Raw genomic sequence first — 72,089 nt, forward strand, 5'->3', positions numbered from 1 at the left:
GAAGAAAAGGAAGTTTTAATTTTTTGTTTTAAAACTTTCCTTTTTAGTCATTGGCAAGGAATATAAGGAAGTTTTTAATTATGTTTAAAACTTTCCTTATTTGTCAATACCAAGGAATATAAAAGAGAGGGTAGGGGTGCCTCACCTCACAACAATATACATCTTCTATTCCTCTCCTCTCTTCCTTGGTGGTGGCCGACCCTTACTCTTTCTCTCTTCTCCTTTGTTTTCCCTCTTGGTGGCCGGTGGCATATTGTTGTGGAGATCCATTGATAGCCGGTTGCTTGAAGGAGAAGAAGAAGAGAAGGAGGTTCTCTTGTCTAGCATCCCTTGGAGGAAAGTTAGTGGCCGAACTTCTTCATCTCATGGAGAAAGATTGGTGGCCGAAACTTGAAAGGAAGAAGAAGGCTTGGGTGGATTCTCGTCTTGGAAAATCGTCGCCCACACGACGTCCGAGATAAGAAGAGGAATACAATATATAGAAGATCAAGAGGTCTATAAGTTATAAGAGGTATAACTAATTATTAGTTTCCGCATCATAACTAGTTCATCTTTTATATAGATCTTGAAAAACTAAACATAAGAGGTTATTGATTTTAATTATCATTTTTGTTATAGATTTTCGTTTCGATTTCATTTTTCGATAATGTATTTCTATTGAGGTCTCTATTGTTAAACCTTGTTTACTGTGAGAAGTTTAAATATCCAATTTCTTTGAAAGGCTTTGTCTAGGCAGTGGTGGATGATTCCATACCCAAGAAGGCCTAGTGCCTCGCCACGTTTGACCTGGAAGCCGATCTTTGAAATAGATATTTGATCAACTTCTATAATATGGTTTAACTTAGGAAGATCACATTAGTTGAACTTGAAGTAAGAATGTTAAGTTTCATTCCCAATTCAAGTTTAACTTCTTCTTGGGAAAATTTGGATTAATAATGTTAAGCATCGTTTGCAATCCAAATTTAACTTTAGTAAAACACATGGGTAGCTAGGATAGTTCTATGCTTGTACAAATTTTTGTACAGGGGAACTAGGACGGTATTTCGAGTAGCAACCAACAATTGGTATTAGAGCTAGGGTTAGCCTCTGTGTGTTTGGTTTTAGTTTAATTATGCACATGTCATACATATTTTAGGCAGGATAATGATAGGATGTACAAATAGATTAACTCTGTGGTTGCAGGCTTCAACTATTATGGCCTATTGTGATTGTGTGTGATTGGACCCTCGGACATGTCGAGGGCATTTTATGTGTGTGAAAGATTGTACTTATTAAATACAGCAGGAGCTGTATTAGTTTAAGGATTTTACATTTTTGTTCGATCTAGACTTTATGTACATTCCTTTGAGGAATATAGGATCGATATATATAAATTTCTATTTTGTCGCGGATCGTATCCTTGCGAGGCGTGGTGCTATTTGAGGACTAGAGGTGCAGCGGAAAAGGAAGCTCGATGGACACGACGACATGAGCCCTAGGGTTGGCGGCTAGTTTTGACGACTGCTAGGGCTGGCAGCACATAGAGGACAGTGATGGAAGAGACCATAATAGTTGGAAAATTATTTTTCCATATTTATTGCTTTTTATTTACTGTGATGTGTGTGTGTGTGCATGTGATGTGTGCTTGCATGATAAAATCCTCATCTTAAAAAACTAAGTGGGAAAGGGATTAGTAAATAAATTATACGGTCTCCATTACTAGTTTATAAGTGATGCAAACAAACTTGTGTGTTGGCTCTGAGTGCCTCCCTCCACAACGGATGAGTTTGTTTGCAGATCACTAGATCAAACTTCCTAAATGGATGATTATAGGAAATTATTTAGGAGCGTGTGATCTTCTCCAATTGAAGGGGCACAATCCTATTTAATGGACTAAGTATCAAGTAATGGTATACACTTAGGTGCATTTAATAGTATCGTCCCCAACGGAGTCACTACTATTATTTGTGTGACCAAAGGAATACCAACTATTAATTTGTCATAAAGCTAGGTAAAACCCCCTCTTACAAATGTCTGAATTAGTATACGTCCACACTAATGTGGCATACAAAATTCACGGTGTTTGAGGTAATTTTATTTGTCATAAAGTTAGGTTGACAAAATAAAATGGGTAAAACCTCCTCTTACAAACAATTGAATTTGTATACGTCCACACTAACGTGGCATACAAAATTCATGGTGTTTGAGGTAATTTAAGGTTGACAAGATAATTAATGGGTAAGACCCTCCTCTTACAAATGTTTGAATTTGTATACGTACACACTAACATGGCATACAAAATTCACGGTGTTTGAGGTGTTAGTGAATTTAAATGATATTGTTTTGAGGAATCAATATTATTTTAAAATTCAAAAGTTTTGAATAAATATTTGATTGAAGACAAACTTATTAATTTTATTTGTCATAAAGATAGGTTGACAAGATAATAAAATTAATGGATAAAATCTCCTCTTACAAATGTTTGAATTTGTATATGTCCACACTAACGTGACATACAAAATTCATGGAGATTTTGAGGTGTTGGTCTTGACCAAATATTTTTATGATTCTTAGGATCCCCTAGCTGTTATACTATAGAATATATTTAGTAGTCCCAATTATAATGATTGGAAACAAAACATGGACACAAAGGTGGACTATACTCTCAGAACTGAGAACAATAAAGTGTTGGGGTTGCAAGGTTGCAAACATAGTCCCATATTGAAAATACATGGAAAAGATCATGGGTTTATAAGAGAAAAGATATCTCCATTGGTATGAGGCCTTTTGGGTAGAGCCCAAGAGCAAAACCATGAGGGCTCAGGCCCAAAGTGGACAATATCATGCAATTGTGGAGATATCTAAATTCTTTTCGATCCTACAATTGGTATCAGAGCCGGACTGCCAGAAGGTTTAACCGCCGACTATGCACAAGAGCTATGGTCTGATTAAGCCATGTGGGTACAATATTGACCTCAAATAAAGAAAGTGGGGGCTCCTATGTTCGGATCAAGAGGACCAGATACCAGGTAGGAAGTCCTAGTAGGTCGGGTGGACCGAGGGGCAGGAAGACCTGGTGGGTTGAGGATCAGACGTGGGAAGCCTATGGTCCTTTGTTTGAGGGGGGGATTGTTGGGGTTACAAGGTTTCAAACATAGTCCCATATTGAAAACACATGGAAAAGATCATGGGTTTATAAGAGAAAAGATATCTCTATTGGTATGAGGCCTTTTGGGTAGAGCCTAAGAGCAAAATCATGAGGGCTCAGGCTCAAAGTGGACAATATCATACAATTGTGGAGATATCTAAATTCTTTTCGATCCTACATAAAGGTGTATTTTATTCATTAATTGTTGAAACATGTCTAGTGGTGTTATCTACCGGTACCTGGTCTGTAGATACGGGAGCCACTGATCATGTCTGCAATCCATTGCAAGGGTTCCAGGAAACCCGACAACTATATGAAGGGGAAATCACCGTCTACATGGGCATTGCTGCAAAAGTAGCAGCTGTTGCAGTGGGAGATGTTTATCCTCTGATAGGAATAAAACATGGATTTTGAGAAATTGTCTTTATGTACCAAGTTTAGAAAGAACTTGATTTCAGTTTCTAAACTATTCAAAGAACTTTATATTCTGTCTATTTTGATAACAAAGTTGTTATCAAGAAAAATAGGGAAGTTATCTGTTTTGGTACGTTGGTTGGCAATTTATATATTCTAAATCCAAAAACTCCCACGATGCAACAATTAACACATCTTCTAACTCTAATAAGAGAAAGCAACCTTCGAAAATGAACCAATCATATCTTTGGCATCTAAGGCTAGGTCATTTTAACTTGAGTAGGATTCAAAGGATAATAGCCGATGAACTTTTGGGTTCATTGGTGGTGGAAAACTTTTCAACCTGTGAGTCTTACTTGGAAGGAAAAATGACCAAGAGACTTTTTAAGACTAAGGGGTATAGAGCCAAAGATATGCTGGAATTATTCTGATTTATATGGACCTATGACTATCCAGGCAAGAGGTGGTTTCGAATATTTCGTCTCTTTTATAGATGACTATTTGAGATACGGGTACATTTACTTGATGTGCCACAAGTCTGAGTGCTTTGATAAGTTCAAAGAGTACAAGGCTGATATGGATAAACGTCATGGTAAGTATCAAGACACTACGGTGAGATCGTAGTGGCGAGTACCTCTTAGGAGAGTTCAGGAGTCATTTATCAGAAGTCAGTATTCAATCCCAACTGGTTGCACCTGGTACACCCCAACAAAATGGTGTGGTAGAACGAAGGAATATGTCTCTTATGGAAATAGTTAGATCAATGATGAGTTATTTAGAATTACCAAATTCGTTTTGAGGATATACTCTGGAAACGGAAGTGAACATAGTACCTTCTAAGTCAGAACCCTCTACTCCCATAGAATTATAGAATGAGCGTAAGCTTAGTCTGAAGCATATTCGGATTTGGGGTAGTCTAGCATATATGCTGAAGGGAGGCACTGGACATGAGTTCACTTGTTTGTATGTTATCCTAGAGAAACGAAAGGAGGTTTATAGTCCTAAAAATCAGAAGGTCATTGTTAACACCAATGTCCGATTTTTAGAAGAGGTCTATGTAATGAACCATAAGCCCATAATTAAATTTGTTCTTAAGGAAATAATAAAGGACACGTCTGATCTAGTAGCAACAGTACAAGATGAGATACCACAAGAAACTACAACACGTGTCACAAATGATACACAACTACAGACAGTGCCTCGTCGTAGTGGGATGATTGTTAGGCAACCTGAAAGATTCATGTTTTTGGGAGAGTCGTCGGACTTGATCCCAGGTAAACATGAACCTGATCCCCGTACATATGACGAAGCATTCAAGATAAAGATGCAGCATCTTGGCAAAGAGCAATGAATTCAGAAAAAGAACCTATGTATTCTAACAAAGTCTGAGAGCTAGTAGAACCTTCAAATAGTGTAAAAGCTATTGGATGTAAATGGATCTACAAAAGGAAAAGAGGAACAGATAGGAAGGTAGAAACCTTCAAAGCAAGGCTTGTTGCGAAGGGGTATACTCAGAAAGAGGGAATTGATTATGAGGAAATCTTTTTGCCAGTAGCTATGCTTAAGTCTATCTGGATACTCTTATCTGTTGCTGCTCATATGGATTATGAGGTTTGGCAAATGAATGTCAAGACAACTTTCCTTAATGGAAGTCTTGAAGAAAACATCCATATGTAGCAACTAGAGGGGTTTATTGCAAAGGGCAAAGAGCATCTAGTATGTAAGCTCAATCGGTCTATTTATGGACTAAAGCAAGCTTCAAGGTCTTGGAACATCCGATTTAATGAAGTAATCTATTCGTATGGATTTATTCAGTGTCTGGATGAGTCTTGTGTAAAAGAAGTGTGATGGAAACGTGGTGGTATTTCTTGTACTATACGTAGATGACATTTTGTTAGTTGGAAATAATATCAAAGTGTTGTCGGAAGTAAGAGTATGGTTGTTCAAGCAATTCGATATGAAGGACTTGGGAGAATGCACATATATCCTGGGGATCAAGGTAATAAGGGATCGCAAGAAAAGAATGTTGTGCATATCCCAAACTTCATATATCCATATGATCCTAATCATTTTAGCATGCAAGACTCCAAGAAAGGTTTTCTACCTTTTAGGCATGGAGTATCTTTATCTAAAGAGATGTCTCCGAAGACATCAAAAGAGATAGAAGATATGAAGGCAGTTCCTTATGTTTCAGCTGTAGGAAGCCTAATGTATGCTATGTTATGCATGAGACCGGATATCTGTTTTGCCATGGGCATGGTTAACAGATATCAAAGTAATCCAAGACATGGACATTAGACTGCCATAAAGCATAGAGATTATATGCTGGTTTACCAAGCAGATGATTTGATCCCTATGGGTTACACGGATTTTGACTTCCAATCAGATAGGGACAATAGTAAGTCAACCTCGGGGTTTTGGGTTTACTTTATGAGGTAAATCCATAACAATGAAGGAGTGATAAACATAGATGCTTTTCGGACTCAACCATGGAAGCTGAGTATGTGGCAGCCTCTGAGGCAGCCATAGAAGCTGTATGGCTCAGAAACTTCATGATGGACTTAGATGTGATTTCTGGTTTGCCCAAAAATTATTACAGTGTATTGTGATAATAAATGATGCAGTAGCAAACTCGATGGAACTACGAGCCCATAAGGCAAGTAAACACATAGAGCGCAAGTACCACCCAATACGAGACATCGTATAACGAGGAGAAGTTGTTGCCGCCTAGATTGCATTAGATGATAACCTGGGAGATCCTTTCACTAAGGCCCTTAAGGCAAGAGCTTTTGATGGGCATGTTGAAGGGTTGGGAATTAGATATATGGCAGGGTATATGGCAGCATAGTCTTTTAGTATAAGTGGAGATTGTTAGAGTGTATACTAAAAGTCTAGTTTTTTGTATAAACATATAAGAATCACATTGATCAAATGCCTACATTTATGCTATGTGTAGTTTGTCCATTTAATTTATATTGTAGATAACATGGTGTGAGGAGACACACAGAAGATCTTGTTATCAGATCCTTATAAATTATAAACAGTTGCTCACAACCAAGATGGAATGAGATAAACCATTGGAGTGATTGTAGTATAATTAAGTATTAGTTTATCTTGACTAATAAATTACACTAGTACACTATGAGTGTATTGGGTAGGACCAATTGAGGTAGTATCTTTTTATACTGACTATATAAAAGAACAATACCTCTGTTATTATGGAAGTGTGTACTCTTAATCATGATATAATAACAAGCACATATACTTAGTATTTATTTCTTTAATTTATCAAAGGGTGCAATTTAGCTCATTAAATCAATAGGCCCGATAAGTTGGAAAATGATATTATTTATATGGTGTGTTGTTGATTATAGAATGAAACTGTGTCCTAGTAATCTAGGTTGATGATGCCCCCTTGAGAAGCTCATAAAAATTGTCATGTAAATCCTGTAGGTGGACTTAGTCCGACATGACGATAAGGTTGAGTGGTACTATTCTTGGAGCTAGATATTAATTAAGTGAGTTGTTAGTAACTCATTTAATTAGTGGGCATTCAATATCTTAAACACGGGGAGACGAACACACTTATGATAAGAAGGAGCCCATATAGTAATATGGGATTGGTGCGGTAGTGCAATAATAACTCTTTAGTGGAATGAGATATTATTGATGAACTTGAGTTGGGTGTTCTGGGCGAACACGGGAAGCTCAAGCTTATCGGGAGACCAAAACCAATTCCTCCTCTCGGTCCCTATTGTAGCCTATTATTTATAAAGTCTTATATCCACCCAAACCCAACTTTTTACCCACTTTAAGGTGGTCGGCCAAGCCAAGCTTGGAGCTCAAGCTAGGGCCGACCAAACCAAGGTTAGATGGGTTCAAGTTGTGGTCGGCCCTAGCTTGGAGCTCAAGCAAGGGTGGCCGACCACATTGAATTCAAAAGGAAGTTTTATTTTGTAAAATCTTTCCTTTTATAGAGATCCTTTAAAAGGATGATTTTAATAAAAAACTTTCCTTTTTTAGATTGGTCATAAAAGGAAATAAAAGGAAGTTTTTATTTTATTGAAAACTTTCCTTTTATGTTGGTTTTAAAAGAGAGTTTTAAATTTTTAAAATCTTTCTTTTATAGCTTTCTACAAAGGAATAAAAGAGAGATTTGAAATCTTTCCTTATTTGTAGTTATCTATAATGTGAAAGAAAGATTTTAATTTTTTGATAAAACTTTCCTTTTTTGAAACCATGTTTTATTTTAAATCTTATCTTTTATAGATATCCATAAAAGGATTTAAAAGAGAGAGATTTTAATTTATAAAACATTCCTTTTAGAACTATCCACAAAAGAGATTTTTAAAAGAGAGATTTTAATTTTTATTTAAAATCTTTCCTTGCTTGGAGAACAAGCATGTGGCCGGTCATGACAAGAAGAAAAGGAAGTTTTAATTTTTTATTTTAAAACTTTCCTTTTTAGTCTTTGGCAAGGAATATAAGGAAGTTTTTAATTATGTTTAAAACTTTCCTTATTTGTCAATACTAAGGAATATAAAAGAGAGAGTAGAGGTGCCTCACCTCACAACAATATACATCTTCTATTCCTCTCCTCTCTTCCTTGGTGGTGGCCGACCCTTACTCTTTCTCTCTTCTCCTTTGTTTTCCCTCTTGGTGGCCAGCGGCATATTAGTGTGGAGATCCATTGATGACCGGTTGCTTGAAGGAGAAGAAGAAGAGAAGGAGGTTCTCTTGTCTAGCATCCCTTGGAGGAAAGTTGGTGGTCGAACTTCATCATTTCATGGAGAAAGTTGGTGGCCGAACTTCATCATCTCATGGAGAAAGATTGGTGGTCGTAACTTGAAAGGAAGAAGAAGGCTTGGGTGGATTCTTGTGTTGGAATATCGTCACCCACACGACGTCCGAGATATGAAGAGGAATACAATAGAAGATCAAGAGGTTTATAAGTTACAAGAGGTATAACTAGTTATTAGTTTCCGCATCATAACTAGTTCATCTTTTGCATAGATCTTGAAAAACCAAACACAAGAGGTTATCGATTTTAATTATCATTTTTGTTATCGATTTTCATTTCAATTTCATGTTTCGATAATGTGTTTCTATTGAGCTCTCTTTTGTTAAACCTTGTTTACTGTGAGAAGTTTAAATATCCGATTTCTTTGAAAGGCTTTGTCTAGGCAGCGGTGGATGATCCTATACCCAAGAAGGCCTAGTGCCTCGCTATGTTTGACCTGGAAGTCGATCCTTGAAATAGATATTTGATTAACTTCTGTAATTTGGTTTAACTTAGGAAGATCACATCGGTTGAACTTGAAGTAAGAATGTTAAGTTTCGTTCCCAATTCAAGTTTAACTTCTAATGGGAAAATTTGGATTAATAATGTTAAGCATCATTTGCAATACAAATTTAACTTTAGCAGAACACATGGGTAGCTAGGATAGTTCTATGCTTGTACAAATTTTTGTACAGGGGAACTAGGACGGTATTCCAAGTAGTAACCAACACAGACTTGGTTAGTGTACATGGATTCCATTTCGGACCTCATAGCCTCTAGCCATTTCTTTGAATCTGGGCTCATTACAACTTCTTGATAGGATGTAAGCTCGTCGAGATCAACACACAATACATCACCATCATCAGATAAGAGAAAAGAATATTTCTCACGTTGACAACGTATCCTATCAGATCTATGTAGAACTTGTTCTACTCAAACAAGTTCTTGCTCCACAACTTCTTATGGTGTAACAGATTTATGATCCACAACACTTTGTGGTATCTGTTCAACTTCCATCAAGGACTCAGTGCTAATTTGTATATCTTAAATTTTTTCAAAATCAACTTTACTCCCACTAGTTCTTCTAGAAATAAATTTTCTTTCTAAAAAACACTATTTTTGGCAATAAATACTTTGCCTTATGTGAGATTATAAAAGTAATATTCCTTTATTTCCTTGGAATATCCTATAAAATAGTATTTATCTGATTTGGGTCCTAATATCTCTGGGACTTGACGTCGAATGTAAGCCTCACAACCCTAAATCTTTAGAAAAGACATTTTGGGACTTCCTAAACGAAAGACAGTTAAGTGTGAAAGCAGCCGTCTCTGTAGTATATCTCTAGAAAGAAGTAGGAGATCTATTTGACTCATTATTGATCGTACTATATCTAATAAAGTATAAATTTTCCTCTTTGACACATCATTCCACTATGGTGTTCTAGGTGAAGTTAGTTGAGATATGATCCCAAACTTAATGAGATGGTCACTAATCTCTTGGCTAAGGTATTCCCATCTTGATCTGACCGATGCATCTTAAAACGCTTACGAAGTTAGTTTTGTACTTTATTCTTGGATTCTTGGAATTTTTCAAAGGATTCAGATTTGTATTTCATGAGATACACATAGCCATATCTACTGAAATCACTAGTAAAAGTAATGAAGTATTTATAGCCTCCTCTAGCTACTATATTGAAAGAGCCACATACATTAGTATGTATGAGTCCTAATAAATCATTAGCTCTTTTGCAGTATCCACTAAAAGGAGTCTTTGTCATCTTGTCTAGTAGACAAGATTTAAATACCTCATATGATTCAAAATCAAATGAGTCCAAGAGTGTATCCTTATGGAGTTGTGATATGCGACTCTCATTTATGTGACCCAAGTGGCAATTCTAGAGATATGTTTGATTCAAATCATTAGATTTGAACCATTTTATATTTATGTTATAGATTAGGTTTTCAAATTCTAGAATATAGAGCCCATTCAGAAGATGTGCACTATAATAAAGTATTTCATTTAAATAAATAGAACAACATTTATTCTTTATTATAAATGAGAATGCTTTCATATCCAAACAAGAGATAGAGATAGTGTTCTTAGTTAAAGCATGCACATAAAAGCACTCTTCAAGTTCTAAAATAAGCCTAGTGGGTAAAGATAAAGAATATTTTCCTACAACTATAGCAGCAACTCTTGCGCCATTGCCTACTCGTAGGTCCACTTCACCCTTTATCAATGATCTACTCTTTTTGAGGCCCTGCACATTTGTACCAATGAGAGATGCATAGCCAATATCTAATACCCATGAAGAAGAAATAGATAAATTGACTTCTATAACATATATACCTAAGACAGAAGTCTCACTTCTCTTCCTTTTTACTTACTCTAGATATAACTTGCAGTTCCTCTTCCAGTGTCCAGTCTCACCACAGTGGAAGCAGGTTCCTTCCTTAGCCACCCCATCTTTAGGTTTCAATGCATGAGACCTAGCCTTTCCTTTGTGTTGCCTCTTACCCTTACCTTTGGGTTGTCATTTGCCTTTACCCTTTTGCACCATCAAAATGGTATTAGGCTTTACCTTCTTAAGGTTGAGTTCAACAGTTCTCAACATACTTAACATCTCAGGCAACGATTTGTCAATTTTATTCATGTTATAGTCCATAACAAATTGACTGTAAGTGGAAGCAGGTTCCTTCCTTAGCCACCCCACCTTTAGGTTTCAATGCATGAGACCTAGCCTTTCCTTTGTGTTGCCTCTTACCCTTACCTTTGGGTTGTCATTTGCCTTTACCCTTTTACACCATCAAAATGGTATTAGGCTTTACCTTCTTAAGGTTGAGTTCAACAGTTCTCAACATACTTAACATCTCAGGCAACGATTTGTCAATTTTATTCATGTTATAGTCCATAACAAATTGACTGTAGCCTTTTGGTAATGATTATAGAATAAGGTCAGTGGTCAATTCTTGGCGTAATGGAAATCCCAATCTTTCAAGGTTATCAACATACCCAATCATTTTGAATACATAAGTTCTTACGAGACTTCCTTCTTACATCTTGCATTGAAACAAGGCTTTGGATATCTCAAACCTCTCGTGCCTTGCTTTCCCTTGATATAGTTATCTAAGATGTGCAACTATATCATAAGCATCCATGTTCTCATGTTACTTCTGAAGCTCAGAGTTCATGGTAGCAAGTATAAGATATGGCACATCTAATGCATCATCTTGATACTTTTTATAAGCATCCTTATCATCATGAGTAACAGTAGTGGTAGGTGGTTTAGGAATGGGTTGCTCTAGGATGTATAATTTTCTTTCTTACTTGAGGATAATTGTCAAGTTTCTATACCAGTCCAGGAAATTAACTCCATTGAGCTTATCCTTATCAAGGATCGTAGTGAGAGTGTATTAGACATATTGGTTAACATGGTGATCTACAAAAACAATGCAAAAATAAGTACCATATTTCAATTATTTAATTACGCCTTTAGGGGGGGGGGGGGGGGTCAGGGGCAGCGCCCCTAAAGTAAAATTAATTTATCAACTCATTGAATGAATTGCTGCAATTAGTCCATCAAGATGAACCCGAGACCCTTGTAGCCACTATTCAGAGGCTCAATCCTTACTGTTATGAATGTGAGTTTCTTTCAATGTTTGGAGCAACCAATAAGTTGCTGTGACTAATTGTTGTCCACGGTTGGAGCAAACATCCAGCAACAAGCTGTAGGTCCCTTTGGAGGCCGACAAGAGGGGAGGGGTGAATAACCCTACAAAAATAAACACAAAACCTTTCTCGGATATTCAACTAATTTAAAAGAACTTGTAATTAGAAAATAGAGACTAAATAAATAGAAATCAGACACAGAGGATTTACTTGGTTTGCAATCAGGGGATTGCTAATCCAAGGAAAGTAAGCGCACTATCTGACGATCTCCTTTGGGCGGAGTAGCCTCTTTACAGCGTTGAGAGCACAGACAAAAAAGTAGAAATGAAAGAACTGATTACAAGTTGTTGTTCTGAATGAATTGATTAGCTTCTGGACCAAGACTATATTTATAGTTTTGGTCGAGGCGCCTGGAAGGGTTCCGGGTGCCCTGGGGGGATAAATTTTATCCCCCAACGTTCAGATCGAGTCAAACCTCGATCCTGGTCAAAATCCACTTCCGGGCGCCCCGGGCTGCTCAGGGCGCCCCAGGCTGCTCAGGGCGCCCCGGGCTGCTCAGGGCACCCCGGACTGCTCAGGGCGCCCTGAGCCCTGAAGTCAACATAGGTTGACTTTTTCGTCTCCGGTTCAGCTCGTCTCGGTCCGGGTCTTGTTCGCTCTGGCTCCGCTAGTTTGGGTGATCTCGGCCATCCGGAATAGGGCTCACCCGAACCCAAGTTCCGACCTTCTCCTCGAGCAGCCTTCCTTCCCGGTTTCTCGTCCCTCGAACGCCGCACACGTTCTTATCGTCCATCGGTGTACTCTTCCGCGGTCACCTCGTCCCTCGGACGCACCGAGCCCGTCGGCTCTCTCCCCGTGCCGTCATTCTCGCTAGCCGCGTCTTCCGCTCGACTTCCTGTGTTCCTAAGCTCCTGCATACTTAGATACAAGGGTTAGACAACGCAGGACCTAACTTAACTTGTTTGATCACATCAAAATACCTTGGGGTTCCAACAATCTCCCCCTTTTTGATATGAGCAACCCAAGTTAAGCTAGGGTAAAAAAATACAATAAAAACAGTTAATTTGCAAGTAATTTGCAAATAAGTCTAAAGATTTTTCAAAAAAAATAAATTACCTCCCCCTAGACTTTAACATACTTCTCCCCCTTTGATCACATAAAAAATGGGGTTTCTTAACAAGTCTAAGGTAAAATCTTAAAAAAAAATTTAAGTGTAAAATGTCTAAGTAAAGACACTCTTCAGAATTTTTTGTTCGAGAAAAATTTAAGTAAAACATTTTTCAGAAAAAAAATCATAAGTGCTAAAATTTAAGTTTGAAACTTATTTCAACATCTCCTAAAATTTTTTTTTCTGAGTTTCAAGAAAAAATTTCTAAGTTAATATTCATAAGAAACAATTCTAAGTCAATATTTAAAATAAATAAAAAAAAATTCTAAGTCAATTCTTTTTTAAAAAAAAATTCTAAGGCAATATTAAAAAATCTTAGTAAAAAATTCTTAGTCATAAAATTTTTTTTCTAATTTTCAGAAAAAATTTCTAAGTCAAGAAAAAACTTTTAAATATTTTCTAACACAAATCGAATAACTCTTTTAAAGCATTAAGTAATTTAAATTAATGTTTTTTCAGTTAGTCAATTAAACTTTTCATTTCGATACTTGGCTTCCAGGTCGTGGCGAGGCACTAGGCCTTCTTGGTTATTGGAGCAACAACCACTTCCTTAGACAAAGCCTCATAATGAAATTAGTTGTTTAATTTCCTTGCTAAAAAAATGCTAAGTCTAATTTTAATTTTAAATTAAACAGGTTTTTGGAACCCAATAGAGGTTTCTACCTACAGGATTAACCAAATATTTCCTAGGTACATAGACTTTTGATATATTTTTAAGTTGACTTTGATGGAATATATAATACCAATTTAAACCTCTATAATTTCTAAAAGCAGAAATATTTGAACCATTAGATTTTTTCAATCTTTCTATTTCTTCTTTAAGTTTTTCATTTTCATTTTTCAACTTATCAAAATCCTCTATAAGACATGATTTTGCGAAAATTCTTTTTGTTTCTAAAATTTCATTTTCTAATTTGGTATTTTTATTTTTTAATTTATACATAGATTTAGCCATTTCCTTAATACCAAAGTAAAGTTGATCAGGGGGTAAGAGGCATACCTCACTTACCATATCAGACTTGAAGCCTGAATCTCCCCCTGCTTTGCTGCTTTCATCTGAGGTCGCTCCCCCTTCATCGATGCTAGGTTCTGATGGACTTTGCCCTTCGTAGCTTGCCATCAGTGCTAGCCTGACATATTCTTGAATCTCGGACTCAGATGATGAAGTGTCGTCCCAAGTAGCTTTTAGGTTCTTGTGCTTTTTGGGTACTTTGATTTTATCCTTTTTGAGTTCTGGGCAATCCTCTCTTAGGTGTCCTTCCTTTTGACACTCGTAGCAACGAACCCTTCTTCTATTTCTTGGATTCTTTTTATTGTGCATTTCTTTGAATTTATTAGATCTAAAAAACTTTTTAAAATTTCTTACCATATACGCTTCCTGATCCTCTTCTAAGTCTGACTCGGGTTCATCCTTTTTGGTTGCTTTTAGTGCAATCATCTGACTTGATTCCTTTGTCGTCCCTGCACACCTGGTTTCATGCAATTCAAGAGTAGAGAACAATTCTTTTAAAGTACTTACCTCCAGGTCTTTTGAGATATAATATGCGTCGACGATTGATGTCCATTCTGGAGTTCTGGGAAACACGTTGAGTGCGTAGCGTATGCTGTCCTGATTTATTACGGTTTCTCCGAGGTTCTCGAGATCAGTAATTAGTTCTTTTACCTTCGCGTGTAGATTGGCTACCTTCACACCTTTTTCAAGACGAATGTTCATCAACTTGTTCCGGAGGATGTCTCTTCTAGCGAGCTTCGCTTCACACGTGCCTTCGTGGAGTTCCAGGAACTTCTCCCAAAGTTCTTTAGCAGAAGAATAGCTTCCGATGCGGTTGACCTCTTGAGGCGGTAACACGCTCAGCAGGTGATATTCCGCACGATTGTTTGCTACAGATTCATTTTGCTCCTTCTTTGTCCAATTGCACTCTTCTTTTTCTTCTCCATCTTGATTCGTCGGAGCTAAAAACCCATATTTCATAATAAACTGAATTTCAAAATCAGTTCTTAGGAATACCTCCAAACGACGCTTCCAGTCTGTGAAGTTCCCCTCGAATTTTGGTGGAACGATGCTTGGTCCGGCCATCTCGTTGCTTCGATCGGCGGTTAGTCCTCCTGAAGTGCACCTTGCTCTGATACTACTTGTAGGTCCCTTTGGAGGCCGACAAGAGGGGAAAGGTGAATTGCCCTACAAAAATAAACACAAAACCTTTTTCGGATATTCTACTAATTTGAAAGAACTTGTAATTAGAAAACAGAGACTAAATAAATAGAAATCAGACACAGAGGATTTACTTGGTTTGCAATTAGGGGATTGCTAATCCAAGGAAAGTAAGCGCACTATCTGACGATCTCCTTTGGGCGGAGTAGCCTCTTTACAGCGTTGAGAGCACAGACAAAAAAAGTATAAATGAAAGAACTGATTACAAGTTGTTGTTCTGAATGAATTGATTAGCTTCTGGACCAAGGCTATATTTATAATCTTAGTCGGGGCGCCTGGAAGGGTTCCGGGCGCCTTGGGGGGGATAAATTTTATCCCTCAACGTTCAGATCGAGTCAAGCCTCGATCCTGGTCAAAATCCACTTCCGGGCGCTCGGAAGGGTTCCGGGCGCCCCGGGCTGCTCAGGGCGCCCTGGACTTCTCAGGGCGCCCTGAGCCCTGAAGTCAACACAGGTTGACTTTTTCGTCTCCGGTTCAGCTCGTCTCGGTCCGGGTCTTGTTCGCTCCGGCTTCGCTAGCTTGGGTGATCTCGGCCATCCGGAATAGGGCTCACCCGAACCCAAGTTTCGGCCTTCTCCTCGAGCAGGCTTCCTTCCCGGTTTCTTGTCCCTCGAACGCCGTGCACGTTCTTCTTGTCCACCGGTGTACTCTTCCGTGGTCACCTCGTCCCTCGGACGCACCGAGCCCGTCGGCTCTCTCCCCGTGTCGTCCTTCTCGCTAGCCGCGTCTTCCGCTCGACTTCCTGTGTTCCTGAGCTCCTGCACACTTAGACATAAGAGTTAGACAACGCATGACCTAACTTAACTTGTTTGATCACATCAAAACACCTTGGGGTTCCAACACAAGCAACGTCTAACAACAACATAGATTGTTGTTCACATTTTTGTGATATTCATTCCTAAAAAAAATGCCCATACAATCATGCAATCATAATAAATACATGTATATCACATATAAAATAGATCTGCAATGAAGTATACGTATATGCAAGTGGCTCTGATACCATTGTAGGGATCTTAGACGAAAAACAACACATAAACACAACAAAAAAAATAGATCCCTCTAGAGATCCTTGTGAATATGGTATACTCGTTCTTCTACTCTATCAAATAGAATAGTTACCTTTATTACATGAATGATATAATCCTAGTAGTAACTTTGATTGTTTGGTAGATCTCAGTGCGATCAGAATGTTTGCGGCTCCACGGTATCCACATGAAGACAACACTCGTTCATCTCATGAACTCAGGCTTCAGAGAAGAACCACCTTTGTAGTGCTAGCCACTTAGATGATTCGACCAAGAGAAGAATTAGCCAAGAGAAGAAGAAGAAGATCAAGAGTCACTCTTAAAAATTTCACTTAAAAGGCTTTTATATTCATCCAATGAATACCAAGGGTTTCATGCCTTTTTGTCTTCCTTCTTCAATGCATAATTAATCTCCATTAATCATCTTTAATAGGTTAAATTTTAGCATATTAGATTAACTATTAACTCAATAAGTCAATCCATATCCATTAACCCAATAAGCCTAATCATCTTATAATTGGCTCTTAGGGCTAATACTAATAATAATGAGTAGTGGAAATGACATCAACTATCAATCTTTTGAAAGATTGCTTCTATTGATATCCACACTAAGAGATCTTAGAGATGAATTCGCTAAGCCACAAGTTTTCATGTCTATTTTGGTACTAGCCAAATGAAGAGATGACACAACTCAAGAGAGGAAACCCGGCTCAAATTTGAGCCCGATAGCGAGGGGAACCTGAAGGTACAAAACAAGGTGAGGGCTCAACCGTTGCAACTGCTATTCCGGTGACATAGCAGAGCCTTGCCTGCTGTTCGATGGTCAAAAGACTAGTTTAATAGTTGGGTGGAGTCGACAATAGGGGAGGTGGCCGACAACAAGCAAAGAGGACTTTCCTCCTTTTGTTCGGCAGAACAAGGAATCACAATAGCCTATTGGCAACTATTCGGCAACAAGGAAGATACTAGAGACGTTGCCAAAGGATAACCAGTGGCGGGAGGTGCCTAACGGTAAGCTGGGTGATGAGCCTATTTCATATAGGGTTTTATCATGATTTAACACACATATTATCTCATTTTATATGCATATATTTCATATTTTCATCTCTATGTGCTTCATTTTGTTACTTTTAGTTGGAGAAATACCCTTTACTTATTTTAATTGATAGGACATGGATCTTGAGCTAAAATGGAGCATTAAATGCGGAGATGGAGCAAGGAGCATGTTCTGACCATATTCTATGGCATGAGCATGCTCATATAACCAAGAAAGATGAAAAATGGAGTGAAAAAGTCTCAACATGGGCAAACCATATCTCATCATCAAAATTCATTATCAATCCAAACACACAGAGCATCCATGAAGAAAAATGGTTCAAAATACCATCAAAATGAAGTTTTCATCGAGGAATATGCTCTAGCAATGTCCCAGGACACGAGGGTATTCATACGGAAGAAATCGAGCATAAAATGGTACTAAAATGCCACCAAACAACGCCAACCATGGCCACCCATGTTTCTGTACACAGATGTGTCCAAAATAACGCTTTTCTAGAACTGAACATGGGTGCCCGTGTTGGAGAACATGGCCCATGTCAGCCTCTGGACTACACTGCAGATTAAATTTTGATCGACCATAACTTTTAGTTTGGTTCAAACCATGGGTCATTCTACCTATAAAAATGTAGATAATTTCAAGATTTACAACTTTTATTTAGGGTCTAACATGAGAAAACCAGATATAATGGTCAATAAAATCCATTTTGACGAAGCCTTGTAAATCTGGCAGATCTGTCCTGCTCGACCCAAATTGCAGAACAAACTTTGAACGACCATAACTATTAGCTCGATTGGAGCCATGGGTTGAAAAACCTATCATAATGTAGATAATTTCAATCTCTACAAGTTTTCTTCAAGGACTAACTCAAGAAAATTGGTCTAAGGAGTGAAACACTAATTTGGCAGAGCTTAACAAATGAGAGCAGATCTGGGATGTATGAGGGAAGTATAAAAGAGTCAAGCAAACCCTTGTTTGACTCATCTTGGACTAGGGGACTTCATCCCCCTCCTAGGGAGAGGATTTTTCCCTCTTGGGGAAACCCTAGAGCCACCATTTGAGGAGCCATTGTGATGATCAGTCCACCACTAGAGCGAGGAATTCATCTGAAGACACTAGGAATTTTCTCCCTAAGCATTTCTTTATCTCTATTCTTTGTTTTCGACTGTATGAATATTTTTCTTAGTGTCTTTAGTTTGTAATTCCCTTGTTATGGAGTAGTTCTCTTGATTATGGGATGTAGGGAGTAGCCTTTTTGATATGTGAACATATTTTGGTTTAATATATATGTTTGCATGTTTCTTGTTTGATGAAATGTGTGTCTATGGTCCGGGCCTACTATGTACACACGATCTCGATGCCAAAATCACGAGATTCATATCCCACGAGGATTTGAGAATGAATCAAAAGGAGAATCTAATCCTCCAACTCATATAACCTAAAAGGTGGAGAGTCGCCTAAGAAAGTAGAACAGTATGTCGTGAGGAGCAATAGGTTGTCATAGATCTTAATGGATCAATTCCAATTCGTTGCCACACATTAGGATAGCAAAACTTGGGGGTTGGAATCTCATGACAAGGTCTCCTTAGGAAAGCAACCCCTCTACTCTATTGCTCTAAAAGTAGACGACGAATTGAAAATTGATATGCCGGTGTAGTTCCAAAAATTTACATCAGATACCGTTGGATAGTCTACCTATATAAATACCCATTGAGGATAGAAAATCAAACATAGATTATGTGTTTATAATCATTGTGGTGAAATAGAAATCCTAAAATTGCCTTCACTTACTAAACTTACTGTGATCATCTCTGCCTTCTTACTAAAATCTTACTGCCTTCTCTCTGTGATCTCATTGACTTCTACTTTGATCACTCTAACTTCTCTCTGTGATCTCACTGCCTTCTACTTTGATCACTTTGCCTTCTTTCTATGATCTCTCTGTCTTCTTACTAAGATCTCTCTGCCTTCTTTCTCATATCTCTCTACCTTCTCATTGTGATCTCTCTGCATTATCCCTTTGATCACTCTACCTTCTTACTGTGATATGTCTGCCTTCTTTCTGATTTCTCTCTGTCTACTTGATCCACCTTTCTTGCTACTTCAACCGCTCATAATTGTTTAGATAACCTATTTTTCAATTTTGACTAGTACTTGATTCATAGTCCTCGTGGGATCAATATCTTTTATTATTTGATGGCATATCATGCACTTGCAATTTGATCACATCGCTGGGGTAGCCGGTGGTGCTCCTTAGGCGGCAACACTACAAGGGTGGCGACACCCTTGTTTCAGCAATAAGATAAGAAGGAGAAGAGAGAGAGAGAAACCTAAAACTATTTTAGGTTTTTCTTCCAATGAAATAAAAACTTATCTCTTCTACTTATTGAGGGTTATATATATATACCTCTTCATAATGATTTGGGGGGCGAATAATCTCCCAAATCCAAAATCAAATAACTACCCAATCCGCTATCATTAAGTTTAGTTCAAACCGAAACTAACTTGGTTTAATACCAAAACACTCTTGGTTCATTATTAAACCAATCCAATTTTAGTTCAAAACTAAACTAAAAGGGATCCAACCTTGCCTATAAGAGGCGTGCCCCATTATCGCTTTTGTCCAATAAAAATCTTATATGTTTGCCCCTAGGGTATCTGCAATGCTAGGTTTACAAAACTTAAGAAGTTGGGTTTTGTAAACCCAATGACATTGCAAGTGATGTAAAATTAGTGGATTCAAGAACCCAACATCCAATTTTGGATGCTGGGTTCATAGTACTTTCCAAATTAAAAAAATTAGTGGGTATGGGCCCCACATATAGCTGTCGGCCGTATACTTTTTAAAATTTTTTTGTTTTAAGAAAATAAAATTTAATGAAGAATCACTTTTGGCAACGATTAGCTTTTGGTAACGTTTATTTTTTTTACAGAACGGTTAGAAAAATGACTATTTGATATTATTTTTATTTTAATAATAAGTTTTTTTAGCTTATAAATAAAGACATATTTTTCATTTCTCTACTACTATCTAAAACTTTCTCCACAATTTCTCTACCACAATATTTCTATCTCCTTAATCTAAATAGCTGAAAGATTCAGTGGTTCATTCAATAATTTATTTGGTTCTCCAAATACAAAGGGAAATTCAAACTCTCAAAATTATCAATCATGTTCTCTTCCCAATCCACATCCGCCTCAATTTGCTTATGCAACTCAATTTTCACAAAATGCTCTCATTGGTTCGAATTTTTTTCCTCACGCTCCGTTTTTCATGTTTCCATCTGATTATGCTTCAATGGGTGGCTAGTTTATGATGTTGGTGTAGAATGCACGAGACGATCAAACCTAAGTTTTGATTATGGAAAAGGGTTCAAAGTTAAGTTGTCTTATTGTCTAACAAGCTAAACTAAGTATGCTAGAAAGTCCTAAGTGATCTTAAACAAAGGAAAAATCTTAGTTGAGGCTAGGCAGGTGGAAAGTTCTAACTGCGGTTAGGTAATGAAGTCCTGGTCCAGAGGACTGGGAAAGTCATGGTGGGTTGAGGACCTTGGGTGAAATTCTAGAGTCAAGGACTCTTGGTGAAAATCCTGAGGGCCACGGACCAGGTGGAAGTCAGGACGGGTCGTGGAGCAGACGTTCAACATGAAGCCCTAAAGTCTCAGATGCTGAGCAAAAGTCTAGACAGTCTAGAGGACCAGCCCGGTAAAAGATAATTTCTCCTAAGAGGAGTAGGTGAGGACGCATTCCCCAAAGAGGGAACAGTAGGCGTCGGTTCGACTTAGGATTTTCGAGAAATCCAAAAGTCATAACCGGACAGTTCGAAGACTGTCGAAAGTTATATTTCATATTATCTGCTATTATTCTAACTCTGCTTTGTAGGATGATTAACATTTCTGTACGGTTAGATCTTGCCTTGTTCGGTCGACTGAACATTCGAATTGGTTGACCAAACCTCTAAGCAAACAGGATCAGATTTCCAGCAAGTTGATCGGGTTCAACCAAGGGATCAGTCGACTGAATCGTGGATATGCGTCAACATGGTCAGACTGAGTTGATTGGACCAAATAAGATGGGGATCATCAATGGATCGGCCGATCGAATGGTAGGATCGGTCGACCTAACGAAGGCTCTATTTGAAGCGGCAGAATCTTGATGGGAAGCTGGGCAGGTTTAGAAGGTTCGGTCGACTAAATACCTGGATCGGCCTACTGATCAGTGTCGAGTCAAACAGTGATCCTGAGATCAGTGGATCTGGATCAAGTTTGATTCGGCTATAAATGGGGACTCGACCATCACCTTAAAACAACTAAATCTGAACAACTTTTGCTCCCTTGTGTGCTACTCTGAGACAATCCGCCAACGTCCAAACACTGCTCCGATAATCAAAAAATTGTTGCAATTCTTTTTGTCGATAAACCTTGTTGTTAATTTCAATACATATATTTGTCATCTCTATAAAAGATTTCTCGAACTTATAGTGATTTCCCAACGAAAGTGATCGACGATCACGGGCCTTGGAGTAGGAGTCGTCACAGGCTCCAAACCAAGTAACCAAAAGTGTTAGCGCTTGCTTTATCTATTTCCTTATTTCAGTTGTGTTTTACTCTATGATTTGTGAAAAGTGAAAAATCCACGAGTGTTATTCACCCCCCCTCTAGCACGCATCAATCATACAATTGGTATCAGAGCAGGACCGCTTTGAATCGGTGAAACCACCATTCAAGTAAATTTTTTGAGGTATTAGTTTTTTTCAGAGTCGATCGGAATAGGCCCAGTTGCCTCTTTCTGATCAGTTTTCTCACAATTGAGTTTTCTTCTTTCTCAAAGATAGTGCAACACCACTCAAGTTCTTTTATTTGTTTAATACTTTATTCTGCACTAATAAGCCAAAACCTAGTCTTGGGACAAGTTTTTATTTTTTGTTGTGCAAGAGCTCTTTTCATGGCCCACCAAGAAGGTTATAGCACTGCACATCCTCCACTATTCTCCGTCAAAAACTTTGGCTACTAGAAGAGCTGAATGGAGTACCACCTCAAGACACAGGTGGAAATATGGATAATCATCCAGACGACCACTACAAGAAATTTGAGATTTAACAACACCCATTTAACAACGGTTTTATTGAAAACCGTTGTTGTTGATCGTTTTTTTATAAAAGACAATAGGTTTTTAAAAACCGTTGTCTTATGTATGTCAAAGACAACGATATTTTATAACGGTTGTCTTTGAGCTTATTTTTTGGACCTATGACAATAGTTTTAATTAACCGTTGTCTATTAATGTTTCTTATATGGTAATAGAGAATAATTTTATTAAACTATTGTCTATTGAATATTGTTGAATCTCCAAAAATAATAATAATAATAATAATAATAATAATAATAATAATAATAAACAATAATTTTGGGTTATACTAAACTTTTGTGTTTAATTATTTTTTTTTATGCGTACACAAAACCTAGATAGCCTCCACGAACAAACTCCACGATGCCAAATCCCTCCTCCGCGCCTACCGGACTTCTCCGCGCCTCTTCCTCCTCTTCTCCGCGACATTGGTCGCGCCTCCTCCACCTCTTCCTCGTGCTCGTGCTCTCTTGGTCGAAGAGCTGTTAGGTGTTTATCTTTCTCGATCTTCATTACTTGCTATGATTCTCCCTTTTTGTTCACTTTGTCTTTTTGTTTCCATGGAGAGCAATTAAAGGGTGCTTCCGAGGTCTGAATTCATGGATAATTGTCTCCTAAGTCACGCATGGTGGCTCTTATGCTAGTGTGGATCCATTCAATCGATATGGTGCGTGTCTTTTAATGAGATGAATATATTTCTTTTGGGGGAAATGATTTCTGTTTAACGAAAATCACTATTTGACTGATTTGATTCTCTTTCTTCTTTCTTTTCTAGCTATCATCTTCTTCCTTTCCTCTTTTATCTCTTCTTCATACATATTCAAAGGTGGATCTTTGAGTTCTTCAAACAGAAATAAAAGAGGAATGTGAGTTCTTCAAAGAGGAATGTGAGATTCATGTTCCATCTCTGGCTAGAAAAACCTCAGCTTCTCTCTGGTATGATCTTGTCTTTCTTAAGGTTCTATTTTCTTATCAATTTGGTGCTTGATGTTAAGCTTATTTGAGGGTTCATTAGCGTTGAGCAAGGATTTCTCATGAATAGCTTTGATTTCTCAAACCACAAGTGCTTTAGTTACTTGTAAATAATTAAAGGGAGTTAAAAAGGTTTTTATCTTTTTTTGGTTATTATTACATTTACTCTCGTTGCAGGAAATACTGAATTTCATAAATGTACGGAGATGGAAATTATTTAAGATACCAAAAACCTTATGCATTTGTTTTAAAGGCATACATAGAAGTAGAAGGATCTACAACTCCTTATGAAGATACAAGGGTACAGATAACTTGTATTGAATAAGTAAATCAAGTTAAATATTATGTTTTATAAATTTAATGTTTGTAAAAGCATGTTTTCACTGTATTAAAACTTGTATGCAAACTATCCAAGTATTATCAACTTGTGGATGGTGTCAATAGGATTTTAAACTAACTGAACCGAGCCAAGCCAAGCCAAGCTTTGGGGTGTTCAAGCTTTCTTGATAAGATAGCCGAGTTGAGCCGAGCTTAAAATGAACCAAACTTTTGAAATGAGTATTCAGGCTTGGTTTGGTTTATTTTTTATGAGCTTAAGCTTGTTTAAAGCTTGGCTTGAGCTTGGTTAATTTAGATGTTATCAAGCTCTCAATTCAAGCTTGGCTTGAGGTTGGTTTGGGCTTGGTTTGTTTAGATGTTATCAAACTCTCAATTCAAGCTTGTTTGATTGTTTGAAACTTTTAATTGTTCGGTTGGTTATTAAGATTGATAATTTAAATTTATTTATTTATTTTATTTTATTTTATTGTTTATTTAGCATATTGAAAAGAGTTTTATTAATAAATATGGTTCGTGAACATTGTTCACGAATGTTGTTCACGAACGTTGTTCACGAATGTTAACGAGCTGAATACATATGTGTTCAAGCTTGTTTGTTTAGCTTAACGAGTTGTTCAAGCTTGTTTGTTTAATTACTCTTATGTATATTGAACGAAGATAAACAAACTCTTACCAAGCTGAACACCAAGCTTGTTCACGAATGCTTGGTTCATTTACAACCCTAGGTGTCAAAAAGTTTATGATAACTAGGTTTATGAAATTTTATAAAATTGCTACTAAATTCCTCATCCTCATCCTCATCCTCATCCTCGTTCATATATGACTTTTTTTTTGTAATTTTAAATTTTATGAGAAAAAAAGTTATTGCTTATGTTTGATGAATGAATAATCTGAAGAGAACTTTGATTAGAAATATGTTGTGGAAATGTGAGTTCATATATTCTTTTAATTATGCATTTTATTTAGTCATAAAACCCTCCTATATCAACTATGTGAATGTATATATAAAGGGCATTAAGATTATTTAATTCGAACAAAGGAAGGAAAGGAAGAAAGCATGTACACATGGGAAGTAATCAAGGTATGTGTACTTCTATTTCAATCAAATATCTTAATGTGTGTATTGGTCATTAACAATTTGACAAATAAATAAAGCAAATCAGTTAGATACTGGTTAAGTAGGGTCATCTGATCCAACCAAAGATTATGTTTAGTCGATTTCAATGATCAATCAAGAAAATAGCTTGGTGACTTTTCTGTCTATTAGAGACTTAACATGCAAGTTGAAGACAATTCATAACATGTCGTAAATGCTACAACAAGTGTGAAAGCATCTGATTATATCACTGTCTTGGATTTAGCTATTCATCATAGTTTACCAAGCTTGTTCATTATTCTTGTTTAGCTATTCACCCTCATGCATTTTCCCCTTTTAGGCCAACAAATACATTAGCTTGCCTAAGACTATGCTAATTGTTCTCAACATGGCTAACTTGATTCAGTTAATACTTAGATGCACCTCTTCATTGGTCCAAATGAAGCTTGATGGATATGTTTAAACTAATGGTATGTAGATAATGCTTTGAATATTTCTTCCTCTTGTCACCATATTGATACTCAAAAATTATGTATCTTGTTCGTATTAGGTTTAGAATATGCAATTATACTGAACAATCGAGTTCGAGTCCCTATTTTGAAATTGCATGTAATGCCATAATAAGTTATTTTACTAATCCTTTAGCCTCGGCACAATGTTCTACAAAGTGGGAACATTGCATATGTTGTTGAGCACTATTGTATTTATATGTATAGTGTTGTTGAGCACCGCTGGAAAATAGAATAGTCTCCATTCTATTTTGGTTTGCACAGAATGGTCTCCATTCCTGGTAATCTACTTTGTGAGAATAAAAGTTGTTTCTTTTTCAATTGCTATGTAAATTTGGTTGATCATGTTCTTCCTTGTAATCTACTTTTAATACTAGTTTCTTTCTACAAAATATCCTCTGATTATTTTAATGACTTTGACTATTTCCATTTTGGTATAGTAGGTAGAAATGTGGTTCTCTGAGTCTTATTCATTATGTTGGTAGAAGTCTGTTTGTTTGAATGATTTGCTCCCTCTTTCCATGTTCTACTGTCTTCTCAGAAATTGGACGAACTGGAGTGGACGTGCCTTAGTTTTTCATGGAGGATGCATTGTACAAATAAGCTACAGTCGAGTCTTGGTGATTATATATAAGATAACAGAGTTTGGTGAAGCATGTTGCATTGTTTTCAAAAAGCACGTCATATTATGAACTTGAAAGACATCGGTTTGGCAAAGCATGTTCCAAATGCTGCATATTTTATGTTTTCATTGGACAAACTATTGCTAAGTCTACTTGTAACTAAATCCTTATATGACTTAGTTTTTTGTTACAATATCTTGTAATCTAAGATGGGTAATTAATGTTATTGTCACTTTTTATTAATGCGAAGTATTTTCATAATGTTATTATTGTTATTGAATTGGATTGATCCCTATATTTTTTAATTATTTAAATAATTTATCTTTTAAATATAAGATAATGATTTTTTTTAAACTATTGTAAAACTATTGAAAACATAATAGTTTTTTTTTGTTGTCGTCAAAATAAAAGAAAATGGTTTTTATTTATTATCAAACTGTTGTCTATTCTACCCAAAGACAATGGTTTAAATCTATTGCTAAACTGTTGTTGATTGCACTAAACGACAAAGGTGAAAAATCGTTGTCTTTGAGCACCCCTTTTAACAACACAACTTTTAACAATAGTTTTTTAGGGCTTACAACAACGGTAAAAAACTGTTGTTGAATCCAAAATTTCTTGTAGTGGGGATTCACATATCCTATCGAAGATGGAGCTCTCATCTCTTGTGACAAATGGGACGCACTAACCCATAAGAAGATTGAAGCCGATGAAAAGGCAACACAAACTCTTTAATGTGGCCTAACCAAAGAAGAATTGAACCAGGTCAACCCCTTCAACAGTGCAAAGGATCTGTGAGAAAAGTTGATCGAGCTGAACGAAGGCACTTCTGACGCTAAGGTAAGCAAATGAGACTTAATTCTTAATAAATTATACAATATTAAGATGCAGGAAAGTGAGTCGGCAAGACAGTTACACGCTCGTATCCAAGATCTTCTAAACAGTCTCCATTTGATCAGACAAAAGTAGAAAATCGTGACTTAATCAGGTACACGCTAAATGCATTTCTGAGAAATACTTTGTGGGCATCGATGGTGGATGCTCACAAAGTTTCTAAGGATCTTTCCCTAATTACGTTAGATGAATTATTTTTAGAATTTGAATTGCATGAATAGACTAATGCACTTTCATCCGAGAAAAGTATTGCATTAGTCGCAGGTATAGGCAAGACAAAGGAGAACAGGAAAAAGTACTAGATCGAACCAGAGTCTGAAGATAAACCAGACTAAGAAGAAGATGTTAGTTAGAGCCCTAGAGCCAATCATTTGATGATTGTTGTATGGACTCATTGTATCATATTCTTATGTATATAAAGACATTTGTTTATGATTATTATACTTACTTGTATTGGTGCCAAATAACTAAGTATAATAGCGTCCTTGAGTAGAACGTTCTTACCTATATCAATCGATTGGTTGAATCGATAGTGAGATGATATAGGGAACACTACTCTTAATCATTCCTAGTCAAGTATTAACATTCAGGGACAATGTTAATGCGCCGAGACTAGCATGTAGGTCAACTCGATGACTTGATCTCACAAGTCATGGATATAGAGATATCAAGTTGACACATGGGTATGCATTGGAGAATGTATACTGAATGACCCGCCATGAGAAAGTATCATGGATCGTTATATGAGTGTCATATACTTTCTCATGTGGCTATTAGTATGACTATTAGTCCTTAGACCTGAAGTCACCATGGTTCTCTACATAAGGAGTTACATAATTTGGCTTCGTTAAACGTCACCCGTAACTGGGTGGACTATAAAGGCGATTACTAGGTATGTAACAAATTATAGGGAGGGATGTGAGTGATGTAGATGAGATCTATCCCTCCTATATGACGGGAGAGACATCGATATTCTTGATAGAGTGAGACCACTAAGTGCATGGTCATGCCCAAATGAGTCAATATGAGATATTGAGCTTATTTGATTGAGTGAGTCCACTTGGAGTTCAAGATTTATATTGATTAGAGGATGACACGGTCTATGCCTCACATTGATCAACCTAGATATCAAGGATAGAAGGACACTTGTCACATATTGTAAAGAGTCACAATTAGTAGTCACAAGGTGATGTTGGATCTCAACATTCTTATAACTTGGGTAGTAATGATGTGTTGCTAGATACCACTCATTACTTATGCTTCTAAATGGGTTTAGGAGCATTGCCAACGTTACAAGAACCTATAGGGTCACACACAAAGGGCAATTAGATGGAGATTAGGTTCATTTGATGAACCAAGAGGATTAGGTTCATGTGATGAACCAAATTGGATTAAGAGTAATCCAAAGTAAACTAATTGAGTTGGACTCAATTTGGTTCATGTGTTAAATGAGTCTAATTTGGACTTAGACTCATTGAGCCAATTTAATTCAATGAATAGAGATTCATTAAATTAAAATTGACTTGAACCAATGGTTAGATTTGATCAACCATGGGAAAGAAGTGATCAAGTTTGACTTGACTTGAGAGGAAGATGAAAGGTCAAGTTTGACTTGACCATTGCCACCTCATTTGTGAGTTGGCATTGAGTGGGCTAATTATGATGTGCCACATAATCAAGGCTAGGACATGTGTGTGCCACCTCATGAGGGAGATCAAGAGTTGTGACTCTTGATATCCCATGGAGGTTTAAAAGCCTTTCTTGAAGTGGCCGACCACTTTAACACTCTTGTGTGAGTTTCATTTTGGTTTTGTAACCTTCTTCTTCTTCCTCCTCTTATCTTCTTCTCCCTCTCCTCCACCTTGGCTGAACCTTCAAAGGTGCTAGCACACCTTTTGTTTGGTTTTTCTCCACCTAATCGTTCGTGTGGATACGTATAGAGGAGTGTCCACTTGAACACTCTCGAGATCCGGCAAACTTGGACGAGCGGGATAAGCGAAGGGCTTCACATCAACGGTAATCTCTCTACCATGTAGATCTAGAGTAGATCTTGGTTTAGAAACTTGTACACGTAAAGTTTTTGAAATTATTTTCTTCGCACGGATCTGGTGGCATGGGATTTCGAGGTTTCCGCAACGCAAAAAGCGGTTTTTGCGGCTCGAAAATCCCAACAGTGGTATCAGAGCCACGTGCGAAGCGTGTATGAGTTTCGTTTGTATTTTTATGAAAAATTATAGATCTGTAACTTTCTATAAGTTTGTGATTTTTATGTATTTTATGGGTATTTTTCTCATAGAAGCGAAGCAACAAGTGTTTGGACACTTGTAGGCTTCGACGACCGAGAAAAACCTTCCAAAACGGCAAGGTCTCACCCAAACATTTTTTTTTTGTTTGGGACAGCGACTTAAGGTGCTGTAGGATCGCTTAGGAATACTCGTGATGGTTATATCGCAAGTAGGGGTGCTGCCCCTAACCCCACAAGGGGCTTTGTTCCGTGATTGCGCCCGAAAATTGCTAATCGGGACCATCGGGAAGTTGCGACTCATAAAATCATAAAAATATTAGAAAAAATTACAGAAATTTATGGAAATCACATAATTTAGAATTATGTATCATTTTGTGATGGTCATGGCCCAAAGAACTCAATTTGATTGGAAATATGTGTTGTAATTCATAATATGACCTGCGAGCCATTTTGTGTGTTTGTGCGTGTTGTACTTGATTCGCGACCTACGCGTTGTGCCCTTCTATTTATATTCCTATTGTAAAATAGTTTTAGACTCGAATGTAACTCGAGTTTCACCTTTTTGTAATGTATGAAATGAGGTGGTGGAAGGTCCACTCGAGGAAGAGTTACGAGGAGGGTGCGAGCAACACATGGCTGCCAAAGGGAGGAGCTTGGAGAAGCTATTGACCCTAGGTTGACCAACTGATCTTCTCATTGGCTTGAGAAGATCGTAGTAGGGACATGACTAATCACAAAATTTAATTAATTGCTTGTGTGTGTGTATGTGATGCATGCTAGATTAGTAATTAATTAGTGCCTTAACGATTAGATTCGATCTAAATCGCATACTTGATACACATCGTCGATTAGATTAGATCTCAATCGCGTCAACTCGAAATGCCTACCATGTCGTGATACCCATCACTACCTCAATCACATGTTGTTGTTGAATCTGCCAAAGTAGAGCAACACATATTATCTTGGTAGGGTGCGGAGGGATAATCATGGTCCCGCCTATCAACGCATGGGTGAGTACAACTCAATTAGATTGAGTAACTAGTTAACTCAATTGGATCGAGTTTAACTATAGGCATTTTCCAATGGTTGGTAGATAGGTCAAAATCACATTTATATTAATTCTTGGGCGATTTAGCCAAAGCTAACTCAAGTTTTAATATATATGCGGATCTTGATCCTATAAACAAGAGTTGCATAGAGATGTAATTGGTAATTAGTTACCTATCGATCATACTAAGTCTTGGGCGATTTAGCCAAAGCTAACTCAGGGCGTAGTATGATGTGGATCTTGTCCCACAAGAATTATAGCTAGTTGGTTAGAATCTAGTAGGTGTGGTTTGACCACATCCATGACTTGATTCTACAAAAGTTTTATAATTCAGTGGGAGCATCATTTAGTTAAAGGCCTAATTAAATGATTAGTGGAATATGATTATTTATTTTCTGCATTTTCTGTTGTAGATTGCCATGACGTCAAACACGAACACCTTCTCCCTGGGTTCTATCCTTGATAAGGACAAGCTTAATGGAGCTAACTTCCTGGACTGGTACAGGAACCTGAGTATCGTTCTCACACAGGAATGAAAACTGTACGTCCTGGAGCAGCCCATTCTCGAGGCACCTCCTGCCACTACCACACGAGCTGACCGAGATGCTTACAAGAAGCATCAAGTTGACGCATTAGATGTGTCATGTCTAATGCTCGCGACCATGAACTCTGAGCTTCAGAAGCAACATGAGTTGATGGGTGCTTATGATAAGGTTGAACATCTTCGTCAACTATATCAAGGACAAGCGAGGCATGAGAGATTCGAGATCTCTAAGGCACTGTTTTAGTGCAATATGCAAGACGGGACTCCTGTAGGCCCATTTGTACTCAAGATGATTGGGTACATAGAAAACCTACAGAGGTTGGGATTCCCACTCGGCCAAGAGCTGGCCACTAACTTGATCTTGCAATCCTTGTCGGATAGTTATAATCAATTTGTTCTAAATTATAACATGAACGAAATTGATAAACCCCCTGCTAGAGCTGCTAAGCATGTTAAGAACTACTGAGCTCAACCTTAAGAAGGTTAAGCCCAACTCCATTTTGATGGTGCAGAGGCACAAAGGCAAGGGCAAGCCTAAAGGTAAGGGAAAGTCCCAAGCCAAGGGCAAAGGTAAGGCACTGAAACCTAAAGGAGGGGTTGCCAAGGATGCTACTTGATTCCACTGCGGTCAGACTGGGCACTGGAAGAGGAACTGCAAAGCCTACCTGGAAGATCTTAAGAAGAAGAGAAGTGAGACTTCTACTTCAGGTATATATGTTATAGAAGTTAATCTCTCTATTTCTTCATCATGGGAATTAGATACCGGATGTGCTTCTCACATTTGTACTAATGTGCAGGCATTGAGAAATAGCAGGGCATTGACGAAGGGCGAGGTGGACCTACGAGTAGGCAATGGAGCACGGGTTGTTGCTGTTGCTGTAGGGACTTACTATCTATCTTTGCCCTCTGGGCTTGTACTAGAATTGGATGATTGTTGTTATGTGCCTTCTTTGACTAAGAACATTATATCAGTTTCTTGTTTAGACAAAAAAGGTTTTTCATTTATAATAAAGAACAAATGTTGTTCAGTTTATTTAAATGATATGTTCTATTGTAGTGCACTTCTGATGAACGGACTCTATATTCTGGACCTTGAGAACCCTATCTATAACATAAGTACCAAGAGTTTCAAATCAAATGACATGAACCAAACATATCTCTGGCACTGTCGCTTAGGTCATATAAATGACAAACGCTTATCCCAGCTCCATAAAGATGGTTTGTTGGACTCATTTGATTTTGAATCATATGAGACATGTCAGTCATGCATACTAGGCAAGATGACCAAGACTTCCTTTAGTGGACACAGCGAGAGAGCGACTGACTTGTTAGGACTTATACATAGTGATGTATGTGGCCCTTTCAATGTCGCTGCCAGGGGTGGTTATAGGTACTTTATTACATTTACTGATGATTTCAGTAGATATGGTTATGTGTATGTGATGACACATAAGTCAGAATCCTTTGAAAAGTTCAAAGAATTCAAGAATGAAGTACAAAACCAGCTTGGCAAGAGTATTAAAATACTTCGATCAGATCGAGGTGGTGAATACCTTAGCCATGAGTTTCGTGATTATCTAGCTGAGTGTGGGATTCTATCCCAACTCACTCCTCCTGGAACACCACAGTGGAATGGTGTATCCGAAAGGAGGAATCGCACCTTATTAGATATGATATGATCTATGATGAGTCACACAGATCTTCCTATATCACTTTGGGGCTATGCTCTAGACACAACAGCCTTCATACTCAACCGAGTTCCATCCAAGGCTGTGATAAAGACACCATATAGGATATGGACTGGGAGAGATGCCCAGGTGTCTTTTACGAGGATTTGGGGTTGTGAGGCTTACGTTCGACATCAAGTCTCAGACAAACTGGGACGCAAATCTGATAAGTGCTATTTTATTGGATATCCCAAGGAAACGAAGGGATATTACTTCTACATTCCCAGTCAACACAAGGTAGTTGTGGCAAAGACTGGGGTATTTCTAGAAAGGGACTTTGTTTCTAGAAAGACTAGTGGGAGTACGTTCGATCTTGAAGAAGTTCAAGATATGGACCATAGCACTGAAGCCTCGATGGAAGTTGAACAAGAACCACAAAGTGTTGTGGATGATGTTGTTCCACAAGGAGTTGAGGAACAACAACCAGTTCAAGTAGACCTACCTCTTCGCATGTCTGATAGGGTACGTCGTCAGCCTGAGAGATATTCATTTCTCTTGTATGACCATGATGATGTTGTGCTCATTGAGGATGAGCCTACCTCTTATCAGGAAGTTGTGATGAGCCCAGATTCTGAGAAATGGCTAGAGGTCATGAGATCCGAGATGGAATCCATGTACACCAACCAAGTATGGACTTTGGTTGATCCACCTGAAGGGGTTAAACCCATCGGGTGTAAGTGGGTCTTTAAGAGAAAGACTGACATGGATGGACTTGTATATAAAGGTCGCTTGATAGCAAAAGGTTTCAAGAAAATTCATGGTATTGAATATGATGAAACCTTTTCTCCAGTAGCGATGTTTAAGTCCATTCGGATCATGCTTGCTATTGCAGTATACCACGATTATGAGATCTGGCAGATGGATGTCAAAACCGCATTTTTGAATGGAAACCTGCTCGAGGATGTGTACATGACACAACCTGAGGATTTTGTAGATCCACAGCATACTGGCAGAGTATGCAAGCTGCATAGGTCCATTTATGGACTAAAGCAAGCTTCTCGGAGCTGGAATATTCGATTCGATGATGTAATCAAACAGTTTGGTTTCATCAAGAATGATGATGAACCTTGTGTCTACAAGAAGGTTGTAGGGAACACAGTTGTCTTCCTTATATTGTATGTGGATGACATACTACTCATTGGGAATGACATTCCATTACTGCAGTCTGTAAAGACTTGGCTGGGGAATTGTTTCTCAATGAAGGACTTAGGTGAAGCAGCCCGCATTCTAGGCATAAAGATCTATAGAGATAGATCTAAGAGATTGTTTGGCCTAAGTCAGAGTACATACATTGACAAGGTATTACTATAGTTTGCCATGTAGAACTCCAAGAAGGGATTTCTGCCGATGTCACATGGTGTGAGTCTTTCGAAGACTCAAGGTCCCTCATCTAGAGAGGAGAGAGACCGCATGGATAAGATCCCTTATACCTCAACCATAGGATCTATCATGTACACCATGCTATGTACTCGTCCTAATGTCTCGTATGCTTTGAGTATGACGAGCAGATACCAGTCAGATCCAGGTGAAAGTCACTGGATAGCGGTCAAGAATATTCTTAAGTACTTGAGAAGGACTAAAGAATATTTCTTGATATATGAAGGCGATGATGAGCTAACTGTAAAGGGTTATAGTGATGCCAGCTTCCAAACTGACCAGGATGATTATCGATCACAGTCAGGGTTCGTGTTTTGCATAAATGGTGGTGCTGTGAGCTGGAAGAGTTCGAAGCAGGACACAGTTGCTGATTCTACAACAGTAGCCGAGTATATTGCTGCATTAGAAGCAGCAAAGGAGGCAGTTTGGATCCGTAAGTTCATTACTAAGCTTGGGGTGGTTCCTAGCATAGCTGATCCCATAGAGCTCTATTGTGACAACAATGGAGTAATAGCATAGGCTAAGGAACCTCGCTCACACCAGCGGGCCAAACACATACTACGGCGCGTCCATCTCATTCGAGAGATCATCGATAGAGGAGATGTGAAGATTTGCAGAGTACCCACAGAGTCTAACATCGCAGATCTCTTGACCAAGGCTTTGGCATAGAGAAAGCATGATGGTCACACTAGGTCATTGGGACTTAGAGCCTATACTGATTGGCACTAGTGCTAGTGGGAGATTGTTAGTTAGAGCCCTAGAGCCAATCATTTGATGATTGTTGTATGGACTCATTGTATCATATGCTTATGTATATAAAGGAATTTGTTTATGGTTATTATACTTACTTGTATTGGTGCCAAATAACTAAGTATAATAGCGTCCTTGAGTAGAACATTCTTACCTATATCAATAGATTGGTTGAATCGATAGTGAGATGATATAGGGAACACTACTCTTAATCATTCCTAGTCAAGTATTAACATTCAGGGACAATGTTAATGCGACGAGACTAGCATGTAGGTCAACTCGATGACTTGATCTCACAAGTCATGGATATAGAGATATCAAGTTGACACATGGGTATGCATTGGAGAATGTATACTGAATGACTAGCCATGAGAAAGTATCATGGATCGTTATATGAGTGTCATATACTTTCTCATGTGGCTATTAGTATGACTATTAGTCCTTAGACCTGAAGTCACCATGGTTCTCTACATAAGGAGTTACATAATTTGGCTTCGTCAAACGTCACCCGTAACTGGGTGGACTATAAAGGCGATTACTGGGTATGTAACAAATTATGGGGAGGGATGTGAGTGATGTAGATGGGATCTATCCCTCCTATATGACGGGAGAGACATCGATATTCTTGATAGAGTGAGACCACTAAGTGCATGGTCATGCCCAAATGAGTCAATATGAGATATTGAGCTCATTTGATTGAGTGAGTCTACTTGGAGTTCAAGATTTAAATTGATTAGAGGATGACACGATCTATGCCTCACATTGATCAACCTTGATGTCAAGGATAGAAGGGCACTTGTCACATATTGTGAAGAGTCACAATTAGTAGTCACAAAGTGATGTTGGATCTCAACATTCTTGTAACTTGGGTAGTAATGATGTGTTGCTAGATACCACTCATTACTTATGCTTCTAAATGGGTTTAGGGGCATTGCCAATGTTATAAGAAGCTATAGGATCACACACAAAGGACAATTAGATGGAGATTAGGTTCATTTGATGAACCAAGAGGATTAGGTTCATGTGATGAACCAAATTGGATTAAGAGTAATCCAAAGTAAACTAATTGAGTTAGACTCATTGAGCTAATTTAATTCAATGAATAGAGATTCATTAAATTAAAATTGACTTGAACCAATGGTTAGATTTGATCAACCATGGGAGAGAAGTGATCAAGTTTGACTTGACTTGAGAGGAAGATGAAAGGTTAAGTTTGACTTGACCATTGCCACCTCATTTGTGAGTTGGCATTGAGTGGGCTAATTATGATGTGCCACATCATCAAGGCTAGCACATGTGTGTGCCACCTCATGAGGGAGATCAAGAGTTGTGACTCTTGATATCCCATGGAGGTTTAAAAGCCTTCCTTGAAGTGGCCGGCCACTTTAACGCTCTTGTGTGAGTTTCATTTTGGTTTTGTAACCTCCTTCTTCTTCCTCCTCTCATCTTCTTCTCCCTCTCCTCCACCTTGGCCGAACCTTCAAAGGTGCTAGCACACCTTTTGTTTGGTTTTTCTCCACCTAATCGTTCGTGTGGATACGTATAGAGGAGTGTCCACTTGAACACTCTCGAGATCCGGCAAACTTGGACGAGCAGGGTAAGCGAATGGCTTCGCATCAAGGGTAATCTCTCTACCATGTAGATCTAGAGTAGATCTAGGTTTAGAAACTCATACATGTAAAGTTTTTGAAATTATTTTCTTCGTACGGATCCGGTGGCATGCGATTTCGAGGTTTTCGCAACGCAAAAAGTGGTTTTTGCGGCTCGAAAATCCTAATAGAAGATGACAAAATTACCAACAAACTCATGAACCTTGTCTAAAGACTATGCAAGAAGAAGAAAGGATTCACCAAAAGGGAGATCACAAAGGTGATCCAATCAAAAGCATCGTAACCAAGCCTAAAAATCAAGTCCGAAGTAACTTGCTATAGCTGCAGCAAAAAGGGACATATAAAAGTAAATTGTCCAAATCAGAAGGAAATGAAGAAGTAGCAGAAGAAGAAGGCGCTACAAGCAATGTGGGATGAATCTTCATCAGAAGACTTGATGAGGATCAAAAGCAAACAAGCTTCATCGTGCTTCCAGCCCGAGAACAAGCCGACAAGTCTTAAAATGAGAGCGAATCGGACACCGAGCCTAAAAGAAGCCACAAATCTGTATCCATTTCTGAAGAGCCTATCCACACTGTAAGTTCTTCTCGAGTAGATAAATTACATAATCTAGTAAATTACCTGATGCATAAGCTGGTCAAATCCAACATCCGGATCAAATCACTTCAAAAGAAGGTAATAGCCCTTAAAGAAGTGACTAACTCAAGCTCCGTGACTGAATCGGTTTAGACTAGAACTTCAACTCAAGTTCAACAACTTGAGGAAGAAAATTTCAACCTGAAAAGTCAAGTCAAAGAACTGAAAGAAATATTGGAACGGTTCACCTTGGGTTCCAAGAATCTTGATTTGATTCTTAGAAATTAAAGAGTCGTATACAATCGATCTAGACTTAGATATAAGGCTAAACACAAATTCAAATCTTATCTATCTCTTGTTAATCGAACAAATAGCAAAATGATCCAAGCATAGGTCCCCAAGTCTAACTTGGTTAACTAAGTTGGACTTGATTAATATTAGATCCCTAAGGATCAAATCCACTACCTTAATAGACCTTATCAAGGTTATGATCTAAGGAGAGCCAATAGAAAGACCATTTTTATTGTTAGATAAACTTGTTCGATACTTACTTTACTGCTTTTAATTATACATGCCTAGACTAGGGTAGATAAGGATTTAGGCTTGATTCATAGTTGACTAGTTAGACCTATGATTTTTTGAAAGAAAAGTAAATATTTAATTTCTTTAAAAGACTTTGTCTAGAAGTGGTTGTTGCTCCAATACCCAAGAAGGCCTAGTGCCTCGCCATAGCGAGGAATTCAATTATTGAAATGAATATTTATTTGACTAACTATTAAACCTTAGTCTAACTCAAATATAATCAATTAACTTAAATTAGCTCAAATCTAATCAATTAACTTAAATTAACTCAAATCTAATCATTTAACTTAAATTAACTCAAATCTAATTAATTAACATAAGTTAAACTCAATCAACCATCTTACAATCACTCATAGGTATAACATGATTAACAACCTAGATTGGGTGAGATGGAAAGAAAGGGGTTGACCTCAATCTATCTATCTTATAATCTGTTTAAATTAGATCCAAATCAAATACCTTATGTGTTGGTACATAATGATTTCGACCAATGGATGTTGGATAGTGTATGCTCCAGACAGATGACTAGAGATCGATTGAAGTTCACCAAGATAAAACTCAAAGACCTAGGGTTAGTTGCGTTCTGCAACGACGGAAAGCTTAAGGTAATCAGAACAGGTAATATCGAACTAAGTTCCAATTTTATTATTCAAAAAATCCTATTAGTTGATAAATTCAATTTTAACTTACTTAGCATAAGTCAACTGTGTGACTCTGGTTACCTAATAACTTTTTCTAACTTTGAATGTTTAATCAAAAACGTTGAAAATCTTGAAATTACACTTAAGGGAATCAGGAAAAATAATATTTACACAATTGACCTACCAACCTCCTCACTCAAGTGTCTCTTGACACAAATAGAGGAAACCAAATTGTGACACAAAAGATTGGGTCACACTCACATTAGACTCATTCAAAAATGAGCTAAAATAGCTTAGTTAGAAGTCTACCTAAATTAAAAAATTTAGAAAATATAATTTGTAAAGTGTGTCAACTATTGGTGCAATTTGTACTAATGATCTAACTCATGTTTTGATGAATGATAAGGGGTCTAAAGTTAGAGTGTTTTGTTATCTAACCTTTCTACTAAGTGTACAGAAGTTGACTCGTCTGAAGGACCTAACACCAGACAAAATCCAACTAGGTATGTGGGACCCAATAGTTGGTGTGAAGTCCAGATAGGTCCGTTGGAGGAGAGATACAATGAGAACGCATTCCCCATTGAGGGAACTGTAGACATCGGTCCAGCTTAGGTCCATTTGGGAAACCTAAGATAAGACCTTGACTAGATCCTGGTCTTAGAGAGACAAGATCTAATTACTACTCATATTTTATCATGTTGTGCTAACTCTGTTTTGCAGGGTAAAAATATTTTTTATTTCATGGACTAGCCTTTTTCTGCATGGAGAAGCTGTTGAAGAAAAGGGGTCCGAGAGCTTGGAAGGGGTCCGGGTGCCCGGAGCTGGCTTGGGCGCCTGGACTAGGCTTGCCCTGGGTGGGTCGTGGGTGCCCAGGCAGTTCGGGCGCCCGGACTCGGTCTAGGCTCCCAGACCCGAAAAATAGTCCATAAGTTGATGTGAAGTGCGCCGATTGGTCGAGACACATGATCCAGGCGCTCAGAAGGGTTATAGGCACCCGAAATGGACCTATTTAAAGGCCTTCGACCAGGAGCTTTAAAAATAACAACTACTACAACTTTCTGTTCTACTCGGTGCTCTGAAAAGGCTCCTGCGATGCTGAAAAGCTCCTCCAACCGGCAATCAAGATCCTTTTCTTTTGTTGTCAGTAACACTGTTTTATAGTTCTTGTATTTAAAATTTGTAACCATTTTGAACTATTAGTAGATTTTCCAATGAAAGCACTCAACAAGTGCGAGCCTAGAGTAGGAGTCGTCGAAGGCTCCGAACCAAGTAAAAATAATTTATGTTTGGATTGTTTTTTTGCTTCCATTTTCCGCTGCGTAACTTAGTTTTAAATCGAATTTTCAACGATCGCTATTCACCCTCTTCTAGCAAATTTCCATCCTACAAGTAGTATCAGAGTGAGTACCGCTCTGAATTGGTGCAACCACTAATCAGGTAAAGGGGATTCATTTTTAAAAGAAAAAAATTATATATCATTTTTGATTAATTTTTTTAAAAAAATTACTTTTATTTTTTCACTATTAGTTAGAATTGGTAAAATAACTCGTTTAACAAAATTTGTTATAATATTTTTATTATTATTATTTTATTATTATATTCAAAATTGATGAAATGCCCTTATTTCTTTATCTTCCACACTACTTACCCCAAGACAAAGTCTTGGAAATTGCTTCTTGTTTATATTTTTTGTAAGTATACCAATGTCTCATCAAGAAGGATGAAGTATCCACGAATCACTACAATATGAGATGTACAAGAGACACGAATTCAATCTATGGAGGATGTAGATGGAATGCTTCATCCTTATGAACGCCTTCGATGGTGGCATGCCACTGAGGCGATCAACCAAAAACATAGAAGCTAACAGAAAAGTAATAAATTTAATTGTAAAATTATTACCTAATGAAATCACATGCAGAATTGGAGAACGTCGAGATGCCTATGAGTTCTGGACTCGTCTAACCAAGCTTCATGAAGAGCTGATGGAGCTAGAGGATCAAGTCAAAAGTGAATCTAGACTCAAGTCAAATCCAAGGGGGGAGTCTACTGAATTAGGGGATGCGTTTAAGGTTAGTATAATTTACCAAAATATCTCTATCAATAGTAGTTTGAATAATGTACATGATAAGTTAGATAAATATGAAATTATCGCAAATATGGTCCATGATAATATAGATTTATATGATTCAAATTCAGAACTATAAAATAATCTAGATTTTGATCAAGTCAATTAAGACTTTGACTAAATCGTCATAAATCTTAACTTGGTCAAACATAACATTGACCAACTCAATTCAAATAAATTAATTAATTCAGAAAATTCAAAATTAAATAAAATTCAGAAATAATTAATTCAAACATTAAGATAAATTCGAATTAAAACTTAAAAATGAGAAAATAGATTTAGATAAAATTAATAAATATCTTAATAAATTATTTAATAATCTAAATAATATCAATTTAGAAAATTCTATCTAAAATTAAGATAATTTAATTAACAAAAATTTAAATAGATAAGTAAATAGAGAAAACTAATCTAACAAATTCAACTAATAATATAAACTTAAACAATAACGAAAATATAAGGATAAAATCAAACAATAAAATCAAAATCAAATTTAACAAATTCGAAATTAAATATTAAAGATAAAATTTTAAACAAAGATAATCTAGCAAATTCAAAATCAATAATTAATAAAAAGTTAAATATTAAAGATAAACATTTCAATAAATATAAGTCAAACAATTTCACCAATTTGAAATTAAAAATTAATAAAAACTTAAGGATTAAAAATAATCTAGAGATAATTCAATCGACTTAATAAAATTAAAATTGAAAGATAATTTAAATATTAAGTACACTCCTTTAAATGAGGGCAATTTAACTAATTTAATGAATTCAAACTTAAAAACGTAAATTCAACCTAAATTACAATTAATTAAACCTTAACTAAAACTTAATTATATTTAACAAATTAAAGAAAGGGTTCCTAAAGCTTATCTAACCAAGCAAGTAGAACCAAACCAAATCCACTAATTCAAGGGAGGCTCTAAATTAGTTGACACCTCCAAAAAGGACAAAAGTTTAACTTGACAAACAGTACCGAAGAAGTTTTGGATGATAGTATGTTAGGGAAGCTCTATCTATGCATGTCTAGAAATATACGGTTTCAACCTGGTGCATTTAGCTTAATGGAACTAACTGAAGTTACCCTTTACCAATTCGGTTGGTAAGATCAAAGTTTTGTTATTAAGTTCAGTGGATAGGACTATTTGGAAAATTTTGAATGCGTGGTTACTTTAATGATGTTCAGGTGACTTACCACAGTTTAGAAGTTTATCCAAAAAAATGCATGTTGGTTGAACCCAAAGCTAAACTTGAATCTAACACAAGTTAAAACAAATCTTGAAATTCAACTTAACTCATCTCATAAAACCATAAGATCCCTTTGTCTTAAAACTTAGACTGGATGAGATTAATAGGATTAAATTAAATTAAATTAAATTAAATTAAATTTTATTAAATTAAAATAAATACCAATATTAATTTAATTAAATACTAAAATTAAAATTCAATTAAACATATGCTAATTAACGTATTACAATAACTTATCTTAAAAATTATTTTAAAAATTATTTTAAAAATCCTTTTAAAAATTATTTTAAAATATAAATTAAAATTAAATTAAATTTTATTAAATTAAAATAAATACCAATATTTATTTAATTAAATACTAAAATTAAAATTTAATTAAACATATGTTAATTAACGCATTACATATAACTTATCTTTAAAATCAATTTAAAAATTCTTCTAATTTTTTTTTAAAATTATTGTTAAAATAATTTTTAAAATTATTTTAAAAATACTTTTAAAAATTATTTTAAAAATCCTTTTAAAAATTATTTTAAAATCCTTTTAAAAATTGTTTTAAAAAAACCTTTTAAAAATTATTTTAAAAATCCTTTTAAAAATACTTTTTAAAAATCCTTTTAAAAATACTTTTTAAAAATCCTTTTAAAAATCCTTTTAAAAATATTTTTAAAAATTATTTTAAATCCTTTAAAAATTATTTGAAAATTATTTAATTTTTTTTTTTTAAACTTAGACACCTAACTTAAAACTTCATTATAATGTGAGGGTTGTCTTCTTAGATATACCAAGGAGCATAACATATGCCAATCTTCTATAATCGATGATGTCTAGTATATAAATTCATTGACTAGGAAATATTTTAATATGTACATAATTACACATAATGAGATACTCACTGATTGTGATCTAATCACAATTTCTCTTATACTATGCATTGTATTGTGGACTTCATTAATTGAGTTTAAGATCCAATCATATATATGGAGAGAATATACACACAAATAGTGATTTATTTATCCAATAAATGATATAACTTCTAAGGTCATTTCCTTAGGACATCTCTCAAACATAACACAAAGACTCCAGTAGAGAAGTGAAAGTCATCATACTTCTCACCATATCTTTTAGAGTACGATTTCATTGCTCAACTATACCATTTTGACTGAGAGTACCAAGCATGGTATATTAAGGGATGATCTCATACTCTTTAGATAGTTTGCAAATGATTATGTACGTTGTTCACCTGATCCATCATATCGACCGTAATATTCTCCACTACTATCAGATCTAATGATCTTAATTTTCTTACCTAATTAATTTTCAACTTCGGCTTTAAAATTCTTGAACATGTCCAAGGCTCGCAACTTCTCATGAATAAGGTATAAATAGCTATATTGTGAGTAGTCATCCATAAAACTAATGAAATAAGTGTGTCCATTCCAAGATGCCTCAGAAACGGTCCACAAATCTTCGTATGTATCAGTTCCAAAATGTTACTACATCGATTTGCACCCTTATTTCTCTTTTCAATCATTTTCCCATTAACATGCTCATGTAGACATCAAAGTCTGACATGTTAAGGGATTCAAGAATTTCATGTGATAATGACTTTTCTAAGCGTTGTTTGGATACATGTCTTAAACACATATGCTACAACATAGAAGAATTCTCGTTGGTCAAATTGAGTTGTGTTCCTATGTTATGCATAATTTCATTATCAATAGTAGGAGTTAAGGTATTTAATTTGTATAGCTTATCAATCAAGGAATCATTGCCAACCAACACTAAATTTAGAAAAATACTAAAAAAATTTATTTTCAAATGAATAAGAATAGCTAGATTTGTCCAAACAAGAAATAGAAATTAAGTTTCATCTAAAAGACAATACATAGAATATATTATCCAAATACAGACAGACATTAGTTCCTAAATAAAACCTAAAACACTTATGGACTCTACTTTTGCTTTCCTGTCATTTCCCATAGAGATGTATTTTTCACCATCAAGCGACAGATGACTCTTAAGACAACCCTGTATAGTAACACTTATGTAAGTATTAGTACCAGTATCTATCCACGAAATATCATTAGGCACAATCGCTAAGAATTCTGAACTGACAAAGGTAATAAATTTACCTTTCTTAGTATGTCAATTGGCATATTTGGAACAATCCACATTCATGTGGCCCTTCTTCATATAGAAGAAATAAAATGATTCCTTATCTTGCTTCTTTTTCTCTTTATGTAATGAGCCCCAGAATTTGCAATTTATTTACTTTTGGTCTTATTATTAGTCCTCTTTCTCATATTTCTTGAACTCTAATAGGTGGATGTCAAGTGGCACTTTCAGATATTTCATGCCTCAATCTCTCCTCCTCTTGCACACATTGAACAATAAGTTCATTTAACGCCCACTTTTCCTTTTGAGTATTATAAGAAATCTTAAATGGAGTGAATCGTGTAGGCAAAAACATCAAGACAAAATGCACTAATATACTCTCAAACATTTCAAGTTTTAGTGCTCTTAGACTTGTGGCAATATTAGACATTTTCATTATGTAGTCCCTTATATTTTCTTTGTCATTATACTGCATGGACACCAACTTCGAAAGAAGTGTTGTAGTCTCAACCTTTTAATTTGACACAAATCGGTCTACCGGTTGGTTCAAAAAAACTCTTAGCATTCTCCCCTTCAGTTATTGATCAGTGTTGGAATTAAAAGTCTCATGATACTTAGACTCATACGGTTGCATCACTCTCACTTTTCAAATTCAGCCCTATACTCTATAGTGCTAGTACTAGTTAGGGATGCAAGACGATTCAATACATAATCTAAGTCCATGTAGCCTAAGACTATGATTACATACTCTTTCCATCACATAAAATTTGATCCAGTTAGTATGGGGATGTTGTTAATATTGGTAGTTACTGATTGCACTGAATTAGAAGAGAAAACTATCATAAGCTCATGATTAATGCCAAGAATATTAAGAGAGATATTTAACACATTATACAATAAAAGAAAATATGCATATAGATGGGATCATAGTTAGTAAAATCGTGATCCTAGATTGTAGGATCATGCGATCCTACGGTCCAGAAGAAAAAATAGATCCAGAATCGTGCAGAATCATTTTTTATAGTAAAATCATAGCAGGATCGATAAGATTGGAACTGTTGGATCCCGTGGTTGTTTTAATGTGATCAACCAAGTTAGGTTAGGTTATGTTTGGTTTTGATCCCTGTGTCTAAGTGTGCAGGAGCTTAGGAGCATAGAAAGTCGAGCGAAAGACCCAGCTAGCGAGATGGATAACACGGGAAGGGAGTCGACGAGTTCGGTGCGTCCGAAGGACGAAAGAGCTGCGGAAGAGTACACCGGTGGACGAGAAGAATGTGTGCAACGTTCGAGGGATGAGAAGCTGGGGCTGAAGCCTGCTCGAGGAGAAGGCCGAAAATTGGATGTGGGTGAGCCCTATTTCAGATGGCCGTAATCACCCAAGCTATCGGGACATCGGAACCTAAAGTGAAGACGAAGAAGTGCTGGAAAATCAACTGGAGACGCCCTCAACAACTGTTGAGGCGCCTCCGCCCTCACCAGAGTGAGGGTGCCCTCAACAGCATTGAGGGCTCCCTCGATGTCCTTGAGGGTGCCCTCAACTGGGTCAACATGGACGTTTGAGCGTGGATAAAGTTTTATCCGTTTATCCATTTGGAGGCGCCCTCAACCCCTTTGGAGGCGCCCTCAGAACTCGAGATAGGATTTCCAGGATCTATATAAAGGCCCCTGGAGCTAGGAAATTAATCATTCAACTCTGTATTTAATTCCTAGTAACTCTTGAGCTTTCTTAGTTTGTAAAAAGGCTTCTCCGCCTATAGTGAAGGATACGTTTCTAGTGTAGCTGTTCGACCGCCTTCGATTAACAACCACCTAGGTTGTAATCAAGTTAAATTTCTTGTCTCTTCTTTTCTATTATTTTATTTTATCATTGTTGCTATTTTAGAGTTGAAAGTAAGAGGAGGGTAGTTCTTATTTTGCAGACAATTCACCCCTACCCTCTTGCCGACCTCGTTGCACCAACAAGTGGTATAAGAGCTAGACCGCCTCAGAAGGACTGACCGCCGTCTGAAGCATCAAGATCAAGACGATGACCGGTGCAATCATGCATCCCCCAAAATTCGACGGAGACTTCGCAACATGGAAACAGTGAATGGAGATATTCTTCAAAATAGAATTTGATATTCTTTTAATTATGAAATATGATTTTGTAACCCCTAAAGACAAGCAAGAATACAACTGGATGAAAAATGAGCAAGCTGATTTCATGGCCAACGGAAAGGTAGAGTTCCATCTGCTCAATGTCCTGCCACCCCAGGAGGTAAGTCAGATCGGAAGCTACGACTCTGCCAAAGACCTCTGGGAAAAATTCCTAGAGCTCCACGAAGGCACCTCAGAAGCAAAGTTAGCAAAGCGCGACATCCTTCAGACTCAGTTGACAAATCTCCGGATGAACAACGGCGAAAAGGTAGTGCAACTACAAGTGAGAACTAAGGAGCTGTTAACTCAACTAAGCAATCTCGGAGAAACGGTAACAAACCGAGACTAGATACGGTATGCGCTCAATGCCTTCCCAAGAACCCCAGAATGAGTGTCCTTAGTAGATGCATACTACATCTCTAAGGACTTTGAGGTAAGTACGCTAGAAAATTTGTTTTCAACTTTTGAACTTCACGAGTCTCGAATTACAGAACCCAAACAAATAGAGAAGTCAAATCTCAATGTTGCCCTACAAGCCGAGATGGATGATTCCGACTCCGAAGTATCGATCGATGAGAATGAAGCGGTGCTATTGGTAAGGAAGTTAAATAAGTTTATTAAAACTAATAAATTTAGATCACAGTCGAGAAAGCATCAACGCAATAGAAGGACGATCCGATGCTACAACTGCAATGATGAATGGCGCATCAAGGATGACTGCCCAAAGTTGAAAAAAAGGGATAAGGAGAAGTCCCAAAGACCGACGTCCACTAAACGCAAGAGTTTGAAGGCTACATGGGATGAATCATCATCCTCCGAATCTAAAGTCGAAGCCTTCTCAGGATTAGCACAGATGACCAACCATCAAGTAGAAGAAGATGAGACCAGCTCAAAAATGAGCATAGATAAAGGGAGAGGATCATCAGAAGAAGAAAGCTGCGATGAAGGGGGAGCATCAGAAATTGAGGTAAGTAAGGTGCGTGCTCTAACTCCCAAGCAGTTCTTTCAGTTCATTAAAGTGCTTACTAAAGACTTAGTTAAGTTAGAAAGGGAAAATAATGATTTAAAATTAAACTTAGCAAAAGTATGTCCTCTAGAAATGTATAATAATCTAAAATTAGAGAATGAAAAATTTAAAATTGAAATTGAAAAATGATCATGAATGCTTAAATAAATTTCAAAAATTAAAACTTAGAACTTATGGAAAATTAAATTAGTACATTAAACATCACCAAGGACAACTTAGAAAAATTCCCAGAAATTATGTACCCCTAAGTTTTTTATTAATCCAGTAGGAAGGAACCTATACTGGGTTCCAAAATCTTTTCTAGATTAAATTTTTGTAAGTTAGCGCTTTCAGCAAGAAAAATTAAACAATTAATTTCTTTATAAGGCTTTGTCTAAGAAAGTGGTTGTTGCTCCAATAACCAAGAAGGTCTAGTGTCTCGCCACTATCTGGAAGCTAAAATACTGAAATAATATGTTTAATTAACTTACTGATAAAGCATGAAAATAGAAATTAAATAATACTTTAACAAGTTTTTAAACATTTTAAGAAATTTCACAAAAAACTTTTTAAACATAGAATTAGAGTTCTTTGTTAACTTAGAATTTATTTTGAAAATTCCTACCCCATTTTTGCTGTGATCAAAGGGGGAGAGATAGGAACAAGTTAGGGAGCGTTAATATTTTTTTAAAATTGGTACTTAAAATTTTTTTGGATAGGCACAAGTTAATATTTTTTTCTTAGAAAATTGCAAATTCTATTATTACAATCTTTATGCTTAAAATGTTAGTTTAGTAATTTCTTTAAATTACTACTTGTCTATTTTTTTTTACCCTAACTTGAACTTGGGTTGATGCATATCAAAAAGGGAGAGATTGTTGGACCCCGTGGTTGTTTTGATGTGATCAACCAAGTTAGGTTAGATCCTATTTGGTTTTGATTCCTGTGTCTAAGTGTGCTAGAGCTTAGGAGCACAGGAAGTCGAGCGGAAGATGCAGCTAGTGAGAAGGACGACACGGGAAGGGAGCCGACGGGCTCGGTGCGTCTGAAGGACGAAAGAGCTGTGGAACAGTACACCGGTGGACGAGAAGAACGTGCGCGACGTTCAAGGGACGAGAAGCCGGGGCGGAAGCCTGCTCTAGGAGAAGGCCAGAAATTCGGTTCGGGTGAGCCCTATTTCGGTTGGCCGTAATTACCCAAGCTATCGGGACTTTAGAAGCTAAAGTGAAGACGAAGAAGTGCTGAAAAAGCAGCTTGAGGTGCCCTCAACAACTGTTGAGGCGCCTCTGCCCTCACCAGAGTGAAGTCACCCTCAACTACATTGAGGGTGCCCTCAACAGCATTGAGGGCATCCTCAATGTCCTTGAGGGCGCCCTCAACAGCATTGAGGGCGTCCTCAATGTCCTTGAGGGCTCTCTCAACTGGGTCAATATGGTCGTTTGAGTGCGAAAAAAGTTTTATCCGCTTATCCACTTGGAGGCGCCCTCAACCCCTTTGGAGGCGCCCTCAAGACTCGAGATAGGATTTCCAGGAGCTATATAAAGGCCCCTGAAGAGAGGAAATTAATCATTCAACTCTGTATTTAATTCCTAGCAACTCTTGAGCTTTCTTAGTGTGTAAAAAGGCTTCTCCGCCTATAGTGAAGGAGACTGTTGACTCTCCACAAGTGTACAGAAATGTCGTAAGTAATAATAAAAGATATCGTATCCACAGGGACGGGAATAACCACTAAAGAGGTCTCAACGCGAGTTAGCTAAACAACTAATCAATTGGTTTTCGAAAGCTAAATGTAACTATGAAAGGTAAAAAAGAAATGAAAGAATAAGAAACAAGAATAAGGGCAATGGTAAAGGTATGTTCTGGGAGTTTTAGTTTCTTTGTAATGTTATTCAATGTAATGATCTACCAAATCTTATTTCTCAATTGTCCATCATTTGTAGAAGGTTGTCGGTTCCCTCTTGCAATAGACAACCGGCCTAGGATTGAAATATATCTAAATGCGATCAATTAGGAATGAAACCTATGTTGTCCTTACATGGGCTTGCCTGTCACGTGCATCCCTCGAATAATCAACATAAGAATTCATCACTTCTCAACCTCATTAAGATACAAAGATTATGCATACAATCTATCCTACCCTCTTGAAATACCTAATTTCCCCTTCAAGATTACCCCTCAAATGTCCTTACATGGGTTTGTTCCTATCACGAACGTCCCTCAGAAAATCGAATGATCAACAATCTCTACAAGATCCACAAGATATTCAAACATTCAATCAAGCATGGTAATTAGGTCCTAATCACATCAATCCACACAAGATCAAATGGATACAAACAGGGCAAAATCATAGAAATATGAATTAGGCAAATCCACAAGAGTTTTACATCAAATCTCCATTACAAATACTCCCTCCATCCTAGAACATGAGATCTAATCCATAGAACAAGGAAAGAAATCCAAAGATAAAGAGAATACAAGCATCTTGATCCCAAATCCGAGAAAGAAAGGGAAGAAAAGCTTATCTACGATGAAGAACCATCTTCGGATTCAATCCTCGTTCCCCGGGAGTCGATTCGGTGAAGATCCGCCCTTAGATCGCCGGAAATCCCTCCAAGAATGGTAAGGAACACCCCAAATCTTGTTTCCCCCCAAAAGGGAGAAGATCGCCTCTCAAAACATGAAGGAGGCTTTATATAGAGGTGAGGTTTGGGCGCCACACGGTCTCGAAGCACGGCCGTGTGAGGTTCACACGACCAAAGCCATTCCCTTCTCTGCCAATCTTACACGGCCATGTGTGGTACACGGCCGTGACATGCATCTTCCATGACCCCCCTTACATGGTCGTGTAGATCTACACGGCCTGGATTGCTTCTGCCTTTGGAAACCTGGCACAGGCGTGTGGTGTACACGGCCAGAGCCCTCTTGCACACTAGAAACCCTGTACGGCCTGTGTGGTGTACACGGCCAGGGCTTCCTTGGTCTCCGGAAATCTTATATGGTCGTGTGGTGTACACGACCTGACTCCATTTTGCTTCAAATCTTGGCACGGCCGTGTGAGGATCACACGACGGTGGCAATTTCCTCCTCTGTTGTAGCCACACGACCAAGGATCTCCACACAGCTTGGGCAACCCCCCATGACAAGGCCATGTGAGGTTAAGGAATGGCGTCTTGCTCTCTAGCTTTTCTTACAGATTTGGCCTCGAACATGAATCCTTCACCAAATTCGACTCCTGTGTACAGAAAATGCACAAAAGTAGATCTCCGAACAAAAAGAGTAAATATGCTAAAAGGAAAGCTGGAAGTACGAAAATATGTCGACAAAGCATGTATAAATTATGTGAATGTGCGTCCAAACATGCATAAAAGGTGTATATAATCTACGCACATCACACCCCCAGACTTAAACCTTTGCTTGCCCTCAAGCAAAATGCTACAATCTAAACTCACATGTTTTACAATGCTCTCATATCCCTAATGCATTCTCCTAACTCTATCAAAAAGTTTCATTAACAAGCATGATCATGGAAACAAAATAAGTATGGCTCAAGCATAAGTCTCTTGTGCACAGTGCAAGGTAACTCAAAACTCTTCAAGTTTCAATCTATGTCCTAGTCAAGTCATCATCAAATTTGAATTCCTAATGTTTTCGGTGATAGACAAGTAACCAGTGATAGACACTTACTTGCCAAACACTTGGTTCATATTTCTCAATCAACCCAAGGTCTCAAAGGCGTGCTCAATCTCAAGAGAAGCTAAGCAGTAATTTTCCCAGTAACCTAACTCGGTCTCAAAGGGGTGACTTACTAGATTCCACTCACGACAACTATTTTTTATATCCCTTATTCACTTTTTTCTATTTTTTTCACTTTTTTTTTCATAAGTATTTGCATTGTGCAAAACTTATTTACAAATGTACTTTTAGCATAAATGTTGGGATATCTTGATTTTTCCAAATGAGCTTACATAATTTAAGCCTCATCCAGTAACCAAAATGAAGTTTGAGAAATCACCATGGAAACCAAGTACTAAACAAACAAGATGAATCATGACTATTTCAATGATGTCAACCATTCAAGCTCAAGTATAGTGAAGTGAAGGTAAGATCCTTAAGGTCAAGCCAAAACTAAAACTCATCTCCATAAGATACTTAGCTTATGTCATGCTACCCAAGATAGAGAAAAGAGGTTCATTAAGCATACTACTAGCATCATTTAAAACATCATGAATCTAGATAATGAACGTGGTAACATTTAAACTTGAAGACAAGAAAGCATATAAGTGAAGTTTTGATGTTCTCAAGATATATGCCACAAGATTTTCAAAAGATAGTCAAGTGATTATCAAAAAATCAAGCAATCAAAGCAAGAACAAATGCAAAAAAAAAACTAAACATGCATAAAACAAGCAAAAACTGAAAACTAGAATGCAAAAAGAAAAATTAGGTTCGACACCCCCCGGGACTTAAACTTTTCATCGTCCCGATGAAATCAATATGGTGGAGGAGGTGGAGGAGGACGAGGGAAAGGAGGCCTACGACGTGGTTGGCCAATGGGAAAACTAGGAAAACCTGGAGTTTTGCTCAGGATTATATGATATTCAAACAAAACATCAACTTGTTGGCTAGTGATACTCATGCTCTGCATAAAATCTCTCATTCTAACTTGATCCGTATCATAATCCTGGACAAATTCAGCCACTTGACCTTGAAAATTCCTCGTGAACTGAAAGTGATTTTGTACCTCCCTAAACTGGTCATTTGATAAAGAGAAGCGACCTTCCAACATTTCTCGTTGGGCATTTTGCTTCTCATGAAGTGATTCTAGAGATGCACGAAAATCTGAGAAGTCAAATCTGGAGGGACCCATACCATAGGCAAAAGAATGTCTAGCAGGATCCGGATGTCCGGAGGGTTGCGGGTGTCCAGATGTCAAAGGTTCAATGTGTGGCTCTGTATCTCCAGATATGGAAGGAACATTCTCGGGGTCTAATTTAGTGATTACCTAATTAGCTGGGTTACAAACTGAAGTTCGATCAGGACAAGGAAGAGGTAAAGGAAAACCATCCGACCTTGGAAATGCAAAACCATTTTCATCCTGACAGATTATTTTCATAGCAAGACATGCATCCATGTCGATCATATCATTGCCATGAATAACTTCCAACCCATCTAAATCAAGTTCCAAGTTAATGGCTATTTGAGTAATCAAACCACCAAGCACTATTGATCCTGAGGATGCCCTCGCAGTTCTCACTAAGGTTTGCAAAAAATGAAAATCAAAATCAAAATCAACCTTATGTAACATAGCCCACAGAGAATAAAGTTCTACTTTCTTGACGACTCCATCACTTTCCCCTCTACCAAAAACAGTTTTGCTCATGACTCGATGTAGGTATCTAAAAATAGGGCTTTGTATGTGAGAAGCCTTTGCTCTAGAGGGCTCATAGGGTTGATCTAATCCGGTGATCGAACTCCAAAAATTGTTCCAATTAAACCTGGAGTCAAACTTTCAAGAGCTACCGGAAGACAATCCAAAACAAGTGTTAAAGTCACTAAATGTCCATTGAAATTCTTGACTCATTAATCTAAAAGTTATCTTACCAACATAATCATCCTCATTGGCAAAATGGACATCTAGTGAACTTAGAAACTCCAAAACAAGGCGAGGATAAGTAAGTAGATGTGTATACAAAATATCACTCCAATCCAAGAACCCAATCATCCAATCGATATCATCTCTAATTCCCATCATATCTAAAATGGTTGGGTCCATATACCTAGTACATATGATCCTTCTATTGACAAGAATTGCAAATCTAGTTATTTGATCATCATTTCTAAATACGATATTGAATTCGTTGTCATTACCTTCATCGCGTGAGGTCCTCTTTCCTTTGCCTTTCACCGGTTTTTTCCCTTTGTCTTTGGTTGGCTCCTTCCCTTTGTCCCCACTAGATCCACCACCCCCCTTGTGAAGTCTCTTCAGAAGGTTGGACATATTGTCAAGTTTGAGTGGGGAAGGGTATTGTTTGTGATTGGAGAAGCTAGATCTTGAAGAAATAGATCTTAGGGTTATAAAAGTGGAGATCTTGAGTCTAGGAATCTAGATCTAGATGAAGTTTGTGGAAAAGAAAGAGTTTTAGACCTAGATCTGAGAAGATTTGGAGAAAAGGTTGAAGAAGAAAGGAGTTTTGGAGAGAAGAGGGTGTTGAGATGAGGGGGTGTGTGGTGGACACGGCTTGAATCTGGCCGTGTATAGGAGACACGGCCTGAATAGTTTTCTCCACACAGGTCGTGTAGATCTACACGACCCCTCCCTTCTCCCTCTCGGGTTGGCTCACACGACCGTACCAATTGGCACGACCATAACCTTCTTCTCCTCGGCTATCCTTGCACGGTCGTGCCTGGGACATGGCCTCACCATTCTCCTTTACTGGAATCAGCACACAACCGTGTCTGTTACACGGCTAGTGCATGCTTCTATACTTGTCTCTTCACACGACCGTGTGTGAGACACGGTTGAACACCTTTTCTTCTCTGGATTCTTCACACGGCCGTGTGTGAGACACGACCGAGCACCTTTTCTTCTCTGGAGACTCTACACGGCCGTGTCATGTAGACACGACCCAAGCATCTCCCTTTTCTGCAGCATATGTCTAGCCATGTACAGCACACGACCATGCTCTATTTTGCTCCAAAAGATAATTTTTCTCCTTTCTTGCTTCTCCAATACTTCCTTGCCCATGAAACGATCATGGCCAGCTCATGGAAGTGAAATTTCAACCTGAAAACCAAAAGCAAAAACAAAGTAAAGACACTATAATGGAAAATAGAAACATAAAATGCACTAACTAAAAAAAATCCTTGGGTTGCCTCCCAAGAAGCACTTGTTTAGGGTCTTTAGCTTGACTAATCTTAATCACTCTTCTCTTTTCCTTGCCCTCGGAGGGCAGACATATTTGTCATTTTTGTTGGGAGGTCTTCTCCCAACGTCTTCCACCATAATATTTTCTTCATTTAATGGCCTCCTATGAGGATGAAAATTCCATTCCTCAAGTTTGTAAATGCTTGCCCTGCTACAAGCATTCAAAAGAGAAGAGACATGGTTAGAGACATTAGATAAATCATATTCTAACCGTTCCTTACCAATTACCAAAGAAAGTTTATGATTTTTAACATCTATGATAGCTCCAGCTATAGCAAGGAATGGTCTTCCCAATATGATAGGAATTTTTGGGTCCTCCTCCATGTCTAATACAACAAAATCTGTGGGAATTATACTATCACCTACCTCTACCAACACATTTTCAATAATACCCATAGAGTACCTGTAGGAGTGATCAACAAGTTGCAGTGCCATAGTAGTAAGTTTAAAATTTTTGAGACCTAATTTATTACAAATAGAGTAAGGAATGAGGCTAACACTTGCCCCCAAATCACAAAGAGTTTTCTCAATAAATTCAGTTCCTATGTTGCAAGGAATATAGAAGCTTCCAGGATCTTTCAACTTTGGGGAAGTGTTCTTTTCCAAAAGAGCACTGCATTCCTCTGTAAGTGCAATGGTCTCTATGCCCCCTTTCCTTCTTTTGTTCGACATGATATCCTTCAAGAATTTGGCAAACTTGGGCATTTGAAGAATTGCATCAATAAGTGGTACTTCAACACATATTTCTTTCACCTTCTCCAAGAATTTGCCAAACTCTTCATCCTTCTTTAACATAATAAGTCTTTGAGGAAAAGGGACTGCTATACCTTGATGGTTAAGTGGAAGAGTCTCTTCAACCTTAGTGGTACTCTCCTCATTATCTTGAATCTGATTTTGTGTTGGAGGAGAGAGCTCTTCTTTACTGTGCATCCCTTTTGGAGCAGTCACTTGGGAATCTCCCAAGGCCCGTCCGCTCCTAATCTCAATTCTATTGCAGTGCTCCATAGAATTGACATCAGGCTTGCCAGGTAGTTGTCCTAGTGCTTTAGAAGATGAGGAATCTAGTTGGGCAATCTGACTATCCAGAATCTTTTGATGTTTATCAGAATTATCCATTCTCTGAGTAAGCCTTAAAATATCTTGTTTCATTTCATTCTGATTGGAGATAATTTCTTTAAACATCTTTTCAATTTTAGACAAAGGAAAGCCCTGAGAAGATTGTTGTTGTTGAAAATTCTGCTGCCCAGATTGAAAACTAGGTCTTGCCCCCATAGATGGTCCTTGATCTTGGTTATTTCTGTAAGAGAAATTAGGATGACTCTTCCATCCATGATTGTAGGTACTCGAGTATGAGTTGTTCTGCTTTGATTGAAACCCATGATTGCATCACATTATTCCAATTGATTAATTTGTGCAGTTATAGCTCCCAATGGACATGAGTCATTTGTATGCTCAGAACTTCCACATACTTCACAAGAAGAAATAATAGCATTGACCGTACTTGAGCTAGCTCCCATATACTAAAACTCATTTGTGAGAGCATCCAGTTTTGCAGCCAAAAAAGTAACTGCATCGACATCAATCTTCCCTGATGCTTTTGTGGTTGGGTTCACACAAGAATAGCCACCACTTCTTTCATTAGCCCATTGATGGTGATTTTTTTCTACGCTTACAATTATTTCTTCGGCTTCATCCAAACTCTTGTCCATAAGTGCCCCTCCAGCAGCTGAATCAAGGGACATCTTTGTATGATAATTGATGCCATTATAAAATATATGTAGCACTAACCACCTTTCTAAACCATGGTGTGGGCATTGTCTGAGCATACTATTGTATCTATCCCAAGCTTTAAATAAAGATTCTGAGTCACCTTGTTTGAAACTTGCAATAAGATTCCTCATATGAGCCATTTTACTTGGAGGATAGAATTTGTCAAGAAATTATTGCTCACATTGCTCCCATGTTGTGATGCTATTTGGAGCTAAAGAGTTTAACCATTGTTTAGCTCTATCTCTCAAAGAAAACCCAAATAATAATAAGCGCACTGCCTGAGAAGGAACACCATTCATCTTCATTATGCCGCATATCTCGTAGAAGACCTCCAAGTGTTGATTTGGGTCTTAATACGGTCCTCCACCAAACTGATTCTGTTGCACCATAGATATAATTGCAGGTTTGATCTCAAAATTGTTTGCTTCAACTGAAGGCCTTGAAATACTATATCGAAAACCCATAGCGTAAGGTGTTGCATAATCCTTTAGTGGTCTATTAGCCATGATAGAATGTTCTTGTTCTTCTTGTTGTCTTTGCAGAATTTTTCTTCTATGAAATATTCTATCTATCTCAGGATCTAGAGGAAGAAGTTCTCTTGCAAAGTTAGATCTTCGTATACACAAGAACAAGATTGCAAGATATGTATAAAAGAAAAAGAAAGAAGCTGAATCAAAGACAAGAAAAATAGAGAAAGAATTAGATTAGAATGTTAGAAAATCAAAAGTGCAGAATTAGATTTGCTACAAGTAAGAAGTAGAAAGGAATACAAGAAAAAGTTATGAAATCAGAATTCTAAAAATTAGATTTAACTATGCAAATGAAAAGAAAAGAAAAGTTATGTTTAGTCTAACTCAATTGATAACCCCTAATGTTATAGCGCAGTCCCCGGCAACAGCGCCAAAAACTTGTTGACTCTCCGCAAGTGTACAAAAATATCGTAAGTAATAATAAAAGATATCGTATCTACAGGAACTGAAATAACCACTAAAAATGTCTCAACGTGAGTTAGTTAAACAAATAATCAATTGGTTTTCAAAAGCTAAACGTAACTATGAAAGGTAAACAAGAAATGAAAGAATAAGAAACAAGAATAAGGGCAATGGTAAAGGTATGTTCTAGGAGTTTTGGTTTCTTTGTAATGTTATTCAATGTAATGATCTACCAAATCTTATTCCTCAATTGTCCATCATTTGTAGAAGGTTGTCGGTTCCCTCTTGCAATAGACAACCGGCCTAGGTCTGAAATATATCTAAATGCGATCAATTAAGAATGAAACCTATGTTGTCCTTACACGGGTCTGCCTGTCACGTGCGTCCCTCGGATAATCAACATAAGAATTCATCACTTCTCAACCTCATTAAGATACAAAGATTAATGCATACAATCTATCCTACCCTCTTGAAATACCTAATTTCCCCTTCAAGATTACCCCTCAAACGTCCTTACACGGGCTTGTTCCTGTCACGAACGTCCCTTAGAAAATCGAATGAGCAACAATCTCTACAAGATCCACAAGATATTCAAACATTCAATCAAGCATGGTAATTATGTTAGTTAGAGCCCTAGAGCCAATCATTTGATAATTGTATGAACTCATTGTATCATATTCTTGTATATTAATAAAGGCATTTGGATTTTGGTTATTATACTTACTTGTATTGGTGCCAAATAAACTAAGTATAATAATGTTCTTGAGTAGATGGTTCTCACCTATATCAATCGGTTAGTTGAACCGATAGTGAGATGATATAGGGAACACTACTCTTAATCATTCCTAGTCGAGTATTAACATTCAGGGACAATGTTAATGCAATAAGACTAGCATGTAGGTCAACTCGATGACTTGATCTCACAAGTCATGGATATAGAGATATCAAGTTGACACATGGGTATACATTAGAGAATGTATACTGAATGACCCGCCATGAGAAAGTATCATGGATCGTTATATGAGTGTCATATACTTTCTCATGTGGCTATTAGTATGACTACTAGTCCTTAGACCTGAAGTCACCATGGTTCCCTACATAAGGAGTTATGTACTTTGGTTTCGTCAAACGTCACCCGTAACTGGGTGGACTATAAAGGCGATTACCGGGTATGTAACAAATTATGCAGAGGGATGTGAGTGATGTAGATGGGATCTATCCCTCCCATATGACGGGAGCGACATCAATATTCTTGATAGAGTGAGACCACTAAGTGCATGGTCATGCCCAAATGAGTCAACATGAGATGTTGAGCTCATTTGATCGAGTGAGTCTACTTGGAGTTCAAGATTTAGATTGATTAGAGGATGGCACGGTCTATGCCTCATATTGATCAATCTAGATGTCTAGGATAGAAGGACACTTGTCATATATTGTGAGGAGTCACAATTGTAGTCACAAGGTGATGTTGGATCTCAACATTTCTTGTAATTTGGGTAGCAATGATGTATTGCTAGATGCCGCTCATTGCTTATGTTTCTAAATGAGTTTAGAAACATTGCCAACGTTACAAGAACCTATTGGGTCACACACAAAGAATAAGTGGATGGAGATTAGGTTCATATGATGAACCAATTGGATTAGGTTCATATGATGCACCAAAGATTAGATTCAAATTAGACTTATTGAGTTAGACTCAATTAGATTCAATTGTTGAATGAGTCTAATTTAAATTTGATTCATTGAGTCAATTTATATTAATGAATTGAGATTCATTAAATTGAAATTGACTTGAATCAAATGTTGGATTTAACTCAACAAGGAAGAAATTGGTCAATTTTGACTTGACCAAATGGAAGTTGAAACATCAAGTTTGACTTGATGCATTGTCACATCATGTAGGTTGACTCATCCTACATGGCATGACACATCTTTGCCACATCATCACCACCTCATAATGGTGTGCCACCTCATGGAGGTTACACACCCATTCCTTTTAATGTGGCCGGCCACATTAAATGAGGGGGTTACATTTGTGTGGCCGGCCACACACTTGATGATGGGTGAATGCAATTGATTTGCATTCATTCTAGCTTCTTCTTCCTTGGATGCTTGCTTCTCCTTGTTGTTGTTGTGACTTCCATGGTGAGGAGAGGGTGTATGAGTTGTGTTCCAAGAGAATAAAGGAAAGTGAAGAGCACAAAGGATGATACTACTAGTGAGTGTATAAGATTTCCTTTTTGTATCTTCTTCTTTTCTTCCTTTCCAATCCCATCCGAGAGCTCTAGAAAGTGCTAGCACACTTGGGGCTCTCTTCTCCATACTTTGAGTGTGAGAGACACTCCTTGTTCGTGTGGATATCATTAGAGGAGTGTCTACGTTGACACTCTCGAGATCCGGCGTACCGTTGAACGAGCGGGATTTGCGAGGGCACGCTTCAAGGGTAAAATTCTTAACATGTAGATCTAGGAGTAGATCTAAAGGTTTTGAAACTCGTACTTGTATTTCATTTGGTTTTTCCTTGCACGGATCTACGACTTTGGGTGATTCGGGGTTTCCGCGACGCGAAAAGCGGTTTTCGCGGCCCGAAAAACCCAACAGTGGTATCAGAGCCACGTGCAAGGCTTGTACGAGTTTAATTTTTGGTTTTATGAAAACTAAGCCTTCTGTGATTTTCTGTAAAATTTAGTTTTTTATGTTTTTATGGGTAATTTTTCCGTAGAAGTGAAGCACAAGTATCTCGGCACTTGTAGGCTTCGGCTACCGGGAAGTTTTTCCTTAAACGGCTTCGTTTTGCCACAAATTCGTTTGGGACACCGGGCTTGGGTGCCATTAGATCTCAAAGGAGCAACTCACGATGGTTAGATCATGGGTAGGGGTACTGCCCCTAACCCCGCAAGGGGATTTGCTCCGCGATTGCACCCGAAATCGCTAAAAACGAACCTGCCGGGAAGATTTTTCCGAAACGGCAAAGTCTTGACCCAAATCGTTTTGGGACAGCGAGTTTAGGCGCTGTTGGATCGCAAAGGAACCCTCGCGATGGTTAGATCGCGGGTAGGGGCGCTACCCCTGGCCCCGCAAAGGGATCCGTTCCGCGATTGCGCCCGAAATCGCTAAACGGGACCGCCGGGAAATTTTACTCGTAAAAATTATAAAAAAAATTAATTTTAAAATTATAGAAAATTATGAAAATATATAATTTTGAATTATATATTAATTTTGTGATAGTCATGGCCCAAAAACCCAATATGATTGGATTGTGTTGTAATTCATAATACGACCTGCGTGCCGTTATGTGTTTGCGCGTGTTGTATGTTTTTATTTTTCCGCGACCTGCGCGTCATGCCTTTCTCATATATTCTGGTTGTAAATTAGATTTAGACTCGAATGTAACTCGAGTTTCAAATTGTAATGTACAAATTGGAGCGATGGAGGGTCCACACGAGACGGAGTTCCGAGGCGGGCACGAGCAACACAAGGTGGTCAAAGGGAGGAGCTTGGAGAAGCTGTTGACCATAGGTTGTCCATTCGATCTTCTCATTGGCTTGAGAAGATCATAGTGGGGCCATGACTAAATCACAAATAGATTAATTAGTAAATTTCTTATGTATATGATGCATGTTTAATAAGTAATTAATTAATTAGTGCCTTACGATTAGATTAGATCTAAGTCGTGCACATGATGCACCCTTGCGATTAGATTAGATCTAAGTCGTGCACAAGATGCATCCTTTTCTATTAGATTAGATCTCGATCGAACCAACTCTAAATGCCTAACCGTGCCATGATACCTATCACTATCTCGATCACATGTATTGTTGAATTTGCCAAAGCAGAGCAATACATATTATCTTGGTAGGGTACGGAGGGACAATCTTGGTCCCGCCTATCAACGCATGGGTGAATACAAACTCAATTAGATTGAGTATTCCTAGTTGTTCGGTTAGATTGAGTCAACTATAGGCATTCTTCCAACGGTTGGAAAAGATAGGTCAAAATCACATCTATATTAACTCTCGGGCGTATTAGCCAAAGCTAACTCGAGTTTTAATATAAATGCGGATTGATTTTATAAACAAGAGTTGCATAGAGATGTAATTGGTAATCGTTACCTACCGATCATACTAAGCCTTGGGCGTATTAGCCAAAGCTAACTCAAGGGTTAGTATGATGTGGATCTTGTCCCACAAGAATTATAGAATTCAGTGGGAGCATCATTTAATTAAAGGCCTAATTAAATGATTTTAAAAGAATATGGTATTTATTTCTGTAAATTTTCTGTTGTAGATAACCATGACGTCGAATACGAACTCTTTCTCCCTGCGTTCTATCCTTAAGAAGGACAAGCTCAACGGAGCAAATTTCCTGGACTGGTACAGGAACTTGAGAATAGTTCTCACTCAGGAACGTAAACTGTACGTTCTGGAGCAACCCATTCCGAAGGCTCCTCCTGCCACTGCCACGCGAGCTGACCGGGATGCTTACAGGAAGCATCAAGATGACACATTAGATGTGTCCTGTCTAATTCTTGCAACCATGAACTCTGAGCTTCAGAAGCAACATGAGTTGATGTGTGCTTATGATATGGTTGAACATCTTCGTCAACTATATCAAGGACAAGCAGGGCACTGGAAGAGGAACATCACAGGATACCTGGAAGATCTTAACAAGAAGAGAAATAAGATTTCTACTTCAGGTATAAATGTTATAGAAGTCAACCTCTCTATTTCTTCGTCGTGGGTATTAGATACCGGATGTGCTTCGCACATTTGTACTAATGTACAAGCACTGAGAAATAGCAGAGCATTGACAAAGGGCGAGATAGACCTACGAGTAGGCAATGGAGCACGGGTTGCTGCTGTTGCTGTAGGGACTTATTTTCTATCTCTGCCCTCTGGGCTTATACTAGAGTTAGACGGTTGTTGTTATGTGCCTGCATTGACTAAGAACATTATATCAGTTTCTTGTTTGGACAAGAAAGGATTCTCGTTTATAATAAAGAACAAATGTTGTTCCGTCTTTTTAAACGATATGTTCTATTGTAGTGCACCTCTGATAAATGGACTCTATATTCTAGACCTTGAGAGCCCTATCTATAACATAAATACCAAGAGGTTCAAGTCAAATGACATGAACCAAACCTACCTCTGGCACTGTCGCTTAGGTCATATAAATGACAAGCGCTTATCCCAGCTCCATAAGGATGGTATGCTGGACTCATTTGATTTTGAATCATATGAGGTATGCGAGTCATGCCTACGAGGCAAGATGACCAAGACTCCCTTTAGTGGGCACAGCGAGAGAGCGACTGATTTGTTAGGACTCATACATAGTGATGTATGTGGCCCTTTCAATGTCGCTTCTAGAGGCGGTTATAGATACTTTATCACATTTACTGATGACTTCAATAGATATGGTTATGTGTACTTGATGACACATAAGTCCGAATCCTTTGAAAAGTTCAAAGAATTCAAGAATGAAGTACAGAACCAGCTTGGCAAGAGTATTAAGGTACTTCGATCAGATCGAGGTGGTGAATACTTAAGCCATGAGTTTCGTGACTACTTAGCTGAGTGTGGGATTTTATCTCAACTCACTCCTCCTGGAACACCACAGTGGAATAATGTATCCGAAAGGAGGAATTGTACCTAATTAGATATGGTACGATCTATGATGAGTCACACAGATCTTCCGACATATCTATGGGGATATGCTTTAGACACGGCAGCTTTCATTCTCAACCGAGTTCCATCCAAGGCCGTGATAAAGACACCATATAGGATATGGACTGGGAGAGATGCCCAGGTGTCTTTCATGAGGATTTAGGGCTGTGAGGCTTACGTACGACGTCAAGTCTCAGACAAATTAGGACCCAAATCCGACAAGTGCTATTTCATCGGATATCCCAAGGAAAGTAAGGGATATTACTTCTACATTCCCAGTCAGCACAAGGTAGTTGTAGAAAGGGACTTTGTTTCTAGAAAGACTAGTGGGAGCGCGTTCGATCTTGAAGAAGTTCAAGATGCGAACAATAGCACTGATGCCTCGATGGAAATTGAACTGGAACCACAAAGTGTTGTGGATGATGTTGTTCCACAAGGAGTTGAGGAACAACAACCGGTTCAAGTAGACATACCTCTTCGCAGGTCTGATAGGGTACGTCGTCAGCCTGAGAGATACTCATTTCTCTTGTCTGACCATGATGACGTTATGCTCATAGAGGATGAGCCTACCACCTATCAGGATACTGTGATGAGACCAGATTCCGAGAAATGGCTAGAGGCCATGAGATCCAAAATGGAATCCATGTACACCAACCAAGAATGGACTTTGGTTGATCCACCTGAAGGGCTAAAACTCATTGGGTGTAAGTGGGTCTTTAAGAGAAAGACTGACATGGATGGACTTATCTATAAGGGTCGCTTGGTAGCTAAAGGTTTCAAACAGATTCATGGTATTGACTATGATGAAACCTTTTCTCCAGTAGCGATGTTTAAGTCCATTCGGATCATGCTTGCTATGGCAGCCTACCATGACTATGAGATATGGCAGATGGATGTCAAAACCGCATTTCTGAATGGAAACCTGCTCGAGGATGTGTACATGACACAACCTGAGGGTTTTGTAGATCAACAGCATACTAGCAGAGTATGCAAGCTGCATAGGTCCATTTATGGACTAAAGCAAGCTTCTCGGAGCTGGAATCTTCGATTCGATGATGCAATCAAACAGTTTGGTTTCATCATGAACGAAGATGAGCCTTGTGTCTACAAGAAGGTTGTAGGGGATATAGTTGTCTTCCTCATATTGTATGTGGATGACATACTACTCATTGGGAAGGACATCCCTATGCTTCAGTCTGTCAAGACCTGGCTAGGGAGTTGCTTCTCAATGAAGGACTTAGGTGAGGCATCCCGCATTCTAGGGATACAGATCTATAGAGATAGATCTAAGAGATTGCTTGGCCTAAGTCAGAGTACATACATTGACAAGGTACTCCTTCGGTTTGCCATGCAGAACTCCAAGAAGGGATTTCTGCCGATGTCACATGGCGTGAGTCTTTTGAAGACTCAAAGTCCCTCTTCTAGAGAGGAGAGAGACCGCATGGATCAGATCCCTTATGCCTCAGCCATAGGATCGATCATGTACGCCATGATATGTACTCGACCTGATGTCTCGTATGCTTTGAGCATGACGAGCAGATACCAGTCATATCCAGGTGAAAGTCACTGGATAGCGGTCAAGAATATTCTTAAGTACTTAAGAAGGACTAAAGAATATTTCTTAATATATGGAGGCAATGATGAGCTAGCTGTAAAGGGTTACAATGATGCTAGCTTCCAGACCGACCAGGATGACTATAGATCGCAGTCGGGGTTCATATTTTGCATTAATGGTGGTGTTGTCAGCTGGAAGAGTTCGAAGCAGGATACAGTAGCTGATTCTACAACAGAAGCTGAGTATATTGTAGCATCAGAGGCAGCAAAGGAGGCAGTTTGGATCCGCAAGTTCATCACTGAACTTGGGGTGGTTCCTAGCATCGCTGACCCAGTTGAGCTCTATTGTGACAACAATGGAGCTATAGCACAGGCGAAGGAACCTCGCTCACACCAGCGGACCAAACACATACTACGGCGCTTCCATCTCATTCGAGAGATCATCGAGAGAGGAGATGTGAAGATTTGCAGAGTACCTACAGAGGCTAACATCGCAGATCCCTTGACCAAGGCTTTGGCACAGAGGAAGCATGATGGTCACACTAGGTCATTTGGGCTTAGAGTCTATACTGATTGGCACTAGTGCTAGTGGGAGATTGTTAGTTAGAGCCCTAGAGCCAATCATTTGATGATTGTATGGACTCATTGTATCATATTCTTGTATATTAATAAAGGCATTTGGATTTTGGTTATTATACTTACTTGTATTGGTGCTAAATAAACTAAATATAATAATGTTCTTGAGTAGATGGTTCTCACCTATATCAATCGGTTAGTTGAACCGATAATGAGATGATATAGGGAACACTACTCTAAATCATTCCTAGTCGAGTATTAACATTCAAGGACAATGTTAATGCAATAAGACTAGCATGTAGGTCAACTCGATGACTTGATCTCACAAGTCATGGATATAGAGATATCAAGTTGACACATGGGTATACATTAGAGAATGTATACTGAATGACCCGCCATGAGAAAGTATCATGGATCGTTATATGAGTGTCATATACTTTCTCATGTGGCTATTAGTATGACTACTAGTCCATAGACCTGAAGTCACCATGGTTCCCTACATAAGGAGTTATGTACTTTGGTTTCGTCAAACGTCACCCGTAACTGGGTGGACTATAAAGGCGATTACCGAGTATGTAACAAATTATGTAGAGGGATGTGAGTGATGTAGATGGGATCTATCCCTCTCATATGACGGGAGCGACATCAATATTCTTGATAGAGTGAGACCACTAAGTGCATGGTCATGGCCAAATGAGTCAACATGAGATGTTGAGCTCATTTGATCGAGTGAGTGTACTTGGAGTTCAAGATTTAGATTGATTAGAGGATGACACGGTCTATGCCTCATATTGATCAATCTAAATGTCTAGGATAGAAGGACACTTGTCATATAATGTGAGGAGTCACAATTAGTAGTCACAAGGTGATGTTGGATCTCAACATTTCTTGTAACTTGGGTAGCAATGATGTATTGCTAGATGCCGCTCATTGCTTATGTTTCTAAATGAGTTTAGAAACATTGCCAACGTTACAAGAACCTATTGGGTCACACACAAAGAATAAGTGGATGAAGATTAGGTTCATATGATGAACCAATTGGATTAGGTTCATATGATGCACCAAAGATTGGATTCAAATTAGACTTATTGAGTTAGACTCAATTAGATTCAATTGTTGAATGAGTCTAATTTAAATTTGATTCATTGAGTCAATTTATATTAATGAATTGAGATTCATTAAATTGAAATTGACTTGAATCAAATGTTGGATTTAACTCAACAAGGAAGAAATTGGTCTATTTGACTTGACCAAATGGAAGTTGAAACATCAAGTTTGACTTGATGCATTGCCACATCATGTAGGTTGACTCATCCTACATGGCATGACACATCATTGCCACATCATCAACACCTCATAATGGTGTGCCACCTCATGGAGGTTACACACCCATTCCTTTTAATGTGGCCGGCCACATTAAATGAGGGGGTTACATTTGTGTGGCCGGCCACACACTTGATGATGGGTGAATGCAATTGATTTGCATTCATTCTAGCTTCTTCTTCCTTGGATGCTTGCTTCTCCTTGTTGTTGCCGTGACTTCCATGGTGAGGAGAGGGTGTATGAGTTGTGTTCGAAGAGAATAAAGGAAAGTGAAGAGCACAAAGGATGATACTACTAGTGAGTGTATAAGATTTCCTTTTTGTATCTTCTTCTTTTCTTCCTTTCCAATCCCATCCGAGAGCTCTAGAAAGTGCTAGCACACTTGGGGCTCTCTTCTCCATCCTTTGAGTGTGAGAGACACTCCTTGTTCGTGTGGATATCATTAGAGGAGTGTCTACGTTGACACTATCGAGATCCGGCGTACCGTTGAACGAGCGGGATTTGCAAGGGCACGCTTCAAGGGTAAAATTCTTAACATGTAGATCAAGGAGTAGATCTAAAGTTTTTGAAACTCGTACTTGTATTTCATTCGGTTTTTCCTTGCACGGATCTACAGCTTTGGGTGATTCGGGGTTTCCGCGACGCGAAAAGCGGTTTTCGCGGCCTGAAAAACCCAACAAATTAGGTCCTAATCACATCAATCCACACAAGATCAAATGGATACAAACAGGGTAAAATCATAGAAATAGGAATTAGGCAAATCCACAAGAGTTTTACATCAAATCTCCATTACAAATACTCCCTCCATCCTAGAACATAAGATCTAATCCATAGAACAAGGAAAGAAATCCAAAGATAAAGAGAATACAAGCATCTTGATCCCAAATCCGAGAAAGAAAGGGAAGAAAAGCTTATCTACGATAAAGAACCATCTTTGGGTCCAATCCTCATTCCCCCGGAGTCGATTCGGTGAAGATCCGCCCTTAGATCTCTAGAAATCCCTCCAAGAATGGTAAAGAATGCCCCAAATCTTTTTTCCCCCCAAAAGGGAGAAGATCCCCTCTCAAAACATGAAGGAGGCTTTATATAGAGGTGAGGTTTGGGTGCCACACGGCCTCGAAACACGGCCGTGTGAGGTTCACACGGCCAAAGCCACCCCCTTCTCTGCCAATCTTACACGACCATGTGTGGTACACGACCGTGACATGCATCTTCCATGACCCCCCTTGTATGGCCGTGTAGATCTACATGGCCTAGACTGCTTCTACCTCTAAAAATCTAGCACGACCGTGTGGTGTACAAGGCCAGAGCCCTCTTGCTCACTGGAAACCCTGCACGGCCTGTGTGGTGTATACAGCCAGGGCTTCCCTGGTCTCTGGAAATCTTACATGACCGTGTGGTGTACACGGCCTGGCTCCATTTGACTTCAAATCTTGGCACAACCGTGTTGTTGGTTGCTACTCGGAAAACCCAATGGCTCCACTATACAAAAATTTTGTACGTGATCTGAACCTTTCCTAGCAACCATGTGTTCTTTTAAGTTAAACTTGTATCTCCTGCGGAACTTAACACGTTTGATTCCAAGTTTAACTTATATGTTCTTTTAGGTTTAGATTTGGATCTCCTGCGGAACTTAACACATTTGATCCAAATCACCTAAGTTATAAATTCAATTAAATATTAGTTTCCAAAATTGGCTTCCAGTACTGCATGGCGAGGCACTTGGCCTTCTTGGATATGGGAGCAACCACCACCGACTAGACAAAGCCTTTTAAAGAAAGTTAATATTTAATTTCCTTATATAACTCTAGGTTAACCAAAAGGAACAACAAATCACAAGGAAAAAAGAAAGAGAACACAACATCGAAATTAAATTCAAAAAACAAGAATCGAATGCCTCTTGTATTTGGTATTTATACAAAGAAAAATTAACTAGTATGATGCGGAAATTAAATACTAGTTATACATCTTCCTTGTATGCTAAAAACCTCGAGATCTTCTGCCGTATCCCTCGCCTCCTCTTGGACGTCGTGTGGGCGACGATCCTCAAAGACGAACACCACCCGGAAAGCTTCTCCTCCTTCTCTAGAATTCGGCCACCACCACCACAAAGGAGCAAAAGAGAGCAAAGGGAAGAGAGGGAGAGGGGTCAGCCACTTGATGATCTCCAACAACACAATATCAATTGTTCTATTTTTCAATGCCTCCCCTTCCCCCCTTTTTATATTAGTTTCCCAACGGAAAATTATGGAAAGAGTTTTATAAAAAATTAGACTCATTCCTATTTCCTTTTAATTTTTTCTTTTCCTTTCCTTTTAATTAATCAATCCTAGATTGATTTATTAATTAAACAACTATTTGTTGATGTTTAATTATTTGACCGGCCCCTTGCTTGGGCACTAAGCAAGGTGGCCGGCCACTTATTAAAAGGGAAAGAAAGAAATTTTTTTTATAAAATTTTAAAAGAAGAAAACTTCTAATAAAATTTTACAAACTTTTTTTTTTCTAATGTGGATATTAAAAGGAAAGTTTTAAAATTTAAAACCAAGTTTTAAAATTTAAAACATCTCTAATAATATTTATTTTTAAAAGAAAGTTTTATAAATTTTACAACTCTCTTTTAAAACCTTGTGGCCTAATTTAAATTAGGAAAATTTTATAAATTTTTAAAATCTCTCTTTTTACAAATTATAAATATTTGAGGAAATTTAAAAATTCAAAAATAATCTTCCTAATTTAAATATTGCGGCCGGCCCCCTTGCCCAAGGCAAGAGCGGACCACTTCTAGAGAATATGTGGCCGGCCATTGCTTGGTCACCAAGCAATGAACCGGCCCCTTCTTGGACACCAAGATAGGCTTTTCTTTGGATGGACTTGAGGTTTTATTGAGGCTACAACAGGGACCTAGAGGAGAAATTAGTTTTGGCCTTCCGATGAGCTCAAATATCCCGTGCTCGCCCCGAACACACAACTCAAGTTCATCGATAATAACTCATTCCACTAGAGAGTTATTACCGCACTACCGCACCAATCCCAAATTACATTATGAGCTCCTTCTTATCATGAGTGTATTAGTCTCCCTGTGTTTAAGATTACGAATGTCCACTAATTAAGTGAGTTAATGATAACTCATTTAATTAATATCTAGCTCCAAGAGTAGTACCACTCAATTTTATTGTCATGTTGGACTAGGTCCACCTGCAGGGTTTAACATGGCAATCTTATGAGCTCCTCTTAGGGACATTCTCAACCTATATAACTAGGACACAGATTCCTTCTATAATCAACAACACACACTATAAGTAATATCATTTCCCAACTTATCGGGCATATTGATTTATCGAGCTAAACCTCACCCTTTGATAAGTCAAAGAAATAAATATTAAATATACATGCTTGTTATTATATTAGGATTAAGAGCACACACTTCCATAATAACTAAGGTCTAGTTCTTTTACTAAGTCAGTACAAAAATAACTTACCTAAATGATCCTACTCAATACACTTAAAGTGTATCAGCGTAATTTATTTGTCAAGATAAACTAATACTTAATTACACTACGTCTATTCTGATGGTTTGTTCCTTTCTATCTTAGTTGTGAGCAACTGTTTATAATTTATAGAGAACCGACAACATGATCTTCTAAGTGTGACTCCACACTCCATGTTATCTACTATATAAATTAATTGAACAATTACATTTAACAAATAAATGTAAACATTTGACCAATGTGATTCTTTATTTCAAAATAAATGTGTACAAAAGCTAAACTTTTAAGTATACACTCTAACACGTGTGAGGTTCACACGGCCGTGGCAATTTCCTCCTCTGCTGCAGCCACACGGCAAAGGATCTCCACACGGCCTGGGCAACCCCCCATGGTAGGGTCGTGTGAGGTTAAGGAATGACGCCTTCCTCTCTAGCTTCGCTTGCAGATTTGGCCTCGAACATGAATCCTTTACCAAATTCGACTCCTGTGTACAGAAAATGTACAAAAGCAAATCTCCGAATAAAAAGAGTAAATATGCTAAAAGGAAAGATGGAAGTTCAAAAATACGTAAATAAAGCATGTACAAAGTATGTGAATGTGCGTCCAAACATGCATAAAAGGTGTATATAATCTACGCACATCAGAGACGTTTCTAGTGGAGCTGTTCAACCACCTTGGATTAACAACCACCTAGGTTGTAACCAAGTTAAATTTCTTGTCTCTTTATTTCTATTATTTTATTTTATTATTATTGCTATTTTAGAGTTGAAAGTACGAGGAGGGTAGTTCTTATTTTGCAGGCAATTCACTGCTCCCCTCTTGCCGACTCCACTGCACCAACAAGAATATGATCGATAGGATCGGAATAGGATCAGAGCAGGATCGATATAAACTTTGAGAAGTTATAACTTTTAACTTGGATTGAACCACAAGACCAATAATATATTAAATCTAAGCTCATTCAGATATCTATAGTTAATCACAAGATTTACTCTTAATTGCCTAGTTTTAAACCCAAAAAATCTTTTAAAGCTTTTTTGGGCTCGAAAGATTTTATCTTTTTTATTATTATTTATTGTCTTATACAGAGTTAGAATTAGGGATTTGAAATTATTAAATATATAATTAGATATTTTAAAGTTAGTTTTTATCAATAATTATTATCATTTCTACTCCCTAAAATGATAAATTTTTTAATGTCTATTGTTTGATATTCTATGGAATTTATGTGTCTTTAAAAGATTATTTTTGACATTTATGTTCGAATTAAAGGATTCAATAACTTTCACTATGTCAGCTATTTTGTTGGCCTTCAAATTAGGTCAACTTGCAAACAAAAAAAAAAATTCTTAAGGTTAAATGCGATTATTATTATTATTATTATTATTATTATTATTATTGCATTAATAGAAATTTTATAGTTTTTCATTTTAGGATATAAAAATATAAATATTATTGTGTTATTATGCTAGAATGGTAATTAAATTACTAGTTAATTTAAATTTGTGTAGATAATAATGTCATATGAGGAGTGAGTGTCAACGGTTGCATACTATATATATAAAATATTTATCATGTATCATAAAATTTTAAGAATTTTTAGTAGGATCGTACGATTTTACGATCTGATCTTGATTGATCCGATCTTGACCCCCAAATCGATTCTACGTAGGATCACGATTATGTAAACTATGGATGAACCCTTTATAAGATACCAAATACAACATTATATTATCTTTAGACTAAAATGTAATTTTTAATGGTACTCTCTATTATAGCTCAAACTTTAATTGACCACATAATATGTCTTCCTTTGAGTCAACACATTATACGCATAATTTCATACTTTATATGAGCTATTTTAGTTCATAGCTCACAACAACCTTAATCAACCACGTAATATGCCTCCCTTTGGGCTAACAAATTAAGTACAAGATTCGAATAAAAAAGCTTTGTATCTTAGTTGTGTACTACCCTTAAATATATATCTGATATAAAAATAATTTTTCTTTGTGCTAATTACTTTTAGCATATATATATATATATATATATATATATATATATATATATATATATATCGATGCAAAATGTACTAAACCTACCTAAAGTGCCTTTCTTTTGGTCAACATAATGGTTTAATTTAGTAGAAAGTGCATAAATAGACTCAAGAAAATCTTAGGAAACCAAATTGAACAGAAGTAATTTGATCCGCTAATGATTCCCAAGTGGTCTTAAGCAGAAACTCAAATAGTGAAGCAACTATGCGACTTATAGCACTTAACATGGCTGTGTCAGAGCTTACTACTCCTAACACGGTTTGGATGTACTGGGCAGCATGGTCGTGTTAAGGCTTATAACTCCTAACATGGCCTATCCTTGTTGGAAAGCACGATCGTGCTAGGTCACACGATCGTGTTAGGCACCTATAGCACACGACCATGTTGGAAAGCACGATCGTGCTAGGCCACACGACCATGTAAGGAACCTATAACACATGGCCGTGTTGGCACGTTCACCACCTAACACAACCATGTTCAGCTACACATCAACTGACATGACTGTGTTTAGCCACACAGTGCTCAACAAGTGTTAGCCGTGTTGGGCGACACAATCATGGTGCATCATGGGTTTTTGCCTAGCACGTGACACGACCTAGCCAGGTTGGCCACCACGGTCGTAGTGCATCATAGAGAAACCCCAATTCATAGATAACACACTACAGTTTTCTCAAAACAACGGTAGTTATTGTTGTCCTTCGTGTTCTTTGCTAAAATCGCTACCGCTTGCACATATTTTGTTAGTCCCTTGTAACCGCCAAGAGGGGGTGAATTGTGTTGTACAAAATAAAATAAGCAATACGTTTCTCAACTCGATTAGGCTTTATCAATTACACACTTAAATAAAATGTAAAGCAATAAAACAAGTACGAGATAAAGGAATTTTTATTTGGTTGGCAATCAAAGGATTGCTACTCCAAGGAATGTAAGTTCACTATCAAGATCTCCTTCTTAAATAGAACGTTGGAGGCAGAGAAGCCTCATACATAGAAATAATGCTCAAAAATCAAAAACTGAAAGAGAATTGAAGTACAGAGTGTGTTT

The sequence above is a fragment of the Zingiber officinale genome, chromosome 8B, assembly GCF_018446385.1.
Source record: "Zingiber officinale cultivar Zhangliang chromosome 8B, Zo_v1.1, whole genome shotgun sequence".
Taxonomy (NCBI): Eukaryota; Viridiplantae; Streptophyta; class Magnoliopsida; order Zingiberales; family Zingiberaceae; genus Zingiber; species Zingiber officinale.